Genomic DNA, 71,834 nt, shown 5'->3' on the forward strand with positions numbered 1-71,834 from the left:
CACAATGCCGGATGAATTCTCTAACCACTCTATTTCCCAACATACCAGCTCAGCCAGGACTAGCAGGAGTCAAGTCGTTCGTACTCTAACTCCCATTCCAATTCAACCGTTCTAGTTTCAGACCCCCAAGAATGTCTTCGGACAGTACAGGCAATATGGCTAACAGTTCGATCAGATGTCGTATCTGGGCGGACCGGCCGGCCAACCTCAGCCTATTGACTGGCAAATGCGCTTGTTGAATCTTGGTAACAAGGCGCCTCCTTTTTCTCAAGAAATTCTCAACTCTCCTCAACCAGCGTAGGTGAAAAGTGTACTTGTGGGCGCCTATGATGGTACGGGAAACCCAGAAGTACATGTCCCCTCGTACCGAAATCTGATGTATTTGCAAAGTGTGGACGATGCCACATGGTGTAGGTGCTTCCCGGCCACACTCAAAGGCGTGGCGCAGGATTGGTTTAACAGCCTTCCGACCGGGTGCATTAACTACTTCACCACTCTTAGCTTATTTTTTGTTGGAAACTTCTCTCACAATATTCCCCCAAGGAAGACTAACCTTAACTTGGCTACGATCGTCCAAGGGAAGAATAAAGGTTTGCGTTCGTACGTTCAGAGGTTTAACCAAGTAAAAGCCCAGATTCAGAATCTTCCGGATGAAATGGCCTATTTGGAATTTCTCTGTGGATTAAGGCATAACGATTTCAAGTTTTATTTGGTCAGAAAAAAGGTTTAGACATACGCATGCGTTCTGCGGGAAGCCGAGGCCTATATTGAAGCAGCTGATTTTTGTTCGCTTACCAAAGCAGAACAGCCGGCTAAGGGAACAGAGAAGAAGAAACCTTCTCAGCAGGACTCGGCCGGAAAGAAAAAGGAAGGAAACAAGCAAAAGGAAGTTTGGGTGGCGGACGATCAGCAGCCAAAGTCAAAGAAGGTCAAGACGTACGAGCAGCGGTACGAGTTCACCAAAGATTGTTGCTCAATCTTGATGGAAATTAAGGATAAATTTGAGTTTGAAAAGCCCCAACCGATGAGAGGTTCGGCCCAGTATCGCAACAAGGACAAATATTGTCATTACCACAAGGATGTGGGACATGACACGAACGAGTGCATCAATTTAAAAAGGTTGTTGGATAAACTAGCCGAAAAGGGCATATTGAATTCGTATGTCTTGAAGTCAAAGTTCACATACACGCGGACATACAACAAGTTCGAAAAGAAAAAGCAAAATGACAAGGAAGATGATGGAAATAGTACCGATTCTGGTTTAGTGGCCGTAATATCAGGCGACTTTGCTGTAGGCGGCCCTTGTAGGGATCTAGATACTCTAAGCGGAATTTCATGAATCATATTCATAAGCATCTAATAACCAAGATCATTTCATAACACATAAAGAACATATAATTGTACCTTTGAAGCGTGATTCCACGTGCGATCGAGCAAGAACAATGGGAGATAAAGAACCTCAAGCGCGATTCCTCTACTTGGTCCACAGGCACAGATTAAACCTTCACTAATGCTTAGTTAGTCGTGATCCAACGCTTCAATCAACCTTCAACGGAGGAGAGAGACAAACTAACCAAGAACCACCACGAACCACCACCTATGGGCGTCGACCATATGGACGTGAGGGGAGAGGGAGATCCGTGAATGAGGTGAGAGAAAAGGGAGTTTAGGGCTTTGGAAAACTGGTTGCCTTGTGTCACAATTTACTGATTGTTAATTGTGTCTTATGTCAACCCTAGGCGTGGATTTTATTTATAGATCACATCTCTAAATAAGAGTCCATGTCTAGCCCAAAGTCCTATCCCTAATCAAACTACTCTAGCCCAAACCCTTTCATGGTATGTCATAATCTCATGAGGCCCAATAATGGGCCCCTAACTTGTTTAACCTAATACCCTTATTGTGTGACCTCATAGGATCCATTCTAGAGGGCTTTGGACTATTTGACTAGCCCAAAGATCATTTATCATAATCTAGCAATAGATAATGACGACCCAAAAGAATGAACTTATTATCTCCATAATAGTGATCCTTGATATATCTAGTAATTGAACTTATCGAAGACATAATTCCTTCAGCCCTACCATGAAGGGAATCAAGCAAGACGCCTGGAACCTTGGCAAAGTGATGCATGCAGAAGGGGTGAAGGTTTAACCCTTCCCAGAAGTAACGGTCACTGAGGCTGACCGAGTTGAGGTCAAGGTATTGCACAACGACCCTATGGTGTTCATCATGAAGATAGCCAATTTAAAAGTCGGCCGGATTCTAATAGTTATGGGCAGCTTGTCCGATATCATCAGCTTGGCCGCCTTGAAAAATTTGAAGTTCCCAGAAGACGCTCTCAAAGACATCACCCACCCTTTTGTGGGGTTTGGGGGGAACATCATCCACCTAATCAGACAGATAGACTTGTCCATCCGATTTGGGAAGAAGGGGGAAGGAAGGGACATGGTTGTCCGTTTCCTAGTAGTCAAAGAGCTTACTGGCTACAATGTCATACTCGGGCGCCCCACACTAAACGCAGCTAAGGCCGTAATCATCCCTCATTTGATGTTGTTAAAGTTTGAGAGGTCGAACGGAAAAATTGGTTAAATTCAAGGAAGTCAAAAAATGGCTAAGGAGTGTAATCAGCTAGCGGTAAAGCCAACAGTACGCGGACAAGGAAAGCTGTCCGAGTCAAAAAACCGAAGAAGGGTCACTCCAAGCATACCAAGTTGGCAAGAAGCGCAAGTCGGCCATGGCCGACTAGGCATAGCAGTTAATGACCGTCGGCCGGCCAGAAGAATTGAGGCCCCAATCGGCCGGCGATCACCAAGATATAGTGCTTGACCAAGATCAACCTGGTCGAACGGTCAAAGTAGGCACTATAGCTTTGGGTCTGCTTGGAGACGACCTAGTCAAGCTGCTAAGGGAGTTTAAAGATGTGTTTGCATTTGAGGTCGGTAAAATGCTAGGTATAAGCCCAGACCTAGCCGTGCATAAGCTGGCCGTGAATCCAGTTATCAAACCTGTCCGACTAAAGAAAAGAAATCACGGAGAAGAGCGAAATCAAGCGGCCGTAGCAGAAGTGAAAAAACTGCTGGACGCTGGTTTCATTCGGCAATGTTACTACCCTAACTGGGTAGCTAATGTAGTCCTTGTGAAAAAGCCGAGTGGAACTTGGAGAATGTGCGTAGATTGCACTGATCAGAACAAGGCATGCCCCAAGGATAGCTTTCCCTTGCCCAAGATCGACCGTTTGGTTGATTCTACGGCCGGACATGCCCTTATGAGCTTCGTGGACGCATACTCCGGATTCCATCAGATCCCTTTACGGGAAGAAGATCAAGAAAAAACAACATTTGTGACTGAGGAAGGGATGTACTGTTACAAAGTCATGTCGTTCAGCCTTAAGAATGCCCCTGCTACTTTTCAAAGACTTGTTAGTACGATCTTTAGGGATCAAATCGGTTGGAACATGGAGGCGTACATTGATGACATGATTATCAAATCAAAAGAGCCGGCCGACCATTTGAAAGATCTCCGAGAAACATTCACCGAACTCGGGCGTCACAAGATGATGTTAAATCCAAAGAAGTGTGTCTTTAGTGTTGAGTCCTGCAAATTTCTCGGATTTTTTATCGATCAGCGTGGGATTGAGGCCAACCCTGAAAAAATTCAAGCCGTCTTGGATATGAAGTTGTAGACACCCATTTGTGTCTCCCCAAAACCAAACCCAGTGATGAATGCCTTTCACGTCGAACCGTAATCGAATGAGGTGAAAGTGTTTGAAAGTCAAGTGTTGCGGTTTAGTTTTATTAAAATTCTATTCTCTCTGTTTTTGAAAATAACTCTATTTATTTTAAAATAGCCAAACCAGTTTAGTTCGGTCCATGATAAGGGTCCAATAATGGTGTAGTTGGATGGGGCTCGAAGGGACCTTTCCAACGATATATTATAAGCCCAATTCCGATGAATATTGGGGAAGTTATGGCCAAAATACTAACTGGGCCCGGTTAATTATTTACATACGGCCCAATGATCTAGAGGAGGGCTCAATGTTAATTATTATTCCTAAAATTGTTAGGATTAATTATAATTTTCTAGAAGTTTCTAGAAGGTTCCTTTTAATTCTAATATTATTAGATTTAATAATTATTTATTTTAAAATAGACTTATATTTGGAATAAAACATCATTATTTTATTATTATTATTATTATCTTTGAAAATACGTATTTTATCTTCTGTACGGATTCCGTAGATCAAGTTGATTAAAGATCGGATTCCGCGTGGAGAAAACGCGCTTAAACAAGTTGTCTCCAAACGACAAGGCTGTCGCCTCGCGACAGAGTCAATTCCTGGCGACAGCGTGTAGTTCCTTATCAAATTCTGTGATTTTCCGGACTTTTTTCCTTATAAATAGGGTCCCGAATCTCTGTTTTCATTCATGAATTCTTACTATCAATTCTCTCTATTCTCTCTCTAAGCAATATAGCTTAATTCTTAATCTCTCTCTCTCTTTCTAAACTACCTTTTTACAAAATACAATATTCCGCATTTACAAGACTTAGAATCTCTTAGCCAAGTTCGAAGTTGCCTTCGCCCTAGACGTGCAACGTTGATAATTTATGAGGGTTTGGTCCAAATCTAGTCAAAACTTTATTTAATTTGATTTCGATTTAATTCTTTAATTATTCTTTATTATTTTCATTGAAGTTTACTAACTTGTGTATTTTGTTATTAGAAAGAGGTACGAGGCTTCAAAGTAAGTAGATTAGCTTACTCCCTATTTTATTAACAATGTAGAGAGCATGTTTATTATTGCTTAATATTCCTAGTATCATGTTAGGATGTTTTTAATGCTTTCTAGTATCATGTTTAGGATGCCTTTTGTTATTTCTAATGCCATAATCTCATGTTAGTACCATGTTAGGTTTAAAGCTTTGATCTTTATTGCTTAGTGACATGCTAGGATTTGTTATTAATCTTGTTAGTATCATGCCTAGGATCTTGCTATTATTATTAAACTTTATTATGCCTTATCATGATGATTATTATTATTATTATTATGTTGCTTGATATTATATTTTATTTGTTATTGCTTGATCATACCTTTTATGCTTGTTAAAGGAAATTTGTACTTGAAATCACGCTTAATAAGATAATTATTAATTTGGTTTAGGCTAATGTGATTTTAACTCAAGTGATCGCCAATAATAGTCTTATTTGTGCATTAATATTCAACCAACATAGATAAGCAGGGTAGGTTCAATATAATGTTTGTATGTTATTCGAAAAGCGCACATGAATACAAGCAGAACAAAGTAGAGGCCTATTTTATAGGGCGGGTCCTTTCTTTTGTAGATTGGATTCGTACCCTCATCCCCGAGCCCTATTTGGTTCAAGACCTTATGAATTTGATGGTCCTTTTGGATTGTCTTTTGGGTTTACAAGTTCCTAAAACTTGTTAGCGACTCTTTTGCTCTAGCTTTCTTCCTTTTGGAACGCCACCATACTTTAGTGTATGATCACAGTGGGGTTCAAGTTTGGGGTCGTAATGCTTGAAATATTCCCTACAGAAGTCGCCAAGAATAATCAAAGAAGTGCAAAGATTGATCGGCTGTTTAGCCGTACTCGGCCGATTTTTGTCAAGATCAGGGGATAAGTGCCGATACTTTTTTCAAACTATCAAGAAGAAAGCAATGTTCGAGTGGACAAAAGAGGCCGAGGAAGCCTTTGTTCAACTGAAAAGCCATTTACATACATTGCCTCGGCTCGTCAGTCCACTCAAAGATGAAAAGCTATATATGTATCTTGTCATCTCAGACCACTCCTTAAGTGTTATCTTGCTTGTTAAAAGGGACGGCCACCAGATTCCAGTCTATTTCATCAGCTACGTACTGCATAATGCCGAGCTTAGGTATCCCCCCATTGAAAATTTTGGCCTATCATTGTATATGGAGTCAAAGAAGCTACGGCCATATTTTCTAGTGCATTCAATTGTGGTCTATACGGACCAACAACTTAAGAAGTCGTTTGTAACTTTAGAAGCCAGCGTCGCATGCTTAAATGGGCCTTAGAATTGAGAGGTTTCGACATCACGTTCGAGCCTAGGAAGACGATCAAGGGGCAAGCCTTTGCTGATTTTTTGGCTGAAATGACTCGGCCGGACTTGCAGCCGGCAGGAGACCAGATATGGAAGGTCTATGTAGATGGTAGTGCAACAGAGACCGGATGCGGTGCTGGGATTATTTATCAGTCTCCTGAGGGAGATAAGTTTGAGTATGCAATGAGATTTCAGTTCCAAGTCTCCAATAATAAGGCCGAATATGAAGCCCTTTTGGCCGGCCTTAGAATGTGTAAGGCGGCCGGGGCAACAAAAGTTGATGCAAGTTCAGACTCTCAACTGATAGCAACCAGGTGAATGGCGATTATGAAGCCAAGGAGCCGGCCATGATGAAGTATTTGCAGATGGTTAAAGAGGAGGCCGAGAGCCTGAGCATTTTACCCTGTAACAAGTCCCTCGTTCAGAAAATCATCAAGCGGACGCGTTCTCTAAATTAGCATCCTTGGCATCATGTGATACTCCCAGATTAGAGTTTTGGGAAGTAAAGGAAAAGAAGAGTATCGATGCCGAGCTAATACAAATCATTGATAGAAAGCTCTACTTGGATGGATGGGATCATCTCGTACTTAAGGAACGGGATACTCCCGGTCGACCCAAAAGAAAGTTGGCTGATGAAGAAGAGAGTGGCCTGGTTCGAAATGAAGAGAGGGAATTGTTCAAGAAAGCTTTTGTGAAACCATACTTGAAGTGTATCACCGCGGAAAGAGGGCATGATGTGTTGGACAATCTCCACCAAGGGAATTGTGGATCCCATATAGGCGGACGGGCCTTAGCAGAAAAGGCTACCCATCTGGGGTATTACTGGCCGAGCATGAACGCGGACGCCATGCAATTGGTGAAAAGATGTGACAAGTGCCAGAGATTCGCAACCTTGATTCACCACCCGGCCAATAGTCTGTCGGCCATAAGCAGTCCACTCCCCTTTGCAAAGTGGGGCATGGACATCTTGGGGCCGTATACTCCAGCGTCCGGCCAAAGGCGATATGTGCTTGTAGCTGTCAACTACTTCACAAAATGGGTTGAAGCCGAGTCCGTCCGAGGAATTAAGTGGACGAACGTATCAGCCTTCATCTAGAAGAATATTATTACTCGTTATGGAGTACCTCATTCCATGGTATTTGACAATTGACCTTAGTTCGAAACGCGCCAACTCAAGGAATGGCTAAGTGACCAGGACATCACTCACTGTTTTGCCTCGGTCGGCCGTCCCCAAGCCAATGGCCAGGTCGAGGCCTATAACAAGCTGATCTCCAATGGCATCAAGCGAAATCTTGAAAAAGCAGGCGGCCTATGGGCAGATGAGTTGGTTAATTTTCTGTGGTCCATACGTACTACAACAAAAAGTTCAACAGGAGAAACCCCATTTTTCTTAATCTATGGTGCTGAAGTTGTGCTCCCAATTGAAATGTACGAGCCCACTCTTCGAGTGATGCTATATGATGAAAAAGCTAATTAGGAAGCTACGAAGACCGCCTTGGATTTTCTTCCAGAGGCATGAGGCAACGCGGCACTTAGACATGAGGTTTACCATCTTAAAATGACAAGAGCTTATAATCGCCGAGTGTCTAAACGGCCGCTGAAGATGGGTGACTTGGTTTTAAGAAAAATGGAAGCGGTAGGCCGGGCCAATGAGGATGGAAAGCTGACTCTAAACTAGGAAGGGTCGTACCGAATTAGAGAAGAGGTCTGAGATGGCACTTATCGTCTCGAAGCCTTGGATGGCCGTCCAATTCCTCGTACTTGAAACACGGACAATCTGAAGAAATACTATGTTTAAGTTTTCTTTTACTTAGCCAAAAGTTGTATATACAGCCAGGTCTTGATGACCGAGAAATGTAATTAAGGCCGTACGACCCCAACAATGTAATTTTGACAAATTAATGAAAAAGTCAAGCATTGTTATCTTATTTGGTTTGTTTATATCTTTTGACTATTCAGCAGAAATGCCGAGTAAAAATAATAACGATGCTGCTTGCAACATAGCAGCTTGGACTTTAAAAGAATGAACAAAAATGCCGAATAAAAATAAAAATAGGGTTACTTGTAACATAACAGCTCGGCCGCAAAGGATACAACTGAGCGGCCGTGCAATTGTTTAAGCAAGGGCATCCCAACATTAAAGAAAGCGTTCGACCACAACCAAGACGGACGATTAAGCACAACTTAAAGGTAGCCTAAATTTGTCTAAGGCATTTATGCCCAAAAAAGGGGCAAGGGCATACCTAGCCGTCTTAGCCCAGCCAGAACCTAGAAATTTCTGAGTTGAGATATTACTTGAAATTTCCTGAGCATGTCCGAGCGATAGTTTCAACAGACGGCTCCTACAAAGCCAACTAAACGATCGTATACTTAATGTTGATTCGGCGTTCACCTAGTCAAAGGGCAATCATGATATATGATTTGATTAACTTGCTAGCATTCATACCCTTTAAGGTGTAAAATCCACCAAGTTAATCAAACCACTTAGAATTTGGACTAGGCGATCGCCGAATAAAGGGGCATACCCCCAGTGCTCGTACGAAAGTAATAAAAAGCATAAAAAAACCGCAAAATTTGCTAAGTATGGAAAAAGCATAAAAAACCTCTTAGAAGGCGGCAAAATTTAAATAAAATAAAACCGCTCAAAAGGCGGAAAAATATCTTACACAACCGCTCAAAACAGGCGGCATTAAAATTAAAATTGTTCAGTGATAAGAAAATAAACTAAGTGCTGAAAACAAAAGGATTGAAGCTTAGCAGCCGCTGATGGAGGACCTGAGCTCTATTCAGCCGAGTTTTCATCTTTGGCAGGCTCCTCCATGGCCGACTCTTTCTCATCGGCCACGGTGAGGGTGGACGGATCCTCAGCTGGCACCTCTTCCCCAGTCGGCTCCACCTCCTTCTCTTCCTCACCTTCGTCCGCCTCCTCCTCATCGTCCTCATCCCTCTTGGATTTGGTCGGAGTCGCAACTAGTTCAGGAGAGGGCTGCCCTGCCTTCTTGGCCTCATCCCTGAGGCAGACGAAGTTGAGGCGTTTGGTGAAGCGCTCCTGGTTATAGGCGGCCTCCCCCTCGTCCACCATTAATTCGAAAGCCTCAAAGAAATGGCTCTTCAACCTCTCTTCAGCGTTGTGCTCAATGCGGACGACTTCAGTAGGGCTGGGCGGCCGAGGTGCCTTCAGTTACTCAGTTAAGTTTGAAACAGACTTCTTCAGAGACTCCACCTCGGCCCTGAGGGTGTCCGCCTCTTTGAGGGTCGTTTGAAGGTTTAGCTAGGCCAAGTTAGATCTCCTTTCAGCTTTTCGGAGGCTTCAAAACCCTTCTTCCATTGTTGGGCGTTCAAGATCGCCGCATCCCTTTCTTGCTGAAAGGTCTCCCTCACCAAGGTCTCTTTTTCAAGAGCCTTGCCCAGCTTCACCAGATCCTTAGCTTGCCGCGCCGCTTTGTCGGACAGGCGGTGATCTGGGTTTCCATGTGAACCCTCTGGGATGGCGGCCATTCCCGTGACAGCATCCTGCACCCGCCTGACCTCATCCCAGGCCTGCTTTACCCGCTCGTTCTCCTTGTCCTTCCAGTCTAGGAAGGCGTTGATTCTGAGGAAGAGCTACACCCAGACAAAGAGCAGTCAGCAAAAACAAATTAAGAAATATGTTCTAAGTATGAAATTTAAATTGGCAAAGAGTCATGGATGGTTACCTCGGCGCTACAATTGATCATGGGGCCGAGGAAGCCCTCATTAAGAATTATTTAAATTGGCTGCCGCTTTCCAGTTAGATCTCTTGACTCTCTGGACGTGCGGAGTCAAGACAGGGCCGGTCGTTTTCACCGGGGACGACTTACCCCCATCGTCCGCTTCCGCGGACACATCATGGACCGACTTCGCCGTCGGGTCCACGGACTTGGGACCCCGCTTCCTGACAGTCGGGGTCGCTCTCCTTGGGACTGCTTTGAAGCAGTCAACGACTTCGTATTAGCCGTTGGGTCGGAAGGGGTCTTAAATGCGGCCGCCTTCCTGGTCTTGGACGCTTTGCTGTCCTTAGAAGCAGTGGTTGGCTGCTTTCGTTTTGATCTTGGGGTAGGAGTGGCCAACTAAAAGAGACAAGAAAAAGTCAGTGTAAAGGAAGAAATGAAAATGAATCTACGTCCGCGCAAAATTAGGAAGGAGTTTCCTCCCAACATCTCAACACGGACGCAAGGAAGAGTCCGTGTAAAGAAGGGAAGGAGTCTCTTCCCAACATCTCAACACGGACGCAAGGAAGAGTTCGCGTAAAGAAGGGAAAGAGTCTCTTCCCAACATACCATCTCGACAAAAAAAAAGAAAAAAAAAAGAAAAAGTTACAAGTCCCAGATTAATGGTCCGTACCTCCTTGGTCTGCTCGTACATCTTTAGCCGAGCCTTGTACCGAGCCAAGTCAATCTCAGACATGTCGACCTCGTCCTTCTGCTCCTTGTCTAGCATGGCGTATGCTTCCCCTCCAAAATGGGAGAAGGAAAAAAGTTAGAAAATTTTTCAAAGAGTTAGCGTGCAAACGATAAAAAGTTTTAAAGCCCCACCTTGGGGAAGATTCCTGTATAGGCCGCATGCCGACATAAATATCGGGTCCCGAAGCCAGCCGGTCAAAGGGATCCAGTTCTGTGGCACGGCCACCATTTTGCCGTCCCTTTGCACCTTCTTGACCCTAAAGCAGTCAAGTTGATGTTTTTGGCTAGGGTGGACGGGTGGTTTGTACGGTTTGTGATCCCCTTGGCCAAGCTGGATCAGCTTAGCATTGAACTGATTCATCCGCAAGTTAAACTCCACATCCTTTGTCTTATTACGGTAGAATCGGTTCTTCCAATCTCGCCACTTTGACACCCGGTCCATCACCATCATATAGTCCTTAGTGGTGCTAAGGACAGGGTCGTAGCCAGGATTTTAAATCCACGGGGGCCAACCGACCAAAAAATTTAAAACCAAAAACCTATATCCAAAACATACTTCAAAAACAAAAATGTATATTCAAAATATACTTCCAAAACCAATATCTTAATTCCACTTGGTACTAACTAAGTAACATTATAAATAATTCTATTTTAATTGTACCCTATGAACTTCCAAACTAGCGAAATCATCAATCAAAGAGTCTAATTCATATTTTTTTTCGCAAGCACCTTTCCAATGTACACTACTAAAATGTCACTAAGAAAATCATCCTCCATCCGATTCCGAAGAGTAGTTTTGACAATGCTCATCGCTGAAAATGCACGTTCACATGTCGCCGTTGAGACTGGGAGAGATAGAATAAGACGAATCAACCTATCAACAAGAGGATATGATGTAGTAGTTTTTCTTGTGTCTGTCAATACCTTGATGAGTTGTGGATACATTTTGTATCTTTGGGTTACTCTGAACATCCAAGTAAAAATGTTCCAACTCGGAAGAAAGTCGACATTTCTCTTGATTAGAGAAGTCCTCAGGGTAATGTTTGCTAACAAGGAGGCATATCTTATCGACATCAAAGGACTTATATGAGTCTTTAGGATCCAATGTCGAACTTAGCAAAAGAAGATCAACCATCTGCTCATCAAATCTATTATTAATTTCATGAAGTTGTGAATCAGTTGCAGCTATAAATAAATCAACTCGATAATGATGCTCCATTGTTATGTTAATCCGAAGATGAGATCATCCTTTACTAGCAGTGTAAGGAGCTGTCATATCAGGGATTTCAACATCATTTTTCTCACAAAAAGATGCAACTTCAAGAAGTAAATCATTCCATCCATTGTCTCTGAAATTCTGGATCAATTCCTTTGTCGTTGAAACAAGACCCATGCATTCACAATATCCTGAGTACGACGTTGCAATGCTTGACAAAGATTATCACTTAGTGTCAATAATTTTTTCATTAGATGTAAGAGAAACACAAACTCATAAGACATTAATGTATCAAAAACAGCATCAGCTTGTGAATGTTGAGCGCGATTACCCTCTTCAATAATAGTTTGCAGAACTTTACTTGTAGCATTATAGAGTCTTTGCATGCAGATGATAGAGTTCAAATGAGATGACCCTCGAGTGTCACCAGCACGTTGTAGGTTGCCTAGCTGATTAAGTCCCCTTCTAGTTTCAAACCCATCATCATTTGCAATTTTGTTGTTGATTTCAGCCCATTGAGCAGCTTCCAACTCATCATGGCGTTTAGAAGACGCATCCACAAGATTAATAATGATAGCCAACTTGGTGAAAAATTGTTCAATGGGGATCACTTCCCTAGTAGCAGCAACCAAGGCTAATTAAAGTCTATGAGCAAAACAGTGAAGATTGTATGCATAAGGTGAATCTTTCAACAACAAAGCTTTTAATCCATTAAATTCTCCTTGCATATTTTATGCCCCATCATATCCTTGGCCACGCATGTTCTTGACATTCAAATTATGATAAGCCAAAACATGATACAATGCTTGTTGCAAGGTCAATGACGATGTATTTTTCACATGAACAAGATCAAGAAAACGTTCTTTTAATACACCATTCTCATCAACAAATCTTAGAACAATTGCCATTTGCTCTCTAAGTGATATATCTCGTGATTCATCAAGTATCACACAAAACTTTGCTTTTCCAATCTCTTTTCTTATATCTGAACGCACCTTACTTGCAAATATATGCATTGTCTCTTTTTGTATTGTTGTATCACACAAAACTTTGCTTTTCCAATCTCTTTTCTTATATCTGAACGCACCTTACTTGCAAATATATGCATTGTCTCTTTTTGTATTGTTGGAGATATATATTGAGCATTTCCTATGATAAAAATTATATCAAGTTAGAGTACACATACATGTATTATATTTATTTTTGATTGAAAGAAGAATAATAATAAATAAAAAAAAGTTACCTGGAGCATTTTGTAATACGATTTTCTCCAATTTTTTTATCAAATGAGGCAACAAATTTGATGAGCTCAATAAAATTTCCACTATTCTCAAAATTATCTCTTTCATCATGACCTCTAAATGGACAATTTTGGAGGCCAACCAACGAGCTGCCATAATAGAAGTTTGTAAGCGTAGCCTATTGTTTTGGATTTCTTCGGCTGTTTGAAGTAGAAGTACAGCTTCAATGCGTTGAGTTGGGTTCATCAAGTCCAGCAAATATTTCTCAACTTTGTTGTGTTCTGAATTTGGCCCTTTTCCCATATGCACTAAGAAGCCACAATATTGTCCAGAGTTCACCTTCTTCCACTTATTGAAACCATCATGAGTGAAGACCCTTTTGGTTTTTTACAAAAAAGATAGCATGGAAACACAGAAAGTTGCATCTTTTGACGGAGAATACTCAAGCCAAGGGAATTGTTTGAACCATGAGGATTGAAAAGATCTTCTATGCTTATCTTTAGAGAGAGGATAAGAATAAAAAATTGGCTGATATGCTTTTAGTTTAACATATTCTAGCCTAATTTTATCACGCTCGTTTGGGCAATATTCATAAATATGTTTACGCAATCCAGGATCACGTTCCAAACCATATGGGTTATCTTCTACCAAGGTATCCATTCTTTGGACTTTAGGAGGTTGGGTTTCTGAATTTGGTTCCATGGTTCTTTTATCTGTCTCGTGGTTTTGATCATTATCTTCTTGCATCATAGTATTCTTGGGAGCCAAATCATCTTCCACGTTAGCATTCCTAGTATTAATTTTTTGATAAAAAAAATCCAATGTTCTTGTCTTCATAATTTAACCTTAACATATCAACCAAAAAAAAATCAATCAATAAAACAATGCATTTTACCAATTGTCATTATCAATTAATTTGCTCTATACTACTGCAATCAGCAACTACATACTACATTTTTTTTTGACTCAACTACATACTACATTACTACTACTTGTTTATACTTTATAAAATACTCAATTTCACATACAACATTATCAATTAATTTATCAATTATCATTGTTGTTAAACCTTGCAAGATTATAATCAATTATTCAATTATGTTTAGAATTACTGAAAAATAAATTAGCAGTATAAGCAATTGAGCATTATTAAAGACCCAAAAAAAGGGGCAAAGTCCTTAATCAAACAAATTCCTCACAAAATTTACAGAAAAAAGTCACATACATTATACCAAAACAACAATTATGAATGAAACTAGTTAAAATAAAGGAAGAATAAAAAAAACATACCAATTCAATTAAGGTGAATTTCTAGGGTTGGAGTTATGATCCTCTTGAGAATTGGTTTGAATATAGAAAATTGAATTTTGATATTGAAGAGAAATTGAAGAAAGGTTAACTAAATTAGTGGGGGAACAAATTAAAAGAGAAATTGAAGAAGGGAAAAATTAAAAAAAGTAAAAGATGAAGTATGCGAACAATGAACTTATGAATTGATGGGTTAATTGGAAACTGAAGAGTTTGGAAAGTTATATTGTATAAAAATAAAAAAAATAAAAATAAAAACCATATTTTTGACCTTTAAAGGCTCGAACCTGCATCCCTTGGGTAAAATTACAAAGACTTACCACTAAACCAAGAGCAAACATATGTAATATGGAGGAGTTGAATAATATATAACCAAAAAATTTACAGGGGCCATATTAAAAAAAAATAAGGGTTGCGGGATTGGGCTGCAGGCCCCCGACCTCTGCCAGCCCCCCCCCCCCATAGCTCCGCCCTTGGCTAAGGATGAACCAGCCATCCGTGTGCTTCTCCAGACGAGTCATGGAGTGCATCTTGCAGAAAATCGAAAAGTCCGGCTTGAAGCCTTTCCGGATGCACGTTACTAAGTACCCAAAAATATTTAACCAGCTGTTCGGCATCAGCTGGAAAAGAGCAATACTGTATTCGTCCAGGACGGTACGAATAAATGGATGAAGGGGTAAGCGAAGTCCAACGTCCAGGGCTGCACGATAGACGCTGAAGGATCTGCGGCGCGACCGCTCATCTTCCCAGGCGGCCACAGAAAGAGATTTTTTAGGTGCCACTAACTCAAACCCCTCTCCCAATTGGAGGAATGCCTTGTATTCATCCAACCCATCATTTAGGTAGCCCAAGGCCGTGGTACCCACCGTACAGGCATACAAGTCCTTGAAGGTGTCAATGTTGGTGACGGCCCCTTCTGCTGCCGCCTCACCCTCTGCCTCGTTCTCTGCTTCCTCTTCACCAAGGTGAGGAGAAGCTCCTAATTCTGAGGACAAAACTCTGTCCAAGTCAGCGGCCTCGACTAAGCTCCTGCTTCTGGAGCCCTGGCCTCCTCCAACCATCACCACGCCATTAGGCGCCAAGGGACCCTTGCCTTTATCTCTTGCAGCTGCCGCCTGATTTCCCGTTGAAGGAGCACTGCGAGGTGGCAAGTCGGACGGTTCAGTAATGACAATGCCTGTCCTAGGCCTGTCCGACCTGCTATGTTGGAGATGGGGTTGTTTAGGGTTGGGACGGACGGTCCAGCAGCGTCCGCCCTAGAAGAGGAAGGAGACCTCTCCTGAGATAGCAACTCGGTCGGGTCCATGACCGAGTTAGCATATTGGGGGAACCTTAGTTCCAGAGTTTGCCCGGACGCCCCCTAGAAAAGAAACGCCTTGTGCTCTTTGGCGTTCTTCGAAAAAAACGGTCACTTCGACCGCCGAGCATCTAGTTCCACTAGTTGAGGCCGTATTAGTGGTGGACTCGGTCTGGGTGTTCGTGTTGATCGGGTCATAAGGGACCCTTGGATGTACCACACTGCCGTCCGGCTTTCTAGCAGCACCTCTATCGTACGTTTGCATCGTACGGGCCATTTTCGACTGTAGGGACAGAGAAGAATAGGTGGATGAGAGTAGGTACGCACTAAAAATGGACCCACTCCATGAAGGAGACAACTCGTCTCCGTCCACTTTAGACTCCTTAGTCCCAGGCGAACGGGCGGCCTCATGAGGAGAAACGGACGAAGTCGAGTGTTGAGCTAGGTTTAACCAAAAAGAAAAAAACTAAGGCAAGTAAAAAAGAAAAGCAAGAAGAACAATCGGCCTACCTCTATACGTGTAGAAAGCTCTGGAAAGTCCTTGAAAGTCTTGTAAGTTGGCCGGAAAACTCAAACTTTGATCGGAAAGTCCAATCGTACGGCGGAGCTCTTGAAGATTTAGGGAAGAAGTCACTTTCTCTCTCTAAAAGCTCTGACTTCTCTCTAAAAATCTTAAAGTTCTAAAGTGTCAAAATAAGGTCAAACCTCTTCTATTTATAGACCCAATTTATGGGGGCAAAATGGTAAATCCATCTTTCCCGCCCAAGAATTCAAATAGTTACTTTTTGAAAAAGTTCTGTTAATTTGGACGGGAAAAGAGACGGACGGTTAACGGCTTGTCCAAATAGACGACCATGTCAGCAGCATTAAAACTGCCCTCCTAAGAAGCCGGGCGTCCAAACTATCCTCCAAAAATTCATGCGTCATGTTCCGTCCACCTAATTCCCAAACTCAGACGTCCACTAGAGGGATTACAATCAAACAAGATATGTCATTCAGCCCATGGCGGCCATCCATTAAATGGGCGGACAGTTTCGTCCGCCTATTCCAATATAAGCTCTATTCCCGCATACTCGGACGCATCAAGACGAGTAGAAAATCAGAGGAGACGGCCCGTAGCGTACGAGTCACCCCCTCTGAGGGGCAAATGTTTAGGGTAAAAATACCCCCAACACGTGGTCTAATCCTATAGTGACACGTGACCCAATAAAAGGGCGACATGTGTCCCTATGGGAGATGACGCGTGTCAAGCTCAAAAAGAGCACCTGAAATGAGATAAAAGGGCCTCCTTACATCATGAGGCCCAAATCCCGAGAAAGCCGCAAAACGACATTGACCCCTAGACACGTGTCGCTACTTGATTACGCCGCCAATCAAATCGCGTCATTCTAGGGTAATAACCCTAAAGGGCACAATTTCCCACCCTTATAAGTACCCTAATCATTTATGATGGGAGGGGTGGATTGTGACATAACAACAAATAGAGCATTAAATAGCTCCAACTTCTCTCTACTTTCTCTCTCTAGCCTTTCCGATTTTAAATTACTTACTTAACCGTCGGAGTTTGCAGGTGTCCGAGTCTCGTTGCCGGCAAAAGCGTGACCAGTATCCCAAGGGATTCCAAAAAAACCCCGAAACAGATGACATTTTTCATTAGAATATGCTCATAGTTGAAAGATGATGTGGCAAGGGTGTCACGTGGAACATAAACGTATTTAGAAACACATTTAAATATATAAGTATAGATAGATTCGCATCCGGTTTTTCAGGGAGAGAGTATTCCCTAGCTTTTCTTCACCCTCTAGAATTAACTTGACTCATCTTCTCCATTGGGCTTTCACTACTTTGTCTCTGATTGGAATGGGGAGGTATTGGGTATTCTTTTCTCAAATACACCTTGGGGAAAAAAAAAAATCAAGGAATCAAGGAAAAAATGGGGAGGTGTTTGTTGAAAAGCACACTTTTAGTCGATGAAGGAAAGGGTCTATGATTAAAATTCAACGGTTTTAGCATTACGCATAGACTCATTGGCCTATGTTTAAATTGGACTTTGTCATGACATCTTTCCTTGATTGAAATCTACAGTGATGATTTAATTTTATCAATCTGAATCAAGTAGAAACTTTAAGGGACATTCACATTAGTCGGATTCAAGAAATCCACATCAAAGGGAAGTTATATTTTTTATTTTGTGTGTTTTTCTCATGATAGAGCTCATATGTCCATTCGACCAATGATTAACTTTTGCAGTTCATTCCATTTATGTTTGTTCTCTAGGTGTTAAAAAAAATACAAGTTAAATGACCATCTTACTTACCACAACCAATTCTACCAAATCTAAATTGGACATGAGCCAATGCTAAAGTTGTTTGAATGATCTTAAAGTATATCATTATGAGTGGATCAATACTGCCCACTTAACGTAAGGGTTCATTCTCTTTACCAATAATATTTCACTAATTTGAATTAAACTTAACTTATTTTTACAATTTATTTAAATTCATTAAACTTATTTTAAGTGTAAATAATTGAATTTGGTAGTCCTTATTATTCATTATAATTATTTTTTTTAAAAACTTATCTTAGCTGAATTTCCTAATTAAGGTTTATTTTTCATAGAATAAGATGAATAAAACAAGATCTTTATTACCACTACGTACAAATTTTACTTGGTTTCAAAAACCATCAAAATAAGTTAGTTATCTTTAAGTACATAAAAGATCGATATATAACCTAACTCATCCAATTTCCAAATTAATTGGAAATCAGCAAAACTTCTTTGTTAGTTGTACGTACGTAACGTAATCAAAACCTTTGGAAAACACCAACGAAATTCACACCAATCAAGCAGGCCATTTTAACAAAAAACAACAAAGATATTCCTAGACCATGCTTGAAAAAATCACAAAAATACAAAAAAAACATCAAAAAAGCAAAATCAAACTTGTATACATTATAAACAATGAACAAACAACTGGAAGTTGTACAAGTTAAGATTAAGAAGCAATGATAATTAACAAAATAAAAATAAACAAGGCTACCTCCATCTCTCAATAAAACATCATTTTGATTTTTTTTTTTTTTACATTATTTTTGTACTAATTTTAACCACTTTTAGTATTTCTAATATATAGAAAAAGTTTAATTAATGTAATTATCATTACGTCAATCTCAAATTGAACCATGTTACCTATTGTAAACAATCTATTCATCTTAATCACTAAGATAAGACATTACTCGTATTTGTTTATGTAATATAGAGTATATTGACTAACGTGTTTCTGTAAAATATTACATGTATTGAGAAACAAAGAAAATAACGTGATATAACAATGTACATTTTAATATTTTTCTATTCATCTTAATCACTAAAATAAGACATAATTTACTGATTTAATCTCAATGTATTATTCTAGAAAAACTTATTTAATACGAAGTATTACATGTATTGAGAAACGAAGATAATATCGTGGTATAATTATGTACACACCGCCCCAATTATCATAGACCACAATATATTATCCACTTCTCACTCTACACATCTCTTCCTTGCGCACAACCTCATCTCAGCCGTTCCTTCCTCTCAGCTGGAAGGAAAAGTCTCTTCATCTTCTTCTCTTTCTCTCACCCACCATTTCATCCTCTCTTCTCTCACTTTCTCTCTCCTCCATTTTTCTTCTGGTAAACTTTTCTGCAACTTCTACACTTTTCTTTTTACTTTTTTATTATCTTTAATTGGTATTGTTTATTGTTGGGGTGCTTTAGTTTTGTTTTTGTAAGTTAGGGTTTTGTGAATTTCTGCTTAATTTCTTTCTGTTATCATTTGTTTGTCTAATCCTTTCTGGGATCTCTTTCTGGGTGTGTAATATGAAATGGGTTTATCTTATTAGTTTGTTTAATTGTGTTATTGCAATTGTAGATGTCGGTTTTCTGGGTTTTTATTTTTTCATTTTCTTGTTTTTTTTAATTTTTATTAATTTATTTCTGTGGATTCCCATTTCGTAGTATAATTCATGCCAATTATTTTCTCAAAATGAAGTTATAATCTGGGGTTGTTTTGGGCATGGATTTTGATTTTATTGGCGAATGATTGAGAGGCATATTAAACATGTAAATCTTGAAAGTTATTGTTATTTGGATAAGTTTTAGTTAGTGAAAGCTTCTGTGAATGATTGAGTTAGTGTAAGAATTATGATATCTATCCAGTATCTAATTTAAGATGTTTGTTTGGTTCGGGTGTGATGATTGAGTTTCGAACTGTGTTATCTTATTACATAATGTTTCCGTGGTTTCGAATTGTGGAATCTTATCTTTGTATGGTTGGTAAGGTAGTGATGATTGATTTTTGATTTTTGATTTTTGATTTGTGTTATCTTGTTACATAACGTTTCATTGGTTTCAAATTGTATTATCTTATCTTTTTTATGTGTGTAGTTTTTAAGTTCAATTGCTCTTTCAATTGTTGTGACAGTCGTTTAAGAATGGTTTTCATGATTCCATATAGTGTATTTCTGTTTGTTAATGACTTTCTTCTTTTCATGATTTCATATAGTATATTCCATATAGTATATTTTTGCTTACCAAGTACTCTCATCGAATGCAGATTTCTGGTGGAAATCATGGCTGGGGCATTAATTCAATCAACTAACATCCCTGCTTCATTTGCGTTAAATGGCCAATTTCAAAGATCTGGTAAGGGTAAGAAGGCTGTGAAGATGATGGCCAGCCTTCAAGCCCCTGGATATAGAGTGCGAAGTTTCTCAGGGTTGCGTGGAGGAAATGCTTTAGATACTTTGGGTACTACTAGTGAATGTTTCTATTCCAAGATGAGAGCCGTGCTCTCTGTACGTAAAGGGACAGCCAGCCGGGGTGTAGTTAGAGCTATGTTTGAACGTTTTACTGAGAAAGCAATTAAAGTTATTATGCTTGCTCAAGAAGAGGCGAGACGGCTAGGTCACAACTTTGTTGGCACTGAGCAGATTTTGCTGGGTCTTATCGGTGAAGGCACTGGAATTGCTGCTAAGGTTCTGAAGTCCATGGGAATTAATCTGAAGGATGCTCGTGTAGAAGTTGAGAAGATAATTGGAAGGGGCAGCGGATTTGTTGCTGTTGAAATTCCATTTACTCCTCGTGCCAAGCGTGTTTTGGAGCTTTCATTGGAGGAAGCCCGTCAACTTGGTAAGTCAATGGGGGCCTTAAGCTTCCAACTGAAGACTGTTGTTCTGTAGTGTACTAATTACAGGATGGATTGCTAATTTTTCATGTGAATCTTATCTTCTTGTTAGGCATGCTTTCTAATCTTACTCTCTTCCTCTTAACAAGTTCATAATTTCATCAGTAGATCACATGGAATTCATATCTTTTGTGAGGTAGGATATACATGTGTGCAGGTCTTTATCCTTATTATAACATGATGTATGCAAAAGTCATCATTGCTTAGTGTAATGAATCCATGCCTAATTGCCTATTTGGTAATAACATGTAAGCCCTGCAAGATGTCTTTGATTGGTTAAATGGTGCATATCTTTTTGTTGTGATGACCACATTATATCTGGCCTAAAGATTGTGATTTGTGGATGCTTGATCCTAAGCCTGCTGTTCAGCTAAGCTACCCACTGAAAAGAAACATTAAAATTACATTACTGCTTTGATTAGCTCTGCACAATAGACACATGGTATTGTTCAGTGTTTGATTCTTACATGGTTTTAAAACTGTGATAGGCCACAACTACATTGGATCTGAGCACTTGCTTCTGGGTCTTCTTCGTGAGGGTGAGGGTGTAGCTGCTCGGGTTTTAGAGAACCTGGGTGCTGATCCTAGTAACATTCGTACTCAGGTTAGAATAAAAGCTCTTTTTTTGGTGGTTGATGTTTTTCTGCGAACTATATTAGCCTATTTAACGCTGTAAAATCTAACCTGGGAATCAATAGGTTATTCGTATGGTGGGTGAAAACACAGAAGCTGTTGGTGCAGGTGTTGGAGGGGGCACTACAGGGAACAAGATGCCAACCTTGGAGGAGTATGGAACAAACTTGACAAAGTTGGCCGAAGAGGTAGGTCTTATACTATATCCTTTACCCACTGAAACATGCTTTGAGAAGGAATATGCACAATGTCTCATCCATCAGTAGTTCAGCTTCAGCTGAGAAGCATTATGCTGAATTAATTTATTTTCACAGGGAAAATTGGATCCTGTCGTTGGAAGACAGCCACAGATTGAACGAGTTACCCAAATTCTGGGTAGGCGAACAAAAAACAATCCTTGTCTTATTGGTGAGCCCGGTGTTGGTAAAACAGCAATAGCAGAGGGCCTTGCTCAAAGGATTGCTAATGGTGATGTTCCAGAAACAATTGAGGGAAAGAAGGTATATCAAAATTTGTATGCTCATATTTACTATAATGTGTTGCTGCATGCCTACAAGGCTAAAATATACTCATGATCTACATATCCCTACTGCAAAATATGTTGATATTAATATTTTCTTGTTCCATATAATTGACACCAGGTTATAACTCTTGATATGGGTCTTCTGGTTGCTGGAACTAAATATCGTGGAGAGTTTGAAGAAAGATTGAAGAAGTTGATGGAGGAAATAAAACAAAGTGATGAAATAATTCTTTTTATTGATGAAGTACATACTTTGATTGGAGCCGGGGCAGCAGAAGGAGCCATTGATGCTGCAAACATCTTGAAGCCTGCTCTTGCAAGGGGTGAATTACAGGTGAGTTAAGACTTTCAGTTTGCTGTCAATGTGCTGGCACTTGAGCATAGATTGATCCATATGTAATAGTTGGGGATTCTTAGGTCGTTTTTTTTTTTGTGTTTGTTTGTAGTGTATTGGAGCTACCACCCTTGATGAATACAGAAAGCACATTGAGAAAGACCCAGCATTGGAAAGAAGGTTTCAGCCTGTTAAAGTGCCCGAGCCAACTGTAGATGAAACTATACAGATATTGAAGGGGCTGCGTGAACGCTATGAGATTCATCACAAACTCCGGTACACGGATGAAGCACTGGTGGCTGCAGCACAACTGTCATACCAGTATATCAGGTTTGTCTTCTGGTGTTTCTACTGTAAATTTTCATGAATCATAGGGATGCTAATTTGTAATTAAATTTACGGCTTTTACTAAAGTTGCGCATGTCTCATATTTCCCCTATTATACTTCATTGGACATTGCATTGGGTTCTTGAATGTCAGTTTGCAAAACATCATATACGAGGCATATTTGTGTCTTCAATGTTGGGCTAATCATATAGGTTTAGCCCAAGTAATGAAGTTTAGCTGGTAAATGATGACCATAATCACATAAGTACTTGGGCTAATCATAATCACGATACTGATATTCTCATATTCCTCAATATGTTGCAGTGACCGTTTCCTTCCGGATAAAGCTATTGACCTTATTGATGAAGCAGGCTCCCGAGTTCGGTTGCGCCATGCACAGGTAAATTTTTGCTAGTTTTGCATTCTTCAATTTTTATGGTTTCTGATTTCCTCTAGTTTAATAATTTCTGATTTCTGCAGCTCCCTGAAGAAGCTAGAGAGCTTGAGAAAGAACTTAGGCAGCTCACGAAAGAGAAGAATGAAGCTGTTCGAGGCCAAGACTTTGAAAAGGTATGCTGCCTTATTGTAAACTTGTATGTGGTATTATACTGATTCAGCAGGTTTGTATTTGATCCCTTTGGATTTTGAATTTAGTGCATCCCATGGAAAAAAATAAGAGAGCATGAATTGAATTTCAGAGGTGGGACCAGAAGATCTCAATAAAGGAATGACAATATGGTTATAAATTTTTGTAAAGTAAACAGCTAAGATGTTTCTACTACAGTTTTGGCATAATTACTCCGTAAAAATTATTCATCAATTTGACCTCCTATACTGAAGCAATTTTATAGCCTTTTTTGGCTTTTTTTTTTTAAATTTCCAGATCAGTATGCTGTAATATCTACCTGATGGGCTTTCGGTGCTCATAGATGCATGGATTCTTAGAACCCCTTCTTATAAGCTTGTCTTTTAAACATGTATATTGTTGATGATTGATGTAGATTCTTGCTTTAATTTTTTTGTTCAGAGATTATTGGAAGCTCTTTATTCTTTTATTTTTCTTCTTATTGCCACTTTCAAAGTATGCTCAGCAGTGAAACTTAGCAACTGACTAAAATTTTGTACTAGTATGTTCTTACCTTCTTTGCACTTCCATTTTCACGCTCATATCAAGTATTAACCATGTGCAATGATTATGTGTAGGCTGGTGAGTTGCGTGACAGAGAAATGGACCTCAAGGCCCAAATTAATGCTCTTATAGAAAAGAACAAGGAAATGAGCAAGGCAGAGACAGAAGCTGGGGATGTTGGTCCTACTGTCACAGAAACTGATATTCAGCACATAGTCTCTTCCTGGACTGGTATTCCAGTTGAGAAAGTATCTACAGATGAATCTGACCGTCTTCTCAAGATGGAGGAAACACTTCATACTAGAGTTATTGGTCAAGATGAAGCCGTTAAAGCCATAAGCCGTGCCATCCGTCGTGCTCGTGTAGGCCTTAAGAACCCCAACCGTCCAATTGCAAGCTTCATCTTCTCAGGGCCAACTGGTGTTGGAAAGTCCGAACTTGCAAAAGCTTTGGCTGCTTACTACTTCGGTTCTGAAGAAGCCATGATACGGCTTGATATGAGTGAGTTCATGGAAAGGCACACTGTATCCAAACTTATTGGTTCACCCCCTGGTTATGTGGGTTACACTGAGGGTGGCCAGCTTACTGAGGCTGTTAGACGCCGCCCTTACACAGTCGTGCTTTTTGATGAAATTGAGAAGGCTCATCCTGACGTCTTCAACATGATGTTGCAAATCCTTGAAGATGGCAGGCTGACAGACAGCAAGGGAAGGACCGTCGACTTTAAAAACACACTCCTGATCATGACATCGAATGTTGGAAGCAGTGTAATCGAAAAGGGTGGGCGCAGGATAGGTTTTGACCTAGACTATGACGAGAAGGACAGCAGTTACAACCGAATCAAGAGCCTTGTCACTGAGGAGCTGAAACAGTACTTCAGGCCTGAGTTCTTGAACAGATTAGATGAGATGATTGTGTTTAGGCAACTTACAAAGCTGGAGGTCAAGGAGATTGCCGATATTATGTTGAAGGAAGTATTTGAGAGGCTGAAGAACAAGGAAATTGAGCTTCAAGTAACAGAGAGATTCAGAGATAGGGTGGTGGATGAAGGCTACAACCCTAGCTACGGTGCTAGGCCACTGAGAAGAGCCATAATGAGACTTCTGGAGGACAGCATGGCTGAGAAGATGCTTTCAAGAGAAATCAAAGAGGGCGATTCAGTGATTGTAGATGTTGATTCTGACGGAAATGTTATGGTCCTCAATGGTAGCAGTGGTGCACCTCCTGAGAGTTTACCAGAGGTCATCACTGTTTAGAGATCAAAACACTCCTACTGATACTTCGTATGTTTATTTGTACTTGGATTTGCCTTCTGAACTCCGTATACATATGGTCTTTGTTATGAATGTAGAGATTTTAAAGCAGGACCAATTGGTTTACAGTGGCCATTTGTGACATTAATCACATGTCATAACACAGATTCAGAAAGTTGTAGTATCAATTTTTCTCTAAGTATGATAGTAGGTAAAACTTTTGGCTTTTGTAGGAGTTAGAATGATGTAGCTTAAGGATAATGAAATTCTTATTCTAGTATAGTTATCCTGTTCAAGTAATTAATGGTTCATCTTTTGTGAAACTCTTGCATGCCAAAAGTTGCCTTTCGATTCGATGATTTGATTGACAAGAGTGGTGGTAAGTGACTAGGGATCTTTGGCTAATAAGGTGGTATGAGTTTGGATTTAATGGTTCATCCTTTGTGAAACTCTTGCATGCCAAAATCGTCATGATATGGGTTTAGAGGAACTTGGTTTTTACACCAAGTGTGGGGTTTTGTCAAGGATCGTTTCTCATGTTAATCGTTAATTTGATAATTGATACCAAAAGGTTTGCTATGGCTCTATCAGACATAAGTTGTGGGTTTAAGGTACAAACTTGTAGATTTTTTTTTTTCACAAAGAATAAGTATGTGTTTAGTCTAGGCCCTTAAACTTTGAAGTATCTTTACTAGTGTTTTCCTCTTTTTCAATAATAAATATCAATGAATTTGCCCCTCGCTCTATTTCGATAACTATCTCTTTAAGGAGGGGTAAATACTCATTTTAAAACCTTAAAATTAACATTATTAAGACCAAGGAATCCAGTGTCGTATGAGGTGAAAATCTCATGTATGATTCTGTGGAGAGTTTCTTCTTACTATGAATTTAAATTTTATTGTTGTCAGTAGATAGGGAGACAGATTGACAGTGGAATCTCCATTACAACCGTATACCTTAGCCCGGCAAATGGCGGGTTTGGACCAAATTTTTGGTCTCGAAGTTTGGGCTCAAATTGACTTGATATTTTTATGATAAAAAGTTTTGGATTCGGGCAACTTAATAATTATTTTTAGTTAAAATTTTAACCTAACCTGAAAATGGTTTGAAACCTAGGCCACATATTTAGCCTTAGCCAAATCTTGCCCATGATCATTGATGAGGTCTAGAGTTTAGTGTCGAATTCTTGACTCATCATTACATTATAGAGTACAGATGGCACTGGGTCAGCCTGAAGCCCGGCACAGTCCAACACGAAAAAAGCATGGCACGACATGGGCACAAAAAAAACACGGCAAGGCATAGTACTGTGCGTGTAGGCCGAGCCTTGGTCGCCTTTATATGAGAGTAGTACGATAAGGCACAACACGACCGAACCCGGCACGACAAAGCATGCTAAAATTAATGCAATAAGCACGTAAGCTCGGCACGGCCTGGCGCGATGGCACGTGGGCCTGGGCCGTACACGGGCCAACCTTTTGAAAATTTCACCCCGTCACGGCATAACACGAAACTTGTGGACCGAGGCATGGGTCGGGCAGGCACGACTTGACACGGCCTAGAGTTATCTTCTTTTTTTTTTTTTTTTTGACAGGCAGTTATCTTTTTTTTTTTACAGGTAATTATCTTTTTTTTTTTTACAGGTAGAGCCATCTTTATTACCCCTCTGTGTTTTAATAAGTGTTACACTTTATTTTTTTGGCAAAAAGCTACATTTAAATATTATATCTCTCTCCTCTTATGGTCCCCACTCAAATCCACTACTACTTTTTTATTATATCTTTCCTCTCACATTCATTACTTTTTAATAAACTATTAATCCCACTTATTACATTACCTAAAACTATCACTATGTGCCGGTCAACCTGTAACACTTATTCCGTATATAAAATAGACAATGTTGTTATTTATTTATTTATTTGAATGAAAGAGACAATGTTGTTGGTATAACACAAGCTATTTTTTTTGGACGGATAACACAAAGAAGTTGTTACGTATAAGGGATTTTATTTATTTATTAATAAAGTTATCAGAGCAGCCACTACGGTGGGGAGCACCCTCCCCACAACTCTCTCTCTCTCCTCCATTTGAGCTACCTCACCATTGTAGGAGGTGACTCATGGGTATCCCATTTGATGGGGATGCCCTCTCTGGCGGGTCACATATTGCCTCGGTCCACATAAAATCTGAAGCTGCGTTTCATTTTTTTTTGCCATAGTGTTGTTTAAAACGGTACCGTTTTGATTTTAAAAAAAAATTCTGAAATTCTGACGTGCGTCAGATAGGACGCGACCCAGTCGTTTTATGCCATGTGTCCCACTTTATAGAGTGTTGGTTCAATTTCAGCCCTTAATTTTATAGCTGTTGGGGAATGTATTTTTAATTGATTTTTGTTTCTTAAAAAACTTTCAACGGTAATAAAAAATAATAATAATAAAAAAAAATTTGCTATGAATTTAAAAAATAAAAAAAATTTACCAACGGCTTTTTTATATTTTTGCCTATATAAAGAGACCAATATGCCAATGTTATTCACACTTACATTTTTTATCATCCCTCTACTAACCCACAAAAGCTAAGTTATATATTATCTAAACCCAAAAAAATAATATTATTCCTAATTATGGATCCCAATATTCCTAATAATCAAGGAAATAATTTCTACTCCCCACATAACCCAAATAACCCAAATTACCAAATTAATTTCAATTCTCCAAATTTTCAAGCTAATCTCCACTTTGATCCAAATGGTCTCGCTAATCCAAATGTTCAAAGAATGTTATATTATAACATTCCTAACCGACCAGTAATAAATCTTAATCAGCAGTTTCCTAACCAGTTTCAACAACAGTTTCCTAACCAATTCCAACAACAATTTATGAATCAAATTCCCCAAAAATTTTCTTCTGGTTTATTGTTCCCAATGTCTCAACACGTTGGAAACCAAGTGGAGAATAGTCCAACAACTCCCGGGGGAGATGGAAGTAGTAACAAAACTCCTTCTGAAAGAAATGCCAATGATGATGAAAATGACCATGATGACGTTGATGGTGAAGATCCGCAAGATAGCAACACCACCTCGTCAAATGCAAAGTGGGGTGCACAAGAAGACGATGCACTTGTCTCAGCTTGGATAGAATGTGCGATTGAAGATCCGGATACAGCAACTGATCAGAGTTTGGCTATGATGTGGAAATCCATATATGAGTTGTATGAGCAAGCCAAGGAAGACAATCCTTCCACTATCCGCCCCAGAACCTTGAGAGCTATGAAAGGTCGTTGGGGTAGAATAAACAAAGATGTGAACCTATGGGCTGGGTGCTATGCTGCGGCACAACGTAGAAATGCAAGTGGTATCAAAACTTACAATGTCATGACTGAAGCTCACGAAATGTATAGTGCATCATGTAACGGAGCCCGATTCACTTTAATCAGTATATGGGAAGTGTTGAGAAAATCTGATAAATGGAGGCCAACAAACAAGCAAGTGCCGAATACCAGTGAAAGTGATAGCTCTAAAAGATCAGAACCAGATACTCCAACGGAAGTAGGTAGGCGTGGACGTCCAGATGGGGTGAAAAAGGCAAAAAGAAAAGGTAACCTGTAGCTAGTTCTGGAATTAATAGTTTAGATTCGTTTACTCAAGCCCTATCAGAGATGAATGTGATGAAGGAGCAATACAAAAGTGTTGATGAGAAGCGAGCTGATGTAGCGCAACAAATGTTGGATTATCAAAAGGAGCGAGATGTCATCAAGAGACAGAGGAAAGAGGAGGAAAAGAGGTTCAAGTTATTTAGTGTTCTACTTGCAAAACCAAACCTCTCTGAAGACAACCAACAATTGTTTCGGAAATTGAAAGAGGAGTTCAGCCACCTTTTAGGCTAGTTATTTATGTTGTTAGTTTGATATTATTTTAAGTTAGTTTAAGCTTCTTCAACGTTTGCCTTAATTTATGTTGTTGTTCATTTGGTATGATTTTACAGTTGTCTTCTAGAGATGTGTGCACAAACATTGGTTTGCAATTGGATGAAAATCTGCAAACCTTATCAGAAAGCTCATCTTCTAGAGTTGCGTGCCTATATAATAATTGCTAATTGGATAGAAATCTGGATACATCATCAGAAATCTCATCATCTAGAGTTGTGTGCCAATACATGCATTGTTTTGTAATTGAATGGAAATCTGCAAACCTTATCAGAAATCTCATCTTCTACAGTTTTGTGCCCATACATTATATCATATATAAGTATTTTTAAATCATTTACAAATTTCTATATAAGGCCTTTTCACTTTGTAGTTCAACACACAAACAAAAATACCATTCCTCACAAAAACAGTCTCACTCTAAACACTACTCTTACCATATATACCAAAAATAAATGAATTCTGATTCAAATTCATCTAGTTCATCAAGTTCTGGTATTTTCGATTATATGGTGAACGACTATGTTGAGTGGCACGAATCAATTACTCAGAGGCGTAAGGAAGAGGAATTAATTGAGGAAGCGATCAATTCAGCTGTTGTCCCCCTTGTCACCTCTACTTTTTAGGTCTCATTCACTCCCGGTCCTGAGAAGCAAAGGTGATACGTACCAAGAGATCGTGAGGATGCTGATACACGGTTATATAACGACTACTTCAGTCCCAAACCACTTTATAATGGCGTTATGTTTTGTCGAAGATTTTGCATGCGTAAACATGTTTTCACGCGCATTGTTGAGGAGCTAAGCGAAAGTAACGAATACTTTCGACAAAGGCCTGATGCCACTGGAAGACTTGGTGCTTCCGCTTTCCAAAAATGCACTGCGGCAATGAGGATGTTGGCTTATGGTACAACAGCCGATGCAGTTGATAAATACCTTAAAATCGCGACAAGTACAGCAAGAGATTGTCTCCAACACTTTGTTTAAGGGGTTATCTCTAAATTTGGACAAGAGTACCTGAGGAGGGAAACACCCGCAGATGTAGAGCGACTTCTTCATGAAAGTGATGTTCGTGGATTCCCCGGCATGTTGGGGAGCATTGACTGCATGCATTGGGAGTGGAAAAATTGTCCACGAGCATGGAAAGGAATGTACCAAGGAAGAAGTAAAACTGCGACCATAATTTTGGAAGCTGTTGCTTTCAAAGACTTGTGGATATGTCATGCTTTTTTTTGGCACACCTGGTTCACTGAATGATATTAATGTCCTCCAACGGTCGCCAATGTTCGATGATATTTGTGAAGGTCGAGCCCCAAAGGTGAGTTTTATTGTGAATAGAAATAGATACAATATGGGATACTACCTTACAGATGGTATATATCCAAAATGGGCAGCATTTATCCCAGCCATCAAGCTTCCACAAACCGCTAAGCAAAGATTATTTATGAGGAAGCAAGAAAGTTATCGCAAAGATGTTGAACGTGCCTTCGGAGTGTTACAAGATCGATTCGCAATAATACGGCAACCAGCTCTTGCATGGTCGATAGAAATCCTATGGAAAATTATAATGGCATACATTATCATGCACAATATGATTGTTGAAGATGAGCGAGAAAACTATTTGCATTACGATGCATCCGAATTTGTCACTGATCAACCTCAAAATATAGCTGGATCTTCAAACCAAGATATTAACCAACCATTCACTGTGAGAGAAGGACGACTAGGTAATCTCAGTTTAGCGGGTTACATGGCAAACAGAAATAATGTCCAAGACAGGGAGACTCATGTGTCATTGAAAAAAGACTTGGTTGAGCACGTATGGATTCGTTTTGGTAATGAATGACGATATCAAGTAGTCGGATAATTATTTTCTTATGTAATATTATTTTTCATTGTAATGTTTTCCCGTGTTATGAAACCTCTTTTCAATTCCATCTATGAATTAAATGCGATATTGTTATTTGAAGAGTAATAATAGTTAAGTCTTTAATATTTTTTTAATAATATTTAAATTAATCATGTCATTATTATGAATATTTTGATAATTAGTACAAATAATTATTACATAAACTAAATTAATGACAAATTCAAGAACTTATAGATGTCATTAGTTCGACTAATATGTTTATTAGAAGAATAATTAAACATAAACTCCATTGGTAGGAAAGAGAAAACATGGTGGGCTATTGATAAAAGTAGGAGAGAGAATAGTGAGGTTACTCACCATTGTAGGAAAAATAAGGGAGTGACTCAAGAGAGTGACTCAAGATAGTGGAATATGATGTGGAGAGGGAAAAGTAGGGAAGAGAAAGTTGTGAGCCACCTCACCATTGTGGGTGCTCTAAGAGCATGAGCATTGGTGAGGTTACTCACCATTATCCACCTCACTTTCAACTATCTTTTTTATTTATTTATTTTCCAAATCATCTTCCACCTCACCTTCCACTATCATAAGCTACTAGTGTGAGTCACCTTATTTATTTATCTACAATGGTGAGGTTACTCACCATTCTCTCTCCTAACTACCCCATCATTTTCTCTTTCTCAATCTTGTTTTATTTTATATTTTTTAAAACATGTATTAATCTCTATTATTTATTTGTAATTTTTGAACTTACATAATTAATTAAAAAAAGTTAGACATTCTTTAGTGCAATATTAATAGTCATTATAAATAGTACAATATTAATAATCACTTATGTATGTAAATTGAAACAATTTTTTTATCTAATTTTGAGAGGAACCACTTCCGTAATTAAGATCCATAATCACAAATTATTTTTATAATGAAAAAAAGAAGAGTGAAATTTTAAGGGTGAGAAACTATATCAATATTAGGCTCTATTTATAGATAAAATTATAATTATACCGTTTGGTGAAATTATTTTTTGGAAATATGTTTAAATGAAATGAGAAACTACCGTTGGAGCATTATAGCAATACTAACTGTTAAAAATTAATATAGCCGTTGCATTCTACAGCAAACATCAAACACAAATAGCAAACATCAAACACAACTTGCAATATTCATGACAAGTGTCATGTGATAATTGGACCTAAAAAAAATCAGATTCTTTGGTTTAGAAAGTCAGCAACTCACGCTCATACTCAGTGCCGCTTCAGACGTTGCTACCTCATATTGTGAGTAAGTAATGAGTCAGATATTTCAATGGTAAGCTAACTCAAAAAAAGTGAGAGATAGTTCTGAGGAGGGTACTGACTCACCGTTGTACATGCTCTAAGCCAACTTAAGTGCTTTAATTGCAACTTTGAAACTTGAGCAACACTTGGCAACCTAAGTGCAACTTTAATTTTGACATTAAACTTCAATGACCTCAAATTACCTTTACTCTTAAAAAAAATGAACCATTACCCTTGTAAAATTATATTAGGAGCATGAAGGGCATTTCTTTATTTGTTACCGCAGTCTATGAAGTTCGATCAATTCACCACCTGACAATTGAGCCGACCCTCATTTCTTGTTTCGTTTCTAAGTGCATTACTCTTTTGAAAAATGAAGTGTCTTAGTACAAATATCTAATGGAGTGGAGTCGTCATAAACTTATACAAAGTACTCCCTTCGTCCCAAAATAAATGAGACGTTATACTTTTTTCACTATTCACTTATTAAATTTAACTTTAATTTGTCTGGAAAAAACCTCTTTTAAAACAATTTTTTTGTCCAAAAAAACTAATTTTAAAAAATTATTGGCGATATGAAACCTGTTTGTAATTTTTTTTTTTTTGTTGAAAACAACCAAACCTCACTTTCAAATTCCTTCTCTCATAAACAATTTAGTTCAGTTCACTTCAGCTCATTTCAATAATAAACTGACGGCTTTTACTAAAAAAAAAAAAAAAATGTTGTATTATTCCGTTTCAATAATTTCGTTGGTATTATTCCATTGAAGGGGTTCTGAAGTTCTGAGCTTTTTCTCCTCCATTGAAGCGGCTTCTGAGGTAAACTTTTCTTTTTTTTTTTTTTTTTAATCGAATTTTAATTTCACAATTTAGGGTTTATCGTTTTCTCTCTTCTCTACTCTCTATGAAATGAAGCAACCATACGCAGTAATCTGCTTCGCTGCTTGCTTAGTAATCTACTCTCTTCTGTATTTTTAAAGCTTGAATTAGAGGTTTAGTGTATATCTATCAACATAATTTCTTATGTATAACGTTGTTAGTTGACGAGCATTTGAATTGTTCTTCAATTTAAGTCTTAATGCAATTGTAAATTGGTTCCAACATAATGCCAGAACATTTGTAATTTTTCTATTGTGTTGTAATTTAATTTTCGTACTGAGTTGAAATTTGTGGTGTTGGTGGTGTTGTGTTTGGTCTTGAATTATTATTTGTTTGATTGATGATGATGGGGTGTTAAAAGAAATGAAAAGAGGATAAAGAATAAGGCAAAACTGAAGCAGCAGGTAGCAACACAACAATAATAATGGGGCATCTGTTGTAAGCTTGATTAAACTTGATTACGTTGAACTCGGGTTTTAATTAGCTAGATTACACTCCTGGTCACGAGGAAGAATGAAGAAAATGAGCAAGGGTTAATGGGATTAACATATTTGCCCCTCTTTTTTATACTAGCTATTTAGAGCACTTACACTGGCACATATTGGCAATATTGGTTAGGCCCCTTTATTAGACAATTTAGAATCATCACTTAATATTACTCGTATTGCTTTCCGCTCACACCTTTTAGTAATGCTAAGCGGCCTAAGACTTGAAACTTCATTGTCTCCTTAGTTATGTGGTAAGCTACCCTGGTTGAATGGTGTACAGATGGATGAGTTGCTGTAATCAATATTTATACACACATTTTCATACAAACATCTACGAGATCATTTTGGTCTCATTGAATGCTTAACTACGTAGTGCCTTATGAATTCAACTTTTCTTGTCCATCAGTTCTCTTTTGACTCTCTACAGTTGCAAGAAATACATTCCACATTTTAAGAGTTGATGGGTGCTCAAAGTTTGCTTACAAGACTTTCAACAAGTGCTTTTGTGCCATCTTTCAAGGACTTTCAAGGCTCGTTGTCTGATACAGCAATCCCTTGTTTTCTTCAACCAACCAAATGGAGTTCTATGCCAGCCGATCAAAAATATGGTTTATCAACTTGTAGAATTAGGACTAGTAGAAGACAATTCTTATGTTCAGTCAGCTCCCGTAAAGTAGAAGATATTTCTGACAATTTAGCACAACGCAGTTCGAAGCCTAGCAGGAAAAGGTTGGCAGTTTTTGTGTCCGGTGGAGGTTCTAATTTCAAGGCAATTCATGAAGCAACACTCAATGGTTCAGTAATTGGAGATGTAGTTGTGTTGGTTACCAACAAAGGAGGTAAAATATCACATCTTTTATTTTTGCATTGACAAGAATATCAACTCCTGTAGAAGATCTTTTTTCCCCAGAGTTCACTCACACCCTTTTCTGATCTATATTTTTTGTATTTATGTGTTTCATATAAATACTATTTACCTCTTAAGAAGTGTAGAATTCTGTTTAACATTAGTGTTCATGCTTCCATATAATGTGTTTCATATTTTCTTGATGTGTAGCTATTTTATCACTAACTACTTGCTAGCTTACTCATTCAGAAAGCTTTGAAAATTTTATCATTTGATTTGGTTATAAATAACTAGCTTTGGGATGCACTGTGTGTGAATGACAGGCTGTGGAGGTGCAGCCTATGCAAAAGAAAATGGTATTCCAGTTGTTTTGTTTCCAAGAACAAAAGAAGAACCACAACAATTCTTATCCAGTGACCTTGTAACTACACTTAGGTTAGTTTCTTGATAACACTTTATTTGTTTTACTACCAGGGATCATTATTCTCTTCCTAATTCAAGTGATTCCTTAACCAAGAGTCGTGTAAAGTTTATTTCTTGTTGCATAAAACTTGTTTTTTTTTCAGCTTTCTTAATAAACATGTATATGTACCTCCTCCATATTTTTAGTTCTTCCACTTTGACTTTTAAGTGTGACAATGTACAACTTTGACTTTACAGCTGTATTTTAGTAAAACACGTAAAAAGTTGATATTTTAAAAGTATATTGAGTCACATACATAATTACATTTGTATTTTATATAGTAGTGAAATGTATGGTCAAAGTAGGGTATGTAAAAACTGCAAAAATCAAAGTAGAGCAACTAAAAAAGAGGGAACTATGGGTTGAGCCGAAACTACAAAAGGGAATATAGAAATGGTAGAAAATAAACTAAATAACATAAAAGGTAGACACGAGCATTGTTTACCCCATAGCAAACAGCCCCTTATGTCTTTTCCCCCAAAAGACACATTTTAGTGCTAGTGCCAGACCAACCAAGCGTTTGAAGTGTTTATTCTTCATGCCAATATCTCATACAATAAACATTTGAAAAAGAAGGATTGACTCAATGTAAAAAACTACATTTTGCAATCACATACTCTGCTGGTGCAAACTCATTCTCCCACTCCATAAAATTTAACACTTAAAATGGACCATATATTGTCATCACTAAGTATTGATGCCCAAGATGCTAATAATCAAAGCTTCGACAATCAGGAGGCTCGGCCTGCAAATATCTCTACACCCATCCCTCTCTCCCAAGGTTTTTGTAAATTCCCCCATTATGTATCTCTACTCTAGTTCTAAAATGTGTCTTTTTGGACAGTTCACTTTTAGTTCAAAATTATGGATTTTTTTCACAAAAAATTAGTTGTAAAATGTAAGCGAGAGTGTAAAAAGGTGAGTGGTTGGATGTAAGATAAAGTGAGCGAGAGAGTATGGAAATGTGCAAATAAATGGGGAAAGAGGGGTACTGTGGAAAGAACCAAAAATGAAATCAAGTAAATTGTGTAGAACATAAACGCAAAGTGATTAAAAAAAGAGAAGGAAAAGATGTATTATCAGTTGTCTCTGAAGAGACTAGAAAAGATGTAGCATAATACTTCTAAAACATTTACATTCAAATTGGGTATGCTTACTTGTACTCCATTATTGATGTAATTCCATGTGTGTGTGTGTGTGTGTGTGTGTGTGTGTGTGTGTGTGTTTGATACTTTGATCATCCACTTTGAGGTCAAATTTTTTATCTTAAGAGTATTTAGCTATATTAAGGCTTCTGAAAATGTCTAGAATACCTCTGACAAGATCACCAAATTTGCTTTCAAAATTTAATAAATCTGGCCACTATAAGTCCACCTATAACTTTTGATGTTACTTTTCCCAAATGGTTCATGCCATATTAATTCTGACTTTGAATGTAAGATACTTGATGTGCCCCATCCACGTTTATGAGGCTATTTCCGCAATAGAATTTTGGTTTGAAGATCTTGTTTCTTTGTGAATGTACTTGGTGAATCAGTTTTTGAGTGTTATGCAGGGAACTTGAAGTGGACTTCATACTTCTTGCTGGATATTTAAAGCTTATACCAGTTGAATTGGTTCAACATTTTCCTAAGCGTATACTAAATATACATCCTTCACTTCTACCAGCTTTTGGTGGGAAAGGCTATTATGGGCTCAAGGTTCATAAAGCAGTTATTGCTTCTGGAGCAAGGTAATATTGCTGTTCGGAATTATATTGTAGGTTACTTGTGATTTATATTACTTATATTGCAAAGTGTAATTGCAGTTGTTGGTTTTTAGCACATTCAAATCACACATTAGATCATCGTGAAAGAAAGTGGAATCTGATCATGTGTTTTCAAAATTTCAAGACAGCTGCCTGTACTGCTGTACTCTATAAACTTTCAATGCCAATGCTGTTTTTTTGGATGGGTGCTCAAATATATCAAAAGTTGATGAGAATGGTCCATTTACTAAAATTTAGATGTGTGATGTGAAATGGTTGTGTCAAGACAATACATTTTATCCCTTGATTTCTACATTAAATTTGCCCTTGATTATGTTTGGTTCACAATGTCTATACATTACCCAGATATGTGGCAATAGTAAATCATCGCGGCTTGATTTTAGCCAGTTGTTTTTTAGCATAGCTCTAAATGGAAGTGCAAGTGTTTTATTCATCTTAGAAGTTTGACTTTAAGCTTACAATAGTCTTCTTGAATACTCTTTTCTTGTCCAGATACTCTGGTCCTACTATCCATTTTGTTGACGAGGAATATGACACTGGCCGGATCCTTGCCCAGCGAGTTGTGCCTGTGTGTGCTTTTGACACTCCAGAGGAGTTGGCAGCTCGGGTTCTGCATGAGGTAACGTTAACTTGAGGGACTTTGTTACACAATTAGTCTGCAAGAAGGGTAATGCTGTGTAATTGCGAGTGATTACATCCAAATTACCAAAGTTTGCATCTACAGCTATGAACCTGCATAATCGATTTTCAAGTCTCTTGATTTCATCTGAAGAATATGTACTGCTCAAATAAATCTGTTTTATATCTTATGCAAAATCCTTTTTTTTTTTTTTTTTTTTTTTTTTTTTTTTTTTTTTTTTTTTTTTTTTTTTTTTTTTAACAGGAGCATCAATTATATGTGGATGTAGTTGCAGCATTATGTGAAGACCGGATAATTTGGAGGGATGATGGTGTTCCACTTATCCAAAGTAAAGAAGATCCTCAGCAATACAATTAGGTTAGCTTTGGCTTGTAGGAGAGCAACCTCAGGGCAGATCACATATTGCTGTATAAACAATGAGCCTTTCTTATTTTTTTGGGCACATTCAGAGTCTGACAAAGTTTTGGCACTAGGCTATGGTATTGGTGCCCTTCTATATCAGGATAGAGCTTCTAGGATTCGATTAAGAAATTTCTAGTACTGGCCATTTTAGAATTGTGTCAATAAGGTTATATATACTTGTATCACCTATAATTAATGTATCTTGAAGCTGTATTATTCCAATCTATTTTGGGGTTGATTGGAATGAGGAATGACGAATTGACGATACACTGACCATTTTTGAGATAGTCATTGAACACTGTATGGTTCTTATAATGATAAAATAGCAGCTGAGTTTTGGTTTTACTTGCTATATTATGGCAATTGGCAAATGCGAGGTACATTTTCTCTACAAATGTATTACGGAGTACTCATCACATATGCTACTGAACTACTTTACTATTGTGGCAAAAATGAAGCAGCCCATCACTTTCCTCTAAAAAACTACTCAGTATTTTGTATTATTTGCACACTCCAGATAATATTTCTTTCACCGCAAAGATCCACAACAAAAGTCACTAATACTACCTCTATTAAGCATTAGTCGCAACTTTGGAATATTTTAAATCTCACAAATAATATTCCAAAGGTGCAATTAATACTTAACGGAGGTAGTAGTTACTTTCATTTTGTACATTACAACTATACTGTTACAGTGTTACGCTACCCATAGCTGAACTGCATGTAAAACTTACGATACATCGCATGTGAAGCCTGGGTTACCCTGCCATAGCTTGAAAACCATGTATTCTGTTTATGCAACCCCATACACATTGTATGTTACCCCAACTGATGGAACCTTGAAAGCGGATGTTACAAAGGGAATTTTACATTATCCTGCTCCATCTTTACCACAATACTAGTACAGAGACTAAACCTAAAATAGCGGAACAATTGCTTACACTGGTTGCTAGTAATAGTACAACAACAAAACATCAAATCTACTATTCCAACATCGAGGGTGATTCTCTTTGAGTAGGACTAACACTACCTCCTCGACTAATCTTGAGTGCTCTTATTGCTTTCTGTATTTCCATTGTCATAGCACTGTCAACACTACCTGATGACAGTTTCTTATGTGATTTTTGCAAATGAAGTTTTAGTGAACTACTGCTCAGCCCAACATTCTTCCCGCATATAGGACAAACTTTCATGGAAGGTTTCCTCTGTTGCCACTCCATTGAAACCTTCCCATGCAGTGATTTATCCCAATCCTGCAAAATCTTAGCAAACCCATCGTTTGGCTGGGCTCGCCGGTGAGCTTTCTTCAGCTTATTCCATGCTTCTAACAAAGTCAAGTTCCTGTATCAAAATAAACCTGTAGGTTATTCTCAGAAACCCACATCAAGTTTATAATACTAATGTTGTTAGTTTTCTTGTCCTTCTAATTGTGCGCAGGAGGCAGCAGGGCAATAGATATGTATTTTAGGCAATCAGTCAGGAAAAGTGTATGGATATCCATAAAGATCAATAGAATGACAAGGACAGTGGCGACAAAGTAATCAAGGGTGCAACTACTTTCATGACAGGCATTTGAGTTACAATTCTTAAATTTATAGGGCACAATATCAATTTCAACTTACTTCTTCTGCATGAGGTAGGCAAGAACTACTGTCGCGCTTCTACTTCTTCCTTCAAAGCAATGAACCAAAACCTTCCCATTTGTTTTCTCAACATTGTCTATGAAGTCACAGGCTTCGGTGAAAATACTACTGATGTTTGAATCTTCCTCGTCACTAATCTGTCCCATTAAGTAATACAGCATGAAAAGCACATAAAAATAAGCATTCCCAAAAAATAACTAGCATTCAGTGTACTTAACAAATAATTCATAATGGGTGTATTGATGCACCATCAACATATTTTCATCTAAGAGGGCAGTTACGATTAATTTGTAATGCAGTAAACATCGTGTTTAAGTTCTTTTACCATGTATAAACTAAAGTTGATACCTTCACATCTTCAATTTCTTGACCATGCATGTTTTGTTAAGAGCAACTAATAATATGGACTAATCTACTCAGAATTCTTTACAGAAAATATGCTCTATGATCACGGTCTCTTTTGTGTTCTTCAATTAAGCTAAAAGTAATCTAATTCCTCTGTTTTAATTTAACTCCAAGTTCCAACCTATGTTGCACACTCTTGCACATACTCGGATTTGGGTGTCGTGCCCAAAATGGTGCCGGATCCTCCCAAACTCCAAATTTTATATAAGGCAGTAGTATTTACTATTTAGGAGTCATGTCATGTCGAAGTGTTGGAGGATCCGACACGCGACACCCAACATAAAGCAAGGGGTTGAAGTAAACATAGCTTCCAACAGACAACAGTTTCACTTTCACGTTTGCCAATGCATAACTTGACCATTGTTTCAATTATGATAAAATGAAGATTATAATAAGTTCATACTATAAAACTATATATTGAGACAAATCTAATAAGATAACACTTGACTACATTGCCTTACATACTAATCATTAAAGATAGTCAAATAGAACTATGTAATGTTCAACTGTTGTGAGTAAAATGGAACAGAGGAAGTATACATAAAGGGAGGGAAAATGGGATGTTACTTACAGAAAAGTTTTGATATTTAAATAACTCAAGGAACTGTGAGTCCGACTGTCCAATTTCATTTGAGCAAAGGCAGAGTACATGTGTAATTCCTAGATGCTGGAGTGTGAACACAGATCTTGCAGCCAGTGCTCCGCTTATGAATAAATTATCCGTAATTAATGATGGCTTCTCTGTGTTGGCAGCATCAGATATCAGTGAGATCCTTTCAAGGATATGCTCCAGCCTAACCTGCAAGTTTACACAGATTTACAACAAAATTGTTAGACCAGCAAATTTAAAACGAATATTCAGCGACCAAAACCATAAATATACAAGTGGAAAAATTGGTTCACACCTTTAACTCATAAGCATCAACTACAGTGTTGTTATCACTTCCCTCAAAAAAACCAGAATTAAAATTATTTTCGTAACATAATTTGACTACATCATTGCGTAGCGTATCATTCCACAGTTCCAGTTCCTTACTCAGTTCAGCATCAACCTGAAAATATTACAGAGAACTTTCAAATTTGCATGATTAAGAAACTTGTTCGTCAAAAAGCTACAATCTAAACAGCTAGAGGTTTGGGTACAACCATACAACTTGCAAAAGAAACTTCTTGGAGATATACATATGATAAAGTATCTACACGAAATTGAGGAAAATATATATATAAACATATTGATAACTAGTGAAGTCAGACCAAAAGTAAGCCATTGGTAGCAAAATTTCTTATATTCAGCTATACACTTCATGGATATTTAAATCCAACTCTTTCGGCTAGAAATTTAAATACCTATAGCCTAGATTCAGAAGACTTCCATTTGCAAATAATCAATGCATTAGACAGGAACTTTTCAAGAACATATAGAGTGCTACATAACCATGCCAGATCACAAAAAATTATCATTTACAAAAATAAATTTTATAAGGCAAAAAATGAGTTTGATATAAATTTAAAAAAAAAAAAAAAAAAGAAAAAGAACTTAAAATAGAGAAACATAGAGTTTAATTTTCAATAATTAAGCAAAGTAAATTGAATATATCGTTTTATACAAATTAGAAAATGCTTGAAAATATTTTAAACAAGAGCCAATTATTATATAATTAAAAGTTAAAAATTAGACTTATGGTTTGATCCTACTTATGTCATTATGTGTGTATCAACAGTATAGTTTCATTCAATTAATTTGTGCACAATGGGAACTATAATGGGGCGTAAGAAGTGACACCTAAAACATTAAATCTAGATTTATTTAATTCATGTGTGATAAGTAGAGACTAGTGAAATAAGATAGAATATGTGAACTAAACAAATCCTATTCATGTTGAACAAGAAGACTTATAGTATGACTTTTAGATGAAAAATCTATAGGAGGGTTTATAATTCCCGATCATATTATAAACAACATTTTACATACTCGTGCAATACTAACAACCTGGACAATGCACGGGCTTAACAGCTAGTAGCATTCTATAGTTAAAAAGAATTCTAAAATCAAGAAATTCTCTCATTTGTATAAGCCTTTTTTCCAAAGTTACCTCCCACACTTTAGAACTCAAACGAGTCATCCACATATAAATTACTAACCTATTCATTTATCATTACAAAATTATACTCTGCAACTCTTCTAAATAGATTTTTATATTTTTTTATTGATAATTGCCTTTCCAGAAACTAACCACCTATAAAGTATAAACTACAAAAGGGCATGTTACTACCCTTGCCAGACTCAATGAAATCATCTACACCCAGAATTTGCCTGTTCTTAACAGAATATATAATTGAGAGAAACGTGAAACACACAGGTCTATTCAAAACTTTTTGGACTGGTATGCAAGTTGTCAACTGTCAACCTACATATTTGAGAAACGTGAAACACACCTTTGCATATTTATGGAAGTCTCGGAGCTTTGTTGTCAAGCGCAAGCAACGAACAGCCTCACCACTCCATTTTGCATACTTTCCCTGGGAGCTTTCTCGCGAGCTGGGAGAAATAGAGTCGGAATGATCCTTAGGTCCTGAAGATGATTGTTTGTCATTTGAGACTGGAGTACTATCTGTGTGTTCCTTTGTATGCGAAGCGGGTGAAGAGAAATGGACTCCGGCAGATTTCGGTGACTCAGGGACCATAAAATCCTCTTTATCTGATTCCCCAGCAGAATTTCGGTTAACTATACTCATAAAAGTGCGTAAAACTGTATCCAGCTTTTGGTTCAGAGTAAGCAGAAACATATGAAAACCCTGCATGTCCCTTAGAGCAGCACGAAACCCAATCCGGAATGCTTGGACAATGGACTTCATCTCAGTAGAACAATCATTTATGTTATCAGCTTCAGGATACCCTAATTTACCTCCTGATATTTCATATAGCAGATGTGAAGAATATGTGGAGCTATTCAGAAGCAGCTCCACTAACCTTGGATAGTTTGCCTGGTCATTAGCACGTTTCCCAGCTGGAGGTCTTCGAGGAACACCAGAGTCAATGGCTACAATATTAAAATCCGTATCACCCACTTCATCCATATGTTGATCTTCCACAAGTACTCTGCTGGATATTGGCGATTTCATAACATCAGTAAGATCAGACTTTTGTGACTTCATTTTAGTATTATTAGGGTCCAATCTGCTATCTACAGAATTTGCCCTTCTCTCTTTCTGCAGAGCCCTGACCACTCTTGGTCTGAAACGTTTCATTGCAGAATCATATGCATCCTCCAACAAGTCCCTATTTGCAGAGACATTTTTGTCAGCAAACAACAAATTAGCAAAATTGCCACGCCAGCCTAGCTGCTTACAAGGCAATCTATCTTCATTCCTGATAACAAGGTCTAGCATCAATATCCTGCCAAGAGCTGATGCTATCTTCTCTGCAGCATCTCTGGAATTGAACGCAATTTGATTCTCCAACAAGGGGGAACCATGTACATAACTGCAAAAACAAAAATAAAAAAAGTGTCACTGAGAAGATGGGATTCAAAGCTCTAAAAAAAAATATTGATTTGCAGCGTGTTAACATAATTTCAGAAATTCCCATCCCAATGTTCCCATTATAGTCCCTACAGACTATGTCCGGTGTGGTTAGAGAGATTCTGTCTCGTTATAGCCCAAAATCTAAGTCCAATATAGCTACAGTAGCCAAGGCAAACTCTCCACCCTTTTCTTGTTTGTTGGATTTATAAGATTGTCATAAGCAAGCTTCTAAAGAGAAAGGAATGTAAAGTTTTAGATCTGCATAAAATTCCTGCTTCTAGCAATACAAACTATGTCCACAAACACACACATAGAGGGGCATACTTCATTAAGAAAAGGCATCGGCTAAGTTCAAGAGCTTCAAGAAGCTCAGAGCATGTCACTTCGCCAACTTCATCTCTCTCTGAAACAGCTATTTCTCTGGCCTTTTCAGCAGCCTCTTTTATGCGAAGCCACTCTGAGCTGGTGTTATGAATGACTCTTGCCTAAAATGAACAAAGCTTATCATGAAGCAATCTCATACAGCCAGCTATAGAGTCAGATATTCAAATGTAAGAGAAAACAACCTGAGGTATTCGAACTCCAAGCCACTTTGCTAATTCATAGCCAAAGCGTTCTGATTGTGTGGCCATTCTTGATGAAGAAAACTTTATCACAGCAGCAGTTTCTCGTACTTTGCAATCATCATTAACAGTTTTAAACAAAGCAAAGAAGACAACTCCACCAGAGTTGACAGTCACCTATAGTGAGGATGTTAGGAAACATTATGGATTATTTTCAATTCAAAAGGTAACAAAGACATATAAGTTGTAACCCCACCCAAAGTGAGAGACCAGCTACTTAGGTCGCAAAACAATCCAGACTCTGAAATGGACCTTATGTTAACAATGAGAAGAGATAGATATGCAGTGTTAATTACTCATTCAACAAATATTGTACACAACCATTTAAATAAAATTTAGCCAACAAAAAGAAGGGAGACTCAGAGTTGTCCATGAAAGTCATATGATAGCCACTACACATAGAACAATTTCAAATGGTTTTGTAACTGAATCCCACACGAAAGTAGACAAAAGTTTAAAATAAAAGTTGCATCCAACAAGAAGCTCATTAAGAAAAAATTATTAAACTCTTCTAAACTTCAATGACTCCTTGATTCTATTTTAAAATATGTGTCACCAATGTTTCCTCGATAAAAATAAATAAATACGAAGTAAATGATTTGTTACCTCCAAGGCTTTACTCATATCATCATCAGATTGGTCAGTGCTGCCACTGTGCTCTGTGTGATGAAGTGAAGAGAGGTTGTCCCAACAAAAGGTGCTTGATTCAATGTCCAACATAGCAGCTTTGCCAAGCCTTTCCCAAAGATTGATTTCAGTAGCTTGTTCGGAGGGTGAAGAGTTTATTTGGCCAGTAGCTGATTCACCTGCTCTGTGAAAACAAAATTTTGACATTAAATTAAAGTAGTAAACATGCAAAACCTAGGTTAAAGAGTTTTGTCACAAATTGCCTCTAGAAATGATTTCACCTAATATTCTATGCCAATTGATAAGAATGAAGGAAACAATTTCCAAATGTAAGAATTCTCTTCAAAATATCACTATTCATAACATGGTCACTAAAAGGACTAAAGAGTGAAAAGGACACGCATTGCCAATGGATAAGAAATCTCATTTATCAAGTAGCTGCATCAGTTGTGAAATGGAAGCTTCAGATCTATAACTATAGTTTACAACGGATAGAATCTTCAGTCACCATGTAGCAAAAATAGATCATGATAATCAAATTTCCAAGAACGTGGCCTAATAACTAATCCTAAATCATGTTCATGTTGACATAAGTATTTAAATAAAGCAACAATTTAGCACCATAGGTGTGCTATCTGCTCAGCAACCCTGAACACATCAATACAAATTCTGATCATTATTATTTCTCATTGATGTAGAACATGATGCTTCTGTGCTACAATTATATGACTAGCATCTAACAGCCTTAACCAACAATTAAAAGATGGGTTGTGGTCACTAAACCAGGATTCTGAATAGCAGCTATTCGTCTTGGCAAATTGTGCCAAGTATTCAGCTTTCAATTATATAAAGTGCCTCACAAAGCAACCCCGCATCACTACAAGGAGATAATTGTGGAATATATTGTTTATCTGAACACAGGTTAGAAGTAAGCACAAAAGCAGAGCTTAAGCTTATACATCTAGGAAATTTACTAAAATGATACAGCTATCAAAATTGGCTGTTTTATGAAATTTCAAAATTGATATAAAGTGGGGAAAACACACAACTGCTACTGTAATCAGTCAAGATTGTACAAAAACCCAAGACCTCTCAAGTAATAAAATACCCAGTATACAATAAGGATATTGTCTACATTCACAGTGATAAGTTTTATCTATAGTACCCATAACAGGATAAAATTCTGAGATAAAAATTTTGCCTATTATTTTTCTACAACATGTTGATCACTTGTACTCTTTCCCTCAGCCCACATTTGGTTAAATTCAGTGAGGTCAAAATAAGTAGCAATATGTATTCTCTCAAGATCACTTCAAAGGATATGTATATGTTGTCTAACTCTACCATTTCCCTTGTCAGATTTCAGCAAGATATACTAAGTTTTGCCAACTATGTTTTCCAAAACAAAGGGCATTTTTGATGAGGATGAGAATGTAAATAACAGTTTTTGACAACAGAAAGAAATTATTTGATTATTTTGGTAATACAACGTGATAAAACTAGCAAAACAAGCAGGGTTATGAGATTGGACAAAAGGAAATACCTCAAGGACTTATCAAGATCCAAACTCGGGGGGCGGTGAGGGAAGCCGGAAGACCGATACTGAGCGGTTCGCTTACGAACCAATTCCAACCATTGTGTGAACCTATAAGCCGGGCCAGCAGTCAAGTCACCCAACATATACAACACCTGCAGTCCATTCCATTCCATTTATTCAATCACATCAAACTCCCATTTCACCAATCAACAAATCAAACCCATTTCCTAAAATCAAATTTTAAAATAAAATAAAAACCCAAATCAAGAATTTCAAGAAACAAACCCTAGAAGTAACAGTAAGCGGTAAAGGGGTTTCAGGCTCATCAAATCCAAACTCAAATTCCTTGCTTCTTTGATCTTCCTCTTCTCTGTCCTGCGAATTCGACATACATACAATTCAAATTACAAAATACCCGATTAAAATCCAACCAAATCAACTCTATTCTAGTTTAAATCTCATCAAATTTCAAACCTTAATTCCTAGAAAGATTGAAACTTTTCATACTATTACTTATCAGAGAGTACGAGAATATTTATAGGAGAGAGAAAAATAAACCTGGAGCATGGAAATGATGATTGGATCCTGCTTTTGTTCTTCATCTGTCATTTTTATTTATTTATTTTTTTAATTTTTTTGGGAGTTGATGGATTCAAATGAAATGGGCAACTGATATTCAGACAGATGTTGAGTGTTGGTAGTTTGTTTTTGAAAGATAGCAGTTTTTGAACATTTTCCCGCTTTTTTTGGGGAAAAAAATGGTGATCAAGTTTTGGTGTTGCTGAAGTTGGGAGTTTAAGGAAGAGGGGTTTTGCAGGTTTTCAGATCTTCTATAGATACTACCAAAAATGGCGGGGAACACTCACGGAAATTTAGGTGTTGTCCAACTTTGATCTAATTGGATCTGATTTGGACTTAAACCTCACTCGCTAAAAATAAAACGTAAACGGACTTAATATCTTAAAATCTCATTTTATAAATTTAATTGGACCCTACGACATAATCAAATTTGATACAAGTTCAATCTAAAATATACGGAGTAATAAATTGTTGGTAAATAAAATTTATAAGTTGATATTATTGTAGAGACTAAAATGTATCTGCCCAAAATAAAATCCAATGACGGAACATATATGATACCCGTTGTGTAATTGATCAATATTTATTTTATTATTTTTTTTAACCTTTTAAAGTTACCAAATCCATAAACATTAAACATTTTCTCTTCTCATAACCTTAGCTCGAAACCGAGCTTATCTGATTTTCGAGCTTTGGAATTTGTACATGAAACATATAAGATAGCCTTGAAATAACCTTTTCAATGATAAGAAGTATATCATTAAGCCCAAATCTTATTTGAATCAAAGGAAATATGAGCAAAATACTAAATCAGGTCAAAGTAATGTTTACCTGAATCCTATTAGGTTAGATTGTTAGAAAGTAGACTTTTAGTGCTTCCCAGTGATAAATTATATGCCTTATTTCAAGCTTATGATCAAAAGTTATGATAAATATTAGCTTGACACGCTAGTTTCCCGTCTTTTCTATTGTTTCTTGTTCTTCTTCAATCTATAAATACTGTAGAGGCGTGTCAATCTGGTATTCGATTCCAGTTTCCAACCATTTTCAATCCCAATTCAAGTAATTTGACATTTCAAAACAGAACTCGGTGTTCCACCTTTTGACCAAAGCATGAAAGATACAATCTTGAGGGTGATTTCAATTAAATTCTTTAGTTTAATTCAATTATTTCGAATTTTATTCACTTTTACGAACGATTTTTTTTTAAATGCAATATTCAAAGTATGTGACTTTATTATTATAGATCTGATTACCTTATTGCTTTGATTACTAGTAGTCTAGGTCCATGTTTTGGCTGTTTTGATTGTGCATATTGTTAGGCATGCTTGGAATATACGAATATATTGCTATACAAATTTTATTGATTTATTTGCATGATCACAATATTGCGCATGTTAATCTAGACTAATAATTGAATACGGCTATTAAAATAGAATGACCTATTCTTTCATAGGAGTCCACCCTTTTGTTAAGCGAGGAGATAGTCATTCTAAGAGAGATCTTAAAAAAAACCTCCTAGCATAAGATTAATTAGTAAGGTTCAACTCCTTAACTCACACTCGAAAGTTAAAGTTAGCCAATTTTTTATGCTCATATATGTAGTTCGCATATTAGATGCTTAATAACTGTAATTGAGGATTTGGCACTAAGTAATAAATGCAAAATGACAATTTCTAATGAACTTTGCTTTTACTCATAAAAATATTATCTTAATTGACATAGAAGACAGTAAGTCAACATGAGATTGAGAATATGACAATTAATAAATAAATAAAATAAATAAATAAATAAATAAATAAAAAATAAAAAAAGTGAACATAATGAAAGAAGTCATAGATGTAGAAAAAAGGAGTTTTATTCATTCTTTTCTCTTGGATTCCTTTTGTACAAAACTTGAGCAATCAACACTCAAACCACACACCACATGAGACAGGCACTCACTTCCTTAAACTAAATACTCAAAATTCCCTTTTCCCTATTTGACCTTTTTTGCTAGGTCAGAAAAGGCCACTCATTTTTTTTTTCTTCTGTCTCAACTAAGATAACACAAAGAAGCAATTTTACTTTACAATTTCCAACTTAATCTAATTAAATTTTGAAAAAAAATAATCACTATCCCTTTTTGCCATCTTAAAGATTTTAAATTTTTAGAATGAGATAAGTTTAAAGCATCTGAGGAAGGGGCCTGCTTTCAAGAAAGGACTTGAACAGCACAAGTGATCTCGCCGGCTGAGAGTAAGGAACTTCATGTGCTGCCCCTCGTACGGTTGCAAATGATAATATATTCCCATATGATTCAGTCCATCCACCAACCTGCATTATCAATGCACATTAGGTTGATTAGATATCAGACTTGGTCATTAATTGAATGGATTACGAAATGGAAAACATCAAAAGGATACGTATAAACAGCTTTATATTCTAACCTGTTCGCCAGCAAACCAAACTCGGTATGGAGTGGTTGTGTTCAGCCCTAGTTTCCCAGCTAGTTGATGCACAAGTGTGCGGCTTCCAGTTAGTGGAATAACTGAATCTTGATCCCCGCTGTTATGATCATCCAATTTTAACAACAAAGTCAGTATCCACCAATTTGCTACCGCGCATGTTAGCCATGAGACTTAAATATGAGAAATCAGTTTTACACTTGCAACACCCTAGTGTACAGAATTTCTAGGATCCTCTTTGTTAGAATACAGTTTGATACTCGACTCACAAATTTGGAATGCAAAGTAGAGCGGATTGAAATCACTCTAATAAGCTAGGCCAGACTGCTCGGGTAATTAATCAGGATTGGCCCAAATGTATTTTAGACCATGATTGGTCTTTGGCCTGTTTGGCTGACTTCTTTCTTTCTTTCTTTCTTTTTTTTTTTTTTTTTTTTTTTTTTTTTTTTTTTTTTTTTTTTTTTTGGTCACGGTCCCGCCCATGATGAACACTCTAATGTAAAGTATGACTTTTCAAGTACTAACATCATTTCCCTTTTATGGAACTTTTTAACTTTTTAAGAGCATAAAATGTTTAAAAAAACTTTATACCTGTAAACTAAGACAGGGATTCCATTCTTGACAAGTGATCCTACAATGGTTATTGTGGGTATCTCTACATCAAGGAGCTGATAATCCAATATGCTGCCATCAGAAAAAAAGATTAAAGACTGTTACTTAATTGCATGTTTAAATGTCTACAACTTAGACCAAAAAAAAACCTTGTAGAAAAGAGGACTTTACTTGCTGCACACAGTCCATTGACGAACATTAACTAGTCGGGCATGAAGAGCCTTCTGCACATCTTTCCGGTTCAAGTAGCTCACAGTCTCATCCTCGATACAGACATCTATGCTCTCACCGTTTGACTGAAAATTATGACCACAAAATGCAAATTGCTTTAATATACCAAATGAGTGCAATTTACAGGAAAATTAGAACCCTTTTTTGTTTGAAGAAATTATAAAAGGTTGGAGGATCATGTTACCTCCTGAGGGCTAATGATTTTAGATTGAGATAGCACAGATGATATACAAACGTCAAGGGTAACATCATACTTGTCCACAAATTTGCTTGTTTCCATACCAACTTGCCTCATCACCTTGGAACATACTGGTGAAACATATCCTCGATAATACTCGCTTACATATCTTGAATAATTGCAGGCTTTGGCAAAAATTTTGTAGGTTGAATCCGATATCAATCCATGTGACCAGAAATACTCTGCCCTCGAGTTGAAATCTGTAGCAAACTCCAAAACCGGGTTTCCAAGCTGCATTATATCATTCCATAACACCCATGTTTAGGAAACTTTTTTCTCTTAAAAGACATAAAAATGATTATAAATTATTGTTGCCCTGTAGGTTTGCTAAATAAGGTTAATTATTACCATTACTTTACGATGTGTCGTGGGAGTGTGAGAACTAGGAAGTTTGTGTACAATGGCCACAATCTAATTGTAGCAATCATGAAAGAAAAAAAGGATAGTTTGACATGAATAAACCCAAATATTACCATCTCAAATTTGGGTGTCTTCTCAAAAAGCCGAAGTGACACAACTCTCTTACATAGGTAAAAATATTTACCCAACTACAAGGTGAAAGATAATTTGGACTAAGGTTCTAATCTATTCAGCTTATTTTGACTGGTTTACTATTTCATACACTATTTCAGACAAAATAAGTTTTTTTCCGACAATTTTATACACAAGCAAGTTTTCAAACAAAATAAGTTTTATTTAGATAAAAAAAAAAAAAAAAATGGTTCAGAAGTTTAGATAATACAAATTTAGATATAGACAATATAAGTTATATAGCCTATTTATGAGAATAATCCAAAAATTGTTATTTTTGTTAGATAATTAAAAGTTCAGATTAGATCAACATGAAGAATGATTGGCTAAAACCTGACATTAATCATAATATTCTTCTTATAAAAATATTACTTTAATTAAACCCTTTTCAAATAGTATGAAAATAAGCATGAATTTGACACATACCGCAACTCCTTTCAAGTTAAACACTTTCTCCTTTTTGTTGAATTGGACCATCAGATTTGCAAGTTGAGGAATATAGTGGCCTACATCATTTAATATAATAACTCAGAAAACCATGTGATATGCACCAAACAAAATTTTAATTTCTAAGTTTTATTTCATATACAATTTTATTTTTAATATAAGAAATTTATACCTGCATAACTTTCTCCTGTTATGAACAGATCCCTGTGTTTATACTGTGGAAATTTGTTAAACCACCTTCTCAGAAAAACTAAGTTGTCCCTGGCTTAACACACAAAATTCATAAACAAATTTAGAACATTTATAAAAGGAAAGCATATAAATTTAATCTCATATCAAAAATAGAAACTTTATAATTTAATGGGTATATATTAAAATGTCCAAATATTTACATAATTCTGTTTTCTGCAGCAAAATACCTGTAACAGCATCACTAACTGCATCATATCCAGTAATGTCAACTGAGTAGGAATAACCAACTCCCACAGGTGTCTCCAAATACAACATATTAGCTTCTGCAAAACCACATTATACCCAAAAAAAAACTATTAGTTGTTACAATAATTTGAATACACTACGCGAGATTTAGTTGTTACATTACTCATCAGTATGACAAAAACTATCATCGTGACTATTAATTCCGAACCGATAAACTAACAATCACAACACTGTCACCGTGACTATTAATTCGAAACTGGCAGTTTAACGAACACTATCAACGTGACTATTAATTCTGAACTGATAAACTAACAATCACTACACTATCACCGTGCCTATTAATTTGAAACTGACAGTATACCGAATACTATTAACGTGACTAATAATTCCGAACTGATAAACTAACAATCATTACACTGTCACTGTGACTATTAATTCGAAGCTGGCAGCTTAACAAACACTATCAGCGTGACTATTAATTTCAGACAGGTTATCTATCAACGTAACAATTAATTCTAAAAAAATTAATTTACCTCTGTTCCAGCTGTGTTCATTTTTCACCAGGATATTCCCTTTAGGCCTGAAAGGTCCATTTTCAGAAAATGCACCAACCCCGAGGGAAGAACAACCGGGTCCTACACCCACAACAATTAAAATAACAACAAAAAAAAAAAAAAAAAAAAAAAACGGTAAATTCACAAAATGTACAAAAAGGAATATTTGTCTGAAATTCAGCTTTTAAAATACTTATTTTTTTCAATAAATTAAACTGTACAACTTTTGAGTTAAAAAAAAATTGAAGGAAACCAACCTCCATTGAGCCAGAGAACTAAAGGTTTAGAAGAAGGATCAACCTCAGCTTCAACAAAGTAGTAAAACAGTGATTTATGCTTCTTTTGATCAACAGTAACATACCCAGCAAATTGTTTGAAACTGACTTTGGGTTGACCAGGTAAATTTACTATCAAATCACTTGAATTTGAGCTTGAAAAATGATGGTGATGTTGTGGAAGTTGATTTCCACTTGCATTCTTGTGAAACAAGCAAATTTGTGCAAGAAGAAGAATTGTAGTACAAATAGCAATTCTTGTAACAAGATTAAAAGAAGAAGACATTGAATTTGTTTTTGGTGGGGGTGTTTTTAGGAGAGAGAAAAGGAGGAAAATGGAGGTGGGATTTGTGTTTGTTTGGGGTTGTGGTGTGATGTGGGTGTGTTGTGGGAAAGAAGTTAAAATAGGCTAGTTGGGTTGTCTTTTGTTATGATTACATTTTTAGCTTTTTTATTTTGTGAGTGTGGTAAAGGGCTAACATAATAAAAAGGTTTTTTTTTTTTTTTTTTTTATTTTTTTTTTTTTTATGGTATGTAGAATTCTGATCGGAACTTAACTTTTAGGTCTTGTTTAGTTGACATAGAAGTTAAATTCACAATTTCACGTATGAAGTTATAATTTATGAAAAGTTATTTTCTGAAAGAAATTGTCTAAAATTTTCTTAATTTGTTTGGTTATTAATATTAATTTTGATTGATTAGGAGACTTGGTAATTACTTTTTATGTTTTGTGAAAAGTTGAAATTTCCATAAATCCTCACTTTCTCCCATTTTTTCAATTATGTGCAAATCAAACAACTATCCAACTTATCAATTTTCATGAATTTCAACTTCCCCCATTTTATGTTGTCAACTAAGGCCTTGTTTAGTTCGTCTTAATTTTGCTTATCTGAACTTATCTGATCTGGTCTGATTTGGTCTGGTCTGGTTTGGTCTGATCTGACTGTCAGATTTGACCAAACTTTGACCTTAAATATACGGTAATCTATACGAAAAAAATGTATCAAGTGGGGTCTTGTTAGATTCGTAATAATGTGTATTTTATTAATATGTGATTATTATAATTTTTTTATTACGAAATTAAAAATATTTAGTGATAAAAAACTGCACATAAAACAATGATCTGATTTGAACTTATTTTTTCTGATCTGATTTGATATGACCTTATTTTTTTTTTATCTGAACTTATTTTTTCTAAAATAAGTAAAAATAAGGTGAACCTCAATTTTTATCCTAAATAAGTAAAAATAAGGTAAAAACAAGGCCTAAACCAGACTTCAATTTTTATCCTAAATAATAAAAGAAAGATAAGAGACTCCTGATGTCCTAGAACCTCAATTGGTAAGATCTGAACTGCATACATCAAACATATAAAGAATAGACTTGATTAACAACATAAAATGTGTAAAGTAGAAATTCGTAGGAATTTATAAATTAGATAGTTGTTTGGAAGACATTTAATAACAAAAACGAAGAACTAAATAAATTATCCACCCCCTTAGGACCTGTTCTGATTTACTGAATTGAGCCGAACTGAATTAATTGGAGCTAAAGTGAAATGAATTATTTATGAGAGAAGGAAATTAGGATTTAGGAACTGAATTGAATTGAATAGAGCTGAAATAATTTGTTTAAGAAAGAAGGAAATTAAGAACTAAATTGAACTGAACTGAACTAATTGGAGTTGAGCTGAACTGAATTGAAATTAAACTGAAGTAAACATGCCATTAGTCAATTAAAATTCATATTACCAACTAAATAAATTTAGAAACTTCTTAAAACTTTCATTAAATATACCTTTTTATTAATTATAATTTCTTATAGAAATTTAATTTTCATATCAAGAAAACGATGCCTAGGAGTTTTACTTAAGCAAATCAAGTCTTACTTTTACATGAGCAGGGGTGGTTAAACTAAAGAAATACTATTGGGTATTTGGGTAGATGAGAAACTAAATTGTGGGGCTTGGGCTTATCTGGGATTTTTTGAGTAAGCATACATGTGGGGTCACTTTTTATTTGTTTTGATAAAACTAAAGGAGAGTGTGCTCGTTGTTGCTTTGGAAATGTCATCATTTTTTTACTGTGTTTGGGCTAATTCTTGTGTAATTAATAGCATAATTTATGATTATGATAAACAAATGGTCAAAGAAGGATCTTGCATATAATCACTGGCATGCTCATTGCTGTTTAGGGAGGATTTATAATTTGACATGGGCCATGCCAATGTGTAGCCAATGTAGGTTCGAAGGTTAGTTGTTTAGGCTTTGATACAAAATTGGTCTAACTGAGGCACAAGTCCGTTGTAAGTCTAGCACAATAAGGAAGAAATGGTGATGGGTCATGCCTACAGTTTGGCACAAGCTTGACACGAGCATGATGAACTAATCAGAGATTATTAAGGATACTTTTTGACACAACATGTAATTGAACATTGGCATGAGCTCAACACGACACAACGTTTTCTTAGTTTTTTTGAAGCACAAAACTCGCTGGCACAACACATGACCTGGCACTACCCAACCCAATAAGCTAGAAGGATGTCACCCTAGGCATGGGGCATGGCCCAAAGTCTTTCCACTCTATTTACTACTCATAGCACGATATAAATAAAGCAATATTTAAAAGCCGAAGAGAGTACATAAAACACCCACCTTAACACAAAATCTATTATTAGGTCAATATATATGATTTATATATGCGTGTTTTGAACAAAGAAAATGATGTCCAAAAACAGTATAGAATTTGACAGCATGCAAATGGAGTATTTGCTTTAGATAGCTTATATGAGAAGATGTAAAATGATGATGATGACTTGTATAAGTGAGTCACTTTTAGTTGTCAAATTTCACTTTTAGATGTTATTCTTCTTGGTTGAGCCTTGTAGATTTGCAATATTCATGTATGTCAGAATCGGATATTCCATATCTGCTCCAATTCTTGCCGTAGGGTATATGCATGCATCATAAAAGCCTATTTCGTCAAGTCAATCTACCAAAAAGAAATTAAGCTTCTAACCACTACTCAATTTTACAATAGACCTAACCTTAATACATGGGAGTTATTATATTATGATTATGTTCTAAATTTCAGCCCAAATTATGCCATCTTTCAAGCTTAAACCTTTTCTATTAAGTAAAAAGAATCCTTTTTTTTGGATGGGCGTAAAAAGAATCTATCATTATGTTCTTTTTTAATTACTTGTACGCATATGATTTTCGACTACAATCCTAGCCTAGTAAACTAATTGGATACAATAGTGGATTTTAGTTAAGTTTTGTAAGAAGTTAGGACCTACTCTAATTTAATGAGCTGAATTGAATTGAACTGCTTGAAACCAAACTGAATTGAACTGAATGGAGTTGAACTGAAATTAAGCTGAAAAGAACAGACATTTAGACTGTATTTGATTCAATTGATTTTGTCTACTAATATCTAAATTTATACGAAGTATTATTTGAATTCATTTTCACTATAGTAGATTCTATATGTGAACATTTTTCAAATTTATTTTTCCAAAATATTACAAATAAGATATAGTGATACTTTGTCCATTATTGTGACATCATCCATGTAGGTTTAATAGTAAGGACTAAGGAGCATGTAACTTCTTTTTTTTCGGTGAGATGAAACCACTAATTAGAAGCCCTTCATTATGACATAAATCCAAAATGTCCATTCTTCCCTTGAAAGAAACAAAAACTCAAGTGATTAACCCAAAACGTTGGAGATTGAAATTAATCTTTTATCCAATAAGTTTAGTTTAATCAAATTTGGTAGCGAGATTAGCAAAACCACATGCCTAAACAAGGAGGCAAGAGCCTAAGTAAGCACTTTTTAGTGAGCAATTAGAGGAGTGTCTTATTATATTAGAAGCACATAAATTTAATATTTAATGTAAATATATAAAAGTTAGAGAATTTTTTTATTTTTTTTCCAAATTAACCACAAAGGCATTATAAATTACAAATGAAAAAGGGTAAATTCAAACTTGTGAGCTATCTTATACAAGCCCACAATCTATGCTGTTAAGACCGTGTGTTGTTCACCTAAAAGGAAGTTAAAAGGATATATATAATACATAAGTTCAAATAAGTCCGAATAGCGAAAAAAATGCTCCAAAAATATATATTTTTTTAAAAATCCTCGAAGGCCTCAATAGTCCAAATACTATACAAATAGTGTGAAAGTGGATAACAGAAGTAGTATAGGTAATATAGGTGGGTATCATCTTGTTCATATGGCATGCTTTGGTTGAGATTATCTTTATGTATTTATGTGGGATTAAGGTTTGTTCTCTTTGACCTTTGTGAAAAATAAAATTAAAGGTAGGACCTTATAATAATAATTATTATGAGACACCCTCAATTATGAATGGTTAATTTTACACACTACCACAAACCTTCATCATAGCTCTCTTACATTGGTCCCTCCAATCTTTCAGAATTTTTGGTAGATGAAACTGTTGGATTCATCTTTTTTTCAAAAGTTGGCTTTCTTTTCTGGGTTTTTTTGGGTGTTGTAACCCACTTTATATTAATATATTAACTGCCAAATATAAGGACAAGATGGAACAACTATAAAGTATATATACAGTATATTATACAAATAATTCATTTTGTACTATAATTATACTCCGTAGTACATAAGTTGGATAACGTGGGTGGAAAGCCAGGTCCTACAATTGAAGTAATCCATATATGATCGTTCTAAAGATTGGTTCGGATTCGATTGAATTTGATTTGGATTGATTCAATTTGTGGTGTGCTAGTGATGAGATTATTTGATTCGGATTTGGGTTTATTTGGTTATATGAAAATAGCTACAAATTTGGTTCAAATAATGTTTGATGTAGTTGATTAGAGATTCATCACCACGTACCATTAAAGTCGAATTTTTCTAGTTGCACGTGCTTAAATATAAGGATAGCATAGATCATATCGGGAGAACTTACTATACCATTTCCACTTAACGTGTATTTTGTTCACTAGAACAAGGTCTTAACTTTCATTCAACTTTAAAGAATCGAGCTCTAAATACGACAATACGGGCTAATAAATAAAAATAATCACTCAATCCCAATCGCTCATCAATGAAAATATTCTTATTTAGGACGTGAAATCGACGAGAAATGGCGAAGCACGTATATCTCAATCTAGAAATGATCTTAAGGTAATTCAAGTTCAAAGTAATAGTTTATTTCAATAGTTTTCTAACAAGTAGTCATCAACCCATTTATAATAAAAAACTAAAAAATTATGTCCATATTACAACGACTTGGTCAAATTAGGAAGCTTACTCCCAAAAGGTTTAATTTTAACGGATTTTTAGGAAGTGTGTCCTAACTCTAGCCCACTTCTAAATTCTGATTTTGTGTCAAACTTGTTTCCTATTTTGGCTTGCTCACGATAGCTACTAATGATATTTCAAATTCTTCATTGAAGAATAAATTAGGGCTTCATTATGTTGTAACAGAAGCCATTGGTTGGAGTAAAAAGTTCGTGTGTGCAGTGAGAAGTTGTCAAGCCAATTCAGACAAGATGGAACGTAACTCCATTTTTAGTGAGAGTTAATGAGAGGGAGATTGTCGTATCTCATTTATTTTATCACTTCTTTTAATTTTATCCTTCATGAAAGTTAGTGAGAAAATAGTGTGCTTATCTCATGGAGTAGCTCTTGTTGACTAAACAACTTTTAATAGTTGATTACGTTCTTTATTTTTTATTTATGATATCTATGTCACTACAATGAAACAACAATTTTACAACGGAAAATTCCATCGGAAAAATAGGCAATTTCGTCTACAAGTTTTGTCGTAAACCATTTTGTTGGAAATTTAACATTTTCTGATGGAAATTCCGTCGGAAAATTTTCTAATGGATTATGTTTTGCCGGAGACTGATTGGGCCAGAATTGTAAGTCCTTCGCATAGTTCTGACGGATTTAAATCCGTCAGAAATAACCTTTTCCGATGGAATATTCCGTCGGAACCTGCAACATTTCCGACGAATTTATCTACCATAAGAAGCATCGGAATCCAACAATTCTGACGGAAAACTCCGACGAAATTATTTTCTGCCGGAAATGTTCCGACGGATTTAGCATCAGAATCCAACAATTCCATAGAAAAACTCCAACGAATTCAATTTCATTGGAAATTTCAGATTTTCCGACTGATTTTAGATTCGTTGGAAGCATTTCCTCGAAAATAGCCCTGTTTTTAGTAGTGTTTATTATATTTTGTTGTCAGTGTTTTCCATTAATCAAAACACATAATCTAAACTAATCGACCAGCTTAATTTCATTACAGTCCCTAACTCATAATAGCTCTCTAATCAAGATTTAAGGACAAATAAAAGACCCTAACAAAGTAAAAAAAAAAACCCCCTAAAATGCCTTGTAATGATGTCTATATATTTAAGGAAATTTTGATTTTTACCACCTTCAAATAACGACTTTATTGAATTTACCACCTCAAAAAAAAAAAATTTACTTTACCACCTCATAAAAAAATAAAACATCAGTTTTATCACCTAAGCCTAACTCCGGTGACGGAAACCGCCAGTGGGGCCCACCATAACAGCTAGTTTTTGAAATTATCCCCAAATTCTCTCGATTTCCCTTTGATTTAAACCTAACTTCTTCATTTCTACATCTATTTCGTGAAGATTGAAGTTTTTTTTTGCCATTTTCTTTTCAAATTCTGATTTTGGGTGATCCTTAACAATCCCACATCCTCAAATTATCAAATTATTGAAGATTGTACTCGGCCCTGAATCAATTGAACTGTTCGACGACAAATAGTGAAAAGGTAAGCAATTTTCATGAATTCTGTTGTAATTTTTTGCAATTGTTTGCGTGATTATGTTGCAATTGCTAAGTATAATTGAAATTGCATGTTTTCTGTTATTAATTCAACCCCAATTTCATATTGTAAATAATTAAGGTTCATGTAAATGTAAATTAATTTGGGGGGTTTTTGATATTTCAATTGGGCAGTAATATTAGGGTTAGATTATGGTAATTGTGTTCAAATACAATTAGTTTCAATGAAAAATTGGTAGTAGAAATGACAATACTACCTCTGAATTACGAGTACAAATTTTTTCCAGAAGTCGGATTTATTCTTCGTCGCCGTCTGTTTTCTGAAAACTCTGTCATATAACATTCAGGTTCAGGAAACAGAAATTGAAGCAGCTCAGGTACGAGTAATTGTTGTTGCTCATCCACGGATTCGGGTATTTATAAGATCAAGCACGTTTTTGTTTGCAATCCTTAAGCCATTAAGGATACAAATCAGACCAAAAACCAAACTATAAGCAAATTATAACTTTATAAGATGAACTTTGGCTCATTTACTACCCAAATTAAGGATTTGTGAAGAAAATCGCAAAAACAAACTTCAATCTTCAACAATTTGATGTAGAAATGAAGAAGGTTGGTTTAAATAGAAGGGAAATCGAGAGAATTTGGGGATAATTTCAAAAACTAGCTATTATGGTGGGCCCAACTGGCGGTTTCCGTCACCGGAGTTAGACTTAGGTGGTAAAACTGATGTTTTATTTTTTTATGAGGTGGTAAAGTAAATCTTTTTTTTTTTTGAGGTGGTAAATTCAATGAAGTCGTTATTTGAAGGTGGTAAAAATCAAAATTTTCTATATTTAATTATTTTTTGTAACATTCTAAAACTCCTAAAACTAACTCTCCTTCTTCAAAACCACATTTATAACCTATTCATCACTAATATAAAAATATAATAAAATCAAGAAGCTTCTACTATAGAGTTTTATTACATTTTAGTGGGTGCAATGTGGCTCGAAGAATAATAAGAATCTAATATGTCTAATCCAATTACCTCCAACTTTTCACCTAAAGATCAAATGTATAAGTAATTATTAAGAATGCGAACTTGGTACAAAGTAAATCATTTGATGCAATCAACTCAATCCTTCATCATGTTTTCTTACATTCATATTAGAAGGGCTAGATGAGGGTTGTAATACAATGTTTACCCTACCCTTCTTCCTACCGTTTTAATCTATTGGTATTGATTACGTGAATGTTAACTAGTTTACTTGGTTACCCTAATATATAAGATCAAATTCTTTCTTAATCACTGTCTTTTATACTTCTGTCTACACCAGGATAAAAAAAAAAGGTATTAATGCTACAATATCACGTCTTGTCGGCATCTTTTTAAGTGTATCCTTAATTGATTTATAGGAATGTTAATCAATTAACTAGCTCATTAGTACTCCAATTTGATCCAAAACCAAACAATCTGTACGCCACTTAATTAAAAACACACTCGTACTTGATAGATATGGCATACGTATAAATTGTACGTATATGAAGTAAATCAACAACTTTTTGGTGCAATAGACTATACTGTGTGGCAGGGGTTACCCGAGTTATTTTATTAGGGGTTACCCGTGTTATTCAGTCAAGGATTACTCGAGTTACTCAGTCAGGGGTTACTTGATGGGTTTGGACAGGGGTTACTCGAGGGGTTCACTCGGTCAAAGGTTACTTGAGGGATTACTCGATCAGGGGTTACTCAAGTTACTCGATTAAGGGTTACTCGAGCTACTCGGTTAGGGGTTATTCGATCATGGGTTACTCAAGTTACTCGGTTAGGGGTTACTTGAGTTACTCGGTTAGGGTTTATTTAAGGAGTTCGGTCAGGGATTACTCGAGTTATTCAATCAAGGGTTACTTAAGGAGTTCAGTCAGGGGTTACTTGAGGGGTTACTCAATCAGATGTTACTTGAGGGGTTACTCGAGGGGTTTGGCCATGGATTACTCGAGGGGTTACTCGGTCAGGGGTTACTCGGTCAGGGGTTACTTCAGGGGTTACTCGGTCAGGTTTAACTCAAGTAACCTCTAATCGAGTAAGCTGAGTAACTCTAACAACTCGAGTAACCCCTAACCAAGTAACTCGAGTAATCCCGACAACTTGATTAACGCTTGATGGAGAAACTCGATTAACCCCGACAATTAGAGTAATCTTTGACTAAGTAACTCAAGTAATCCCTGCCACACAATAGCTAAAAAAAATTGTAGAAGTAAATTGGCAAAATTATGGCATGATAAGTATAACTTGGTGATAAAGTATTGTATAGAACGGACTCACGTGAGTCCAGTCATACAAAGAGAAAAAAAAATATCAGAAATAAGATAATAATAGTCAGATATTAGATTATAAATATCATATATTAGGTTATAAGTGTCAGAAATTAAATAATAATAATAATCAGATCTTAAATTATACTTATCAGGTATTAGATTATAATTGTCAGATTATAGGTCTTACTTGTCAGAAATTAGATTATAATGGTCTTATAAATATCAGAAATTATATTGTTATTGTCAGAAATTAGGTTATATATATCAGATATTAAACAATATTAAAGGAGTACTGATTGGGCAATTCCGATGAACAAGAAACTTGAAGTTGGAAATCAGCAGCAAGCCCCTGCACCAGAGGAGAGTGAAACAAGAGAGAGGAAAATTGGAAGCAATTCGTCAGTTTACAATACTTGGTTTTCCATTTTCTTTTCTTTTAATTGTTAATTTTTTATTTCCATAAACTCTAATTTGATTTTCGTTGCTCTGTTTTTTACATTTCAGGTCATCGATGTTCTTCACCCCATTTGTGCTAACGTTATCAAAGTTTGATTTGTTTTTCTCGATTTTGTATCACAATTTATTTGATTTTAGTGTTGTTTAGGGGGAAGAGGGAGGGTGATGGTAGTGGGTATGTCGGAGATGGCGACATCATTGCCGGCGTGAAGGAGGGGGTGGCTGATTCTGGGTTGTGGTGGCCGCAGGGGTTGCGGTTTGTGATAAGGTGGGTGCATTATAAACCAGACTCACGTGAAACGGACTCACACAAAACCTTCTCTAACTTGGTTGGAACTTCATCATTAGAGATTTAGAGATTGAGAAAGGATCTCTGAAATTCACAACCAACAAACAAAAAAAGCAATTGATTGTAGTTTGAATGTATATATGAACTGTCAAATCTTTGTACATGTGGGGCGCATTCTAGTATTCATTATAACACAGGAGAAGAATGGAAAGACAACAATTTTTTATTAAAGTTCTCTCATTTATCCCAAAAAATTTGAGAAAAATAACTTCTTACATACAAAAATGATCTTTTGGTACGGAGTACATTTTTTCCCTTTCTGATATTTACGAAAACACTATTGCACCCATAAATAAGAGATTACCCTCTGTTTACTTATGAAGAAAATAAATAAAAAAAAAAAAAATACAACACTTTTATTTTCACACTCGTTAATATTTTTATTTAATTTTTTTGGACAGGAATTTTAATGTTCTAATCACTTGTAATTTATACATTGTAACATCCATGTATCAACTTTTTATAAATTAAATTTTCTTTTTGACAGAATTTATAAATTAATTATATTACTCCATATTATTTAAGTTTTTGAAATTTTTAAAATCGGTCCGTCTACCATATGAAAGTTTTAGACCGCTTTTTCCGGTCTTAACTTAATCAATCCGGTCTCTAGTTTTAAAATTCTAATTGTCTATCTTTGGTCCAATCCAGTCCATTATTCCAGTGTTGGATCAGTGAACAACCATGATTACATATTTTAATTCATCTATATACATATACATATATACGTATACAATTGCCTCGTTAATTATTTGCAATTATAAAATATTTATATTTCTATTATTATTATTAATATATATATATATATAATCACATGTTATAAACTTTTTAAAATTTGAAAACAAAGTAAAATAAAAAATTAATGTTTATGTTAAGCTATGACATGTGAAATTTTAAAATGTGCTATTTAAAAAAAAAAGGGGGGGGGGGGGGGGAAGCATAATATAATTTTGTATTTCGAAAATAGTGCTATTGTATCCCTGACTGAAAATTTCCGTCCTTGGAGAACACACAAAATGCGAGTGAGTAGAATAAAAAAAAAAAAAAACACATAAAAACATGCACTATATTATTCACGATTTATATGTTATATTTGATCATATTTTATTGTGTTTTTTCCACATTCTTAATCCATAGAGCAATTATTTTTCATATTTCAATATTACTCTTCATGGACCTGTTTTGTTTTGTAAAAATTGTTAGCATTTCAAGAATTGTTTTTTTTTTCCAAGGAGTTTAAGGTTCATTAATCATTTATATTTATTATTGATTATCAATATATAAAAATAAAAATAAAAAAATTAATATTTGAAATAATAAATTAAGACTATAATTGCCACATAACTATGAAGTGTAGTTATGCATAACTCTAATTATATTACTAATCCAAATAATACCTTAAAGTTGTAACTAATATGAAATAGAGGTAGTATAAAAATATTAAAATAGAATGTGTGAGTAGTATAAAATGCAAAATGTTTCATTAAAAATAAACGAATCATACTTAAAATAAATTTGTAATCCTAAGCTATGAAGGTGAGTGGGACTGTGAAAGATCAGGGTTGGAAAATGTGTTAAATTTTTTTGAAGATTATTATTGCCTATTTTTTAGACTTGCAGTGGAAGCAAAACTTTTGCTTTATGAAATAATTTATAAAGTTTTATGACTACATAATACTATAATACCGACTTTGCTTTTTTTGTTGGACCGTTTGTAAACTTAACATAAAACTAAGTGGAGAAAGTTCAACGACTTTCTTAGAGTTCTATTTTTATAAACCATCATTAATTAACCTACATTTGATTGACAAAAGTTCAACAACTTTGTTTCATGCTTTGTTTAATTGACTCACTTTAATCTTTAATTTGTTCCAATTTCATTAGCTTTCTTCTACTGTAACTTCTTATTCCACATTTGACTGCATGCCTTTACCTATACAAGGTTATTTATGATGATTGCTAGGAGTGTTTACGGTGGATCTATTAATCAAACTGTTAATCTTATTATCATTCCCGTGTTCCTTTATGTTTGTCCCATGTAAAATATTCTATTTAAAGAGAGAAAATATGTTATCATTATTATTCATCGATATATGTAGTTGTTAAATATGCTTATGAGAGATTTGAAATTTTAAAACATAAATTTTTCATTAATATACTACGTAATTAAGATAATATTATCCGTTGATATTATTGAACCATAAAAAGTCAAATGAGATATGCATTATAGGATGATGTGATGGAGTAACAATTTCAACTATTAATCGTTATAATGATTAAGAAAATTTTATATTTGTAAAGAGGTAACCTAATCAATAGTATAGGTGGAATGTGTCAATTAGATGGCTATTAATGTATTATTATGTGCATATTACAACCTACTCCTATCTTATAATGAACCTATGAACCTGTTTAGTTTCGTCTTTTTAGTTCATTATTTTTTTTTTTTTTTTTTTTTTTGGTTTATTGTATAGGAGTGGAAATGCTGTTAAGACAGAAGTGGTCCGACAAAGTAGTGCATGAAAGGGGAACAAGGAATTGAAAATTTTACTTGTATTTACCAAGGTAGAAATAAATAAGAAAAAAGGTGAGGTTATATCAGAAATTTTCGCCTCTAGTAACTTGACATATCAATGACTTTAATAAAAATTATCGGTATCAACTCTATTCAATTGTACTTCGTATTTTAGATGGTGACATTTTAATATCAACACAGGATTCCATTAATACCAACAAAACTTCAATTCTTTGTGGTGTGTTAGGGCTAACGATACAAGTATATATTCGTATCATTACCGTATTATCTAAGCAAGATTTAATTGGACATCTTTAGTCATTGAAAACTCAAATTATTAGAGGCTTATAATTTCTTCAAACTTGAGCTTATGGATCATATATTCATACTCACACAATCACATTCCACCATGGAGACTTATGAGTGGAGATTCTCTAACTTTTCCCGACTTCAAGGTGTTTCCCACTTAAACTGAGCTAAATTACCTGTGTGAGGATTCATTATATTCTCAACTTGGTAAAATCCTTCTTCTTACCGATTAAAAAAAAAATACTCCCTTCGTCTCATAATATAGTTTTTGTTTGTGTTTTTTCACGGTATTTAAAAAGTAGGAGAAAAAAGTGGATGAATTACATTAATAAAAGTGAAAAGTATAATTATAGACAAAAGTTAGAGAGAGAAAGTAAAGAAAAGTACAAAACATGTGCAAAATTCAAGGATAATGTAGGAATTGGAATAAATAAAGTTAAAAAAGTGAGGATATAATGGTCTTTACATATTATACAAAAAAAGAAATAAAAACAAAATTTTGACTCTATAAAATAAGAAAATAGGAACTATATTATCGGGACAGAGGAAGTACAAGTATTTGATTTATATATCTATCATTTCCTATTCCTTTCTCTATCCCATTCCACCTTTGTTAGTAGAATTTCTTTTAATTTGTTGACTACAAAAAATGATCATATGTTGAGTTATTGCTTAATAATTAAAAGACTCAACACAAATGTGTCCATGTGGTTTACTTATTTTTTCATTATTTATTTGAGATAAATTAAGTTCATATACTACCTCTGTTAATTTTTAGTTGTAACAAAGGGGTATTATTTGTAAAACAAAAAAATTTCTTTTGTAGCAACTAAAAATTAACTGAGATAGTATATTATTTACAAGTAGATAAAATAAGTTACTCTACGACTATTCAAAACATAAGCTATGTTACTTTGATTAGTAGTTCAAATAATTAAATATTAACTACTATTCGTATTATACATGAGATATTGTACTACTCAAATTATAAAAATAAAGCATTATTACTCCCTTTCTCCCATAATACATGATACAATTAAACATTACACACATGTCTACACTAGTTTGACTTTATTTTCATATAATTATATATTAATGAAAGTTATTTTAAAATTAATATTATGAAAGTTTATATTAAAACCTATTTAACAACATATTTTATGATAAAATATATTTTTATTATGTTAGTAAAAAAACTATAGTTAAACCTAATGTATGAATAGTGAAAAAAATTCCAACGTCTCCTGTACTATTAGACCGATGGAGTAGTACAATAACGTGACAATTAATTTCAGATAATCCTACAAACATAATCAACCAAAAGAAAGCCTGGTCCAATATTAGGCAGTTTCAGATGTTGTGATGTAGAGTGGAGCACAGTTACCTAACAACAAAAACGGCAAAAGGGATGTGGAAAACAAAGCAATTGGAAAAAAATTCACTCATTTCAATTCCATCATCAACAAAAAGATGGGCATGTCATGGCATCAAGCCTACAGTTTAACTGCATGCCTTATGTCCCCTTGTGTTTCAGAGCCATACTCTTTGTTTTGCTCTAATTTTATTTTTATTTTTATTTTTATGGGTTTTATCAATTTTTTTTTTTTTTTTTTTAATTTTTTTTTGTACCAATAACCAATTCTCTCTGTCTTTTGTCTAGTGCTCTTCTAGCACGCGTGGGATTATATCATCATTTCATTTTTTGACATTTTTTGTACACAATTTTATTTTTTGTAATTTTTTATCCTTTTGTATTTTTATTTTTTTGGGCAATTATGGATAATTTAACCTAGCTTTTGGCTCAAACAAACATGCATTTTCTAATTTGTTATTACTTCTTGTTCTTGATTTAAGTTCTTGGTTCTTTTAGCCTTTTCATAAAAGTAAGTTCGAAATTATTGTGTCACTTAACAAAAAGGTACATGACAAATGTAAAAATAACAAAACAAAAGAGAGGTTGTATTAAGAAAAAAAAAAAAAAAAAAAAAAAGGCATGTTGTTCTTCTTAATGCAAGGCGTGTTTATCACTTCAAGCTAGTCAAATGACCCTCAAATTTTGGGATTGAAACCATTAATCTTATACATTCTCCATGTCGTATCTATTTTTTTTGACAAATATGTCGTATCTATTTGAAAGTCTAGTACCTCCAAAACAAATAACTTATTAAGTACTCATATGTAATTACCAACTTATTACGAGTTTACAACAATGAGTTGGCTTAGTTGTAAGGATGGTATTTCATGTCTTGTAATCTTAAGATTGTGATAATTTGATATCAATTGTCATTTTTTATTTTTTGACATAAATATTAATCGTCATTAAAGACACTTGGGGGTAAAAATTCTCTTATCCCAGCCGGATTGGTTAATGTAATGTTCAAATTCAGTAAGACACCTTATCCTTCAGCTGTCCTACCAAATAAAAACCATTATATTTTTAGCACTTTTTGGTGTGGTTAACTAACACACACCAAAACACTAACCGAGTTATCCCTAACCGACCAAATAACCTCTAACTGAGTAAAATCTATAACCGACCGAGTAACCCTTGACCGACCTAGTAATCTCTAACCATGTAACCCCTGAATGACCAAGTAACCATTAACCAAATAACCCTAGCTACATATGAATTTTTTTTTTTTTGGATAGATGGTGTATAATTAAAAAAAATAAATTAATAATTTATTTCATCTACGAAGGAGAACAATAAAGGTAAAAAAAAAAAATTAAAAAAAAAAAAAAAAAAAAAAAAAAAAAAAAACTAAATAATCGTGTAGTGAGATTCTACCATACAATCAATTGATGATATGAAAAAAAGTCACCAATAACCTAGGTCATCTAGTAGAGTATCCTTTTACAAATCAATCAATTTGATTTTAATTTTATTTATTTTTGAACCTGAGGAAGAAAATACTTTGGGTGCCCCTTCACACAAGGGGGTAAGTCTGAATTTTTTTTCCTGTAGGCAGATGTACCGAGGATTGTGCATACGTTTTTTTTTAATAAAAAGACAGAATGCACATTAAGTTATTTTGTAATGAACATATAGCGGTCTTGAAAGAACATATACCTATTTTATAAAGAACATCCAGTTAAAGTATATAGTTAGGATTATTAGATAACAAACCTTAGTTGAGATTATTAAAAGAAAATCGCGCATATTTGGGATTATTAAAAGTAAATCGCTCATATTTGAGATTATTAAAGTGTATTTTTCCTAAACAAATTCAAAAAAAATGTACATCTAAATAATACAATGTACATTAAAATACAGTAAAATGTTCTTTTTCATATTCTATAAAGAGGAATGAACATGTTATGAAATGTAATGAACATATATGTATAGTTACAATGAAAATAACATACTATTAAAATATAATGAACATATACCTAGAGTGAAAGAACAAACTGTTAAATAATGTTCTTTATCTCCATGTTCTTTGATTGTCAAAATGTATATTTATTTGTGACATAATGTTAATTGTTTATTTTGAAATGTTCTTTGAATTTTGTCTTTAAATTATGGTGGTTGAATAAAAATAATGGTCGGTCATTACATTATATTATCATGTTTTTTATTAATATTACTGATTTTCTGTAGATATATATATATATATATATATATATATATATATATATATATATATATATATATATATATATATATATATATATATATATATATATATATATATATATATATATATAAAGAATATAAAGCTGGATGTTTTGTATAAAATAGCTATATGTTCTTTACAGAACAAGTATAGATTCATTACTCATACAAAACAACTATATGTTCATTACAGTATAACTATTCCGCATTTTTTTTAAAAAAAAATCTGGATGTACGGAGCATCATGCATTCGCCTGCAGGGAAAAAATTTCATACACCTATCTGCTACCTCATCAAACACTAATATTCTAACAAGTGTTTTAACCGAGTTAAAGTGTTAATTGTTTCTTAAAACGCTATCACTGAACAAAGTGGGTGCCTAAAACTATTTTGATCAAAAGGGAGCAATTCTTATAAAATCTTCACTGTCACTATTAATGTCGAAATTCTCTTTTTATAACAAACGTGCAATGCGTGGTTCATGCAGGCGGATGCACGATTCGCATGGTACATTCCTTAAAAAAAATAAAAATAAAAAAATAAGCGGAAAGAATATTGTATAGAAATGTCTAGAACATTTAGTTAAAGTGAAAAGAACATGTTATAGAATTGTAAAGAACATTGTATAGAAATGTAAAGAACATTCGGTTAAAGTGAAAAGAACATGTTATAGAATTGTAAAGAATATAAGCGGAAAGAACATTGTATAGAAATGTCTAGAACATTTAGTTAAAGTGAAAAGAACATGTTATAGAATTGTAAAGAACGTCGTATAGAAATGTAAAGAACATTCGATTAAAGTGAAAAGAACATGTTATAGAATTGTAAAGAACATAACATGCTATTAAATAATTTTCTTTATCTTCATGTTCTTTGATTGTCAGTATAATGTACTTTTATTTGTGACATAATGTTAATTGTTTATTTTGAAATGTTTTTTGAATTTTGTCTTTAGATTATGGTGGTTGAATAAAAATAATGTTCATTACATTATATTATCATTAGAGGTGATCAAAAATTCAGGTCGGGCCGGGCCTTAACATCATATTTCGCGCCCAAATCTGAGAAATGTAACTGGCTTTTTGGGCTTTTTTCGGACCAGGTTTGGATTTTTAACTAAAAATGCATTTTTAGGTTGCCCAAACTCGCCATATATTCGGGCAGGGCCGAAGTTGATCACCTCTAATTATCATGTTATTTTTTAATATTATGGATGTTCTTTAAATGTATATAAAGAACATAAAGTTGGATGTTTTTTTTTTTTACAAAACTATATGTTCTTTACAAAACAATTATATGTTCATTACAATACAACTATATGTAATGTTATTTATAAAATAGTTAGATGTTCTTTACTAAACAACTGTATGTTATTTACTAAACAATTGTATGTTCATTCCGCTTTTTTTTTAAAAAAAAACGGATGCACGGAACATCGTGCATCCGCCTTCATGGAAAAAATTTCAATAAATGTGCGCCATTTTATGTTTATACCCTCCAAAAACAGGTTGGAAAAATCCCACTGAAACTGCGCATATCGCAAAACTGGAATTTTCCTCTCAGAAGATTCAGAATATTGAAGACCAACCACCAAAGAGGGAAGACTCAAGAGACCATGTTTTAACAAACATCATAGAAAGCTAGTTATGGTCTAAAACCTGCAATATATAATCCCATTCGTACACCAATACATAGAGCTAATAGTGTCAAAACTCGAAAAATCAAAGAATCAAATTACATCCGAAAAAGGAGAAAATCAAAAGATCAAAGGGTGATTGAAGACTATTGTACAAGTATAAACATACAGTAAATCTAACTGCAATTCTATAAATTTCAAAAATTACTGCATTTGCAAGATTTTATACAAGCACTTTAATTACACACCGAATTTACAAGGATTCTTGATTTCTTGTTCAATGATATCAAGAGACTAAGCACGTACACAATGCCACCAACCTCTACATTTCGTTTTTCAAAGGTATAAAAAATAAACTGTGAACTGAAACAAAAATATATATATATATATATATATATATTGCCAGCAAATAACATTTAAACTAACCAAGAGAAACGTTGAAAATTGAATTGATTACCACGCAGTATAGTAGGAGAAAGTTCATCATGTAGAATTCTCTGATTCCGCATCATGTTTGTGATTGGCAACTTGCGATGAAGGTGAATGATGTTCCATCTCTTTGCGAGATGTTTCCCACAGTTGTTGTTCTAATCCAAGTTTCCTTAACTCGATCAAACCACGTTCAACTGACACACAAGTATTCACGTCAAGACACTTTCAAAAGGTTAGGGTAAAAAGATAATAAGATATTCCAAAAAGAATGGCAGATTTGAGACACTGTTTTTAAAAATAATAAACATCTAACCTAAAATGCACACAATTGACCACTAGAGTTATATGAAAGAGCGCAAAGCCAAGCTAATAATAAATAAATTACATGTTCAAATTTATATATGTTGCTAAAGAGCATCAATAAATAACATACAATGTTGTCAGTATCAGAATATACCTCAAGCACCTTCACATCATCATCAAACACACTTTATTAGAACTTTTTCACTATATTGATTTACTTTACAATCCTCAATTGTTTCATGGAAAACAGATCCAAAAACCCTAACTGGAATGACCAACAAAATTTAAGCAAATGTAAATATATTACCAACCCACCGTCAGTTTAATAATCTGATCCAACTTTTAGGTTTATGCTCATTTTGGGCAAGGCACGACTGATTAGACACAGTTAGCATGGCTTGACAACTGAATTGGGGCTGACAACTGAATTGGGAGCCCACTTTTGCACTTACATGTAGATGAGGACAATCATACTGATGAATAACACTTACAAAGTTTTAGTTAAAACACAATGGGATACAGTGACTACAGTTAGGAAACAAGCTTCTACATAATTGTGACCAGAACTTGCCTTCCTTGGCAAAAAAACACCTTAATAGATCTTCAAAAGTAAACTATCATTCACTATAAATCTGGATCAAAATGATCTTCAATTCAATATCACAGTAAATACATTTAGAAGATTGGTATAAGAGCAAATACCATCGACTGCATCCTGCAATGCTGGAGACTGACCGCTGCGGCTGGTCCATAATTGAAGTCTCTCTTCAGCAATGTCCTCCTCAACCTGGTGATCTCTTGCTCTTTTCCAGAAATACGTCATCCA

The 71,834-nt window shown here is 35.5% G+C and overlaps 6 protein-coding genes across 7 annotated transcripts in view; 3 read left to right on the plus strand and 3 right to left on the minus strand.

Annotated features, from left to right (window-relative positions):
* The first annotated feature begins 19,088 nt into the window (after positions 1-19,088).
* Positions 19,089-25,201, plus strand: LOC145567402 (ATP-dependent Clp protease ATP-binding subunit ClpA homolog CD4B, chloroplastic). The gene is made up of 10 exons (XM_081626672.1): positions 19,089-19,250; positions 20,173-20,747; positions 21,291-21,406; positions 21,501-21,623; positions 21,750-21,935; positions 22,077-22,292; positions 22,405-22,622; positions 22,944-23,019; positions 23,100-23,189; positions 23,823-25,201. Exons 2-10 carry the CDS (start codon positions 20,189-20,191, stop codon positions 25,002-25,004), a joined length of 2,766 nt encoding a protein of 921 aa, XP_081482798.1. The 5' UTR covers positions 19,089-19,250; positions 20,173-20,188; the 3' UTR covers positions 25,005-25,201.
* A 5,074-nt stretch (positions 25,202-30,275) lies between these two features.
* On the plus strand, positions 30,276-30,770 carry LOC145566311 (uncharacterized). The gene has a single exon (XM_081625769.1). The coding sequence runs from the start codon at positions 30,276-30,278 to the stop codon at positions 30,768-30,770; it is 495 nt and encodes a 164-aa protein (XP_081481895.1).
* A 2,023-nt stretch (positions 30,771-32,793) lies between these two features.
* On the plus strand, positions 32,794-37,907 carry LOC145568603 (phosphoribosylglycinamide formyltransferase, chloroplastic-like). Of its 2 annotated transcripts, none has more exons than XM_081628034.1 (6): positions 32,794-32,887; positions 33,863-34,274; positions 34,606-34,717; positions 36,301-36,477; positions 37,006-37,132; positions 37,397-37,907. In XM_081628034.1, exons 2-6 carry the CDS (start codon positions 33,896-33,898, stop codon positions 37,508-37,510), a joined length of 909 nt encoding a protein of 302 aa, XP_081484160.1. In that variant the 5' UTR covers positions 32,794-32,887; positions 33,863-33,895; the 3' UTR covers positions 37,511-37,907. The 2 variants fall into 2 exon arrangements, with proteins under 2 accessions (XP_081484160.1, XP_081484159.1); XM_081628033.1 differs by having other exon boundaries at positions 32,811-32,887; positions 33,842-34,274.
* Positions 37,908-38,024: 117 nt separating this feature from the next.
* Positions 38,025-46,791, minus strand: LOC145568604 (dual specificity protein phosphatase PHS1-like). Its single transcript, XM_081628035.1, has 11 exons — positions 46,474-46,791; positions 46,201-46,290; positions 45,922-46,067; positions 44,358-44,562; positions 43,695-43,868; positions 43,453-43,613; positions 42,040-43,087; positions 40,509-40,655; positions 40,175-40,402; positions 39,178-39,335; positions 38,025-38,896 (listed from the first exon to the last, which is right to left on the minus strand). Exons 1-11 carry the CDS (start codon positions 46,522-46,524, stop codon positions 38,539-38,541), a joined length of 2,766 nt encoding a protein of 921 aa, XP_081484161.1. The 5' UTR covers positions 46,525-46,791; the 3' UTR covers positions 38,025-38,538.
* Positions 46,792-48,336: 1,545 nt separating this feature from the next.
* Positions 48,337-52,752, minus strand: LOC145568605 (serine carboxypeptidase-like 45). Its single transcript, XM_081628036.1, has 10 exons — positions 52,250-52,752; positions 51,972-52,073; positions 51,420-51,515; positions 51,173-51,265; positions 50,980-51,059; positions 49,969-50,253; positions 49,725-49,849; positions 49,533-49,625; positions 48,924-49,041; positions 48,337-48,810 (listed from the first exon to the last, which is right to left on the minus strand). The coding sequence occupies exons 1-10, from the start codon at positions 52,551-52,553 to the stop codon at positions 48,661-48,663; spliced, it is 1,446 nt and encodes a 481-aa protein (XP_081484162.1). The 5' UTR covers positions 52,554-52,752; the 3' UTR covers positions 48,337-48,660.
* Positions 52,753-70,439: 17,687 nt separating this feature from the next.
* The window catches only part of LOC145567403 (coiled-coil domain-containing protein SCD2-like), an 11,704-nt gene continuing 10,309 nt past the window's right edge, over positions 70,440-71,834 (minus strand). The window contains exons 16-17 of the mRNA XM_081626673.1: positions 71,711-71,834; positions 70,440-70,899 (exon numbers count right to left, since the gene is read on the minus strand). The exon at positions 71,711-71,834 is cut by the window's right edge and continues 3 nt beyond it. Coding sequence (XP_081482799.1) covers positions 70,757-70,899; positions 71,711-71,834 — 267 coding nt within the window. The 3' untranslated portion in view covers positions 70,440-70,756. The remainder of the gene's footprint in view (positions 70,900-71,710) is intronic.

Source organism: Chenopodium album, chromosome 11 (assembly GCF_948465745.1).
Source record: "Chenopodium album chromosome 11, dcCheAlbu1.1, whole genome shotgun sequence".
In the NCBI taxonomy this organism is placed as follows: Eukaryota; Viridiplantae; Streptophyta; class Magnoliopsida; order Caryophyllales; family Amaranthaceae; genus Chenopodium; species Chenopodium album.

Bases quoted from the DNA above. Each gene is read 5' to 3' on its own strand.
- LOC145568604 (XM_081628035.1), bottom strand. From the start codon at position 46,524: ATGACAGATGAAGAACAAAAGCAGGATCCAATCATCATTTCCATGCTC. The intron at 43,869-44,357 runs GTAACAAATCAT...TCCTCACTATAG, and splicing joins ATATGAGTAAAGCCTTGGAG to GTGACTGTCAACTCTGGTGG. The intron at 38,897-39,177 runs GTAAGTTGAAAT...ATTTTGATACAG, and splicing joins GCCTACCTCATGCAGAAGAA to GAACTTGACTTTGTTAGAAG.
- LOC145566311 (XM_081625769.1), top strand. From the start codon at position 30,276: ATGGGATACTACCTTACAGATGGTATATATCCAAAATGGGCAGCATTT.
- LOC145568605 (XM_081628036.1), bottom strand. From the start codon at position 52,553: ATGTCTTCTTCTTTTAATCTTGTTACAAGAATTGCTATTTGTACTACA. The intron at 49,626-49,724 runs GTAAAGTCCTCT...TTCTGATGGCAG, and splicing joins CAATGGACTGTGTGCAGCAA to CATATTGGATTATCAGCTCC. The intron at 48,811-48,923 runs GTTAGAATATAA...TTGATAATGCAG, and splicing joins TTTGGTTTGCTGGCGAACAG to GTTGGTGGATGGACTGAATC.
- LOC145567402 (XM_081626672.1), top strand. From the start codon at position 20,189: ATGGCTGGGGCATTAATTCAATCAACTAACATCCCTGCTTCATTTGCG. The intron at 21,624-21,749 runs GTAGGTCTTATA...TTATTTTCACAG, and splicing joins TGACAAAGTTGGCCGAAGAG to GGAAAATTGGATCCTGTCGT. The intron at 23,190-23,822 runs GTATGCTGCCTT...GATTATGTGTAG, and splicing joins GAGGCCAAGACTTTGAAAAG to GCTGGTGAGTTGCGTGACAG.
- LOC145568603 (XM_081628034.1), top strand. From the start codon at position 33,896: ATGGGTGCTCAAAGTTTGCTTACAAGACTTTCAACAAGTGCTTTTGTG. The intron at 34,718-36,300 runs GTTAGTTTCTTG...AGTGTTATGCAG, and splicing joins GACCTTGTAACTACACTTAG to GGAACTTGAAGTGGACTTCA. The intron at 37,133-37,396 runs GTAACGTTAACT...TTTTTTTAACAG, and splicing joins CAGCTCGGGTTCTGCATGAG to GAGCATCAATTATATGTGGA.